The 61,852-nt window shown below is 33.8% G+C and overlaps 4 protein-coding genes across 4 annotated transcripts; 3 read left to right on the top strand and 1 right to left on the bottom strand.

Moving 5' to 3' along the window:
* Positions 1-28,204: 28,204 nt before the first annotated feature.
* Phum_PHUM581020 (disco-interacting protein, putative) lies at positions 28,205-38,600 on the top strand (the record flags this gene model as incomplete). Its single annotated transcript, XM_002432296.1, has 23 exons — positions 28,205-28,214; positions 28,470-28,598; positions 28,693-28,861; positions 30,401-30,525; positions 30,619-30,738; positions 31,554-31,759; positions 31,842-32,165; positions 32,252-32,479; positions 32,555-32,816; positions 32,901-33,275; positions 33,370-33,587; positions 33,665-33,877; positions 33,980-34,211; positions 34,557-34,669; positions 34,785-35,031; positions 35,119-35,386; positions 35,470-35,634; positions 35,711-35,826; positions 35,920-36,143; positions 36,224-36,418; positions 36,516-36,789; positions 37,679-37,802; positions 38,348-38,600. 23 exons carry the CDS (start codon positions 28,205-28,207, stop codon positions 38,598-38,600), a joined length of 4,590 nt encoding a protein of 1,529 aa, XP_002432341.1.
* A 3,723-nt stretch (positions 38,601-42,323) lies between these two features.
* Phum_PHUM581030 (peptidoglycan recognition protein, putative) lies at positions 42,324-44,183 on the top strand (the record flags this gene model as incomplete). The annotated part of the gene is made up of 4 exons (XM_002432297.1): positions 42,324-42,681; positions 42,752-42,922; positions 42,999-43,556; positions 43,630-44,183. 4 exons carry the CDS (start codon positions 42,324-42,326, stop codon positions 44,181-44,183), a joined length of 1,641 nt encoding a protein of 546 aa, XP_002432342.1.
* Positions 44,184-44,533: 350 nt separating this feature from the next.
* On the top strand, positions 44,534-46,640 carry Phum_PHUM581040 (uncharacterized protein; the record flags this gene model as incomplete). Its single annotated transcript, XM_002432298.1, has 7 exons — positions 44,534-44,577; positions 44,750-44,930; positions 45,110-45,266; positions 45,350-45,507; positions 45,586-45,734; positions 45,964-46,132; positions 46,242-46,640. 7 exons carry the CDS (start codon positions 44,534-44,536, stop codon positions 46,638-46,640), a joined length of 1,257 nt encoding a protein of 418 aa, XP_002432343.1.
* A 2,972-nt stretch (positions 46,641-49,612) lies between these two features.
* On the bottom strand, positions 49,613-56,855 carry Phum_PHUM581050 (Epidermal growth factor receptor precursor, putative; the record flags this gene model as incomplete). The annotated part of the gene is made up of 16 exons (XM_002432299.1): positions 49,613-49,701; positions 49,735-49,941; positions 50,061-50,219; positions 50,297-50,328; positions 50,461-50,600; positions 50,700-50,983; positions 51,068-51,584; positions 51,659-51,932; positions 52,004-52,143; positions 52,226-52,564; positions 52,665-52,941; positions 53,025-53,157; positions 53,419-53,651; positions 54,102-54,610; positions 54,698-55,023; positions 56,543-56,855. 16 exons carry the CDS (start codon positions 56,853-56,855, stop codon positions 49,613-49,615), a joined length of 3,972 nt encoding a protein of 1,323 aa, XP_002432344.1.
* Positions 56,856-61,852: the final 4,997 nt, after the last annotated feature.

The raw sequence follows: 61,852 nt of genomic DNA on the forward strand, positions 1-61,852 counted from the left end.
GATAATTAAATAATTTTTTCGTGGTGGCAGAAAAAAAGAAGAAAAAAATAATTAAATAAATAATAACAAATAGATAATTATAATAATAATAATAATAGTAAACAAATGAATTTGGATATATTCAAAATGGCGGAAAACGATGCGAGACAGCAAAGTCTCATAGATCTTGAAAATCTTTACGTTTGGCTCCAGCAATTCGAAGATCCGACGATTGGAAACGACGAGAGCAACGGTAAGAAAATGTAAAATAATACTAACACCCCCTCTTCCTGCTCCTCCTACTCTTCCTCCCACTTTCTCCTCCTCCTCCCCCTTCATGATAACACTTATCAATAGTTGCATTTTTTTAAGGGCCCCGTCTTTGTTTGGGTTAACGGCGAGAATTCGGGAAAAAAATTTTTCCTTCCGCTCCTCCTCCGCCCCCCTTTTTTTTTAAATTCTAGCGTTACGTAACGTCACAAAGTCTAAATACACGTCGTTGGAGATTTAAAAAAAAAAAAATTTTTTTTGGAGGATTAAATTTTTTTTTTTTTTTTTTTTTTTTTTGTTATTTGGACGTATAAGAAATAATAAATTAGACTCAATTACGTAAATGTGACCAAAAATGTGCGTGTGCGTGTGTGTGTGTGTGTGAGTGGGGGGCTTGTTTTGAGTGTCGAGGGACCCACAGGGCCATTTGTACAAACCTACGAGCGTTAAAAAGGGCAGAAAATTTCAAGGTCGACCGTTGTCACCCGACAACAGGAATTTCAATATTATTAACTTTTATATATTTTCTACTTTTTTTAAAAATTTATTTCCCACGTCAACATTTATTATTATTATCATCATCATTATTATTATTATTAATAAATTCCAAATTTTTCCAGATGGACGACGAAAAATGTTTCTCTCTCTCTCTCTCTTTCTCCTACGCGAACGGACGCGTCTCAAACGGGTCGAGTTTTTTTTTTTTTTTTTTTTTTTCATCTTCTCTGTCTATTTTTATTTATTTTACCATTTCATTTTGAAACGAAGGGGGGTGTGGGGGGTTCGGAGAGGAAAAGGAAGAGGGGAGGTAAGAGAACCGCCATTTTTGTCTTTGCTGGAAACTGGAATCGGTCGTTTTCGGATTGATTTCGATGAGACCGATCAACTCACTTTCGATATGTTTTTTTTTTTATCTTTCTTCCTCTCTCACTCTCTTCCCCCCATCCTCTCCACTCCCCTCGTGAATACATGCGTGAAATCTTTCTGGAAGGTTATTTGACCACCTTGAAGTTAAGTAAATATCTCTCTCTCTCTCTCTCTCTCTCGTTTAAATGAACTGGACGATGGAATCAAATGTGAGGCGTGGGAAAATGTAATTCGGGTAATGCGTGTCAGGTGTGTGAGTGCGGGTGCGTGTGTGTGTGTGTGTGTTAATGCTGAGGTTAAGAAGCTCAACATACCGTGAAATAATTTTGGTTGACCGAATCGCTCTCTCTCTCTCTCTTTGATAGTTGAGGTCAAATTTCATTGAGGAAATATTCTCTCCCTCTCTCTCTCTCTCTCTCTCTCTCTTTGCTCCTTTTTTTATCTCTCTCTCTCCGTTTGGAATTTGCAGGCTCTGCATCGTGCGTTTTTTTTTTTTTTTTTTTTTTCAATTTTTTCCTTCCGTATTCCCTTCACATATTTCGCGATCACAAATTTTTCTTATTACTTTTTTTTTAATAACCAAGATGGCGGCGGTGAATTTCCGGTTTGAAAAAAAAAAAACGGTTTTTTTATTTTCCTTCCCGTGATTATGTGAGAAGAGGAAAATTTCACAGGTCGAAAATTTCCAATTGATTGATTGATTGATTTGTATTCGATGCTTTGAATAAAAAGTTGATTTGAGGTCGAAGTGACGGGAATTTTGTCGTGGCATTAGAAAAATTTGTTTATTTTTTTTTTTGCGCGCGCGTTCGTGCGTTCGTGCGGGAAAATTTGTTAAATTTTTTTTTAAAATTCTTTTTTCACCTTCTCTTCGCTTCCTACTCCCGGTTCGTGGAATTAGAAAAAAACGAAAGTAATGGGAGGTGAAAATTTTTATTGCGATATCGATTGTTGATGATTTATTTTGTTTTCATTCCCCCCTCCCCCCACGAACGTTGTGTGGACTTACTCGGGGGCGACATTTTGAAAACGTTAAGAAAAATTATCGTGCGTATAAAGTATAAAATTACCATCGGCCGTCCGTTAATCATTCTCGTTGTTTGTTTGTTTGTTTGTTCTTCATCCGGTAAAAATTAAATTAGAAAGGGGTAATAAATAATAATAATAAAAATGTCGTGGAAGAAGTAAGGAACGGGTGGGTAATTAAGAGATGATGGATTTGATTGATCGATTGAAATTCGTTTTTTTTTAATTTTCAAAAAAAAAAATAAAAAAAAGGAATAACGGGAGACTCGTGGAAGTAGTAATTTGTCGTAAAATGGTGTGTGAAAAAAGTGGCACGAAGGATTTAAAAAAAAAAAAAAAAACGTGGCGGAAGAAAATAAAAAAAAAAAAAAAAACAAAAATTATTTCGTTGATTTTTCTTTTTTTTACTTTTCGCGTTCGTTTTTTTTTTGCTGAGTGATGATGATGATGATGATGGGGGGAGGCAACGAGAAAAAATCTAAAGGAAAGGGAAAGATGCTGCGAAGGATGAAAGAGGAAGAGGAGGAAAAGGAGGTGGAGGAGGGGAAAAAAATCTGGATTAAAATTTTTTAATTCTTTCAATTTGCAAATCTTGAGAATTTAAAACATTAATTGTATTTACTTTTTTTCCCTTCCTCTCTCTCTCTCTCCCTCTCTCCCACTCTCTTTCTTTACTCTCATCTTTTTTTTTCTCCTTCTCTTTTCTGCTACAGACCTTTTATTATCCTTTTTTTATCATTTCCTTTGATGCGAAAATGAGAGAGAGAAGAAGGGAGGGAAAAATAGAGAAAAAAAAAATCATCAAAGGAAATTTTATTATTATCATTATTATCATTATCATTATTATTATTATCGTTATTATTATCATTTAAATTATTTTCATAAGTGAATATTTTTCACGTTTAGCGGGAAAAAAAAATTGTTTTTTTTTTGTTTTGTTTTTAAAATTCTAATTCCACGATTATAATTTTTTTTTTTTTTTTTTTTTTAATTTTCCTTATTCGCGGTTTTATTAACGGTTGAATTTTTTCTTTTTTTTCCGTTTGTCGTTTGTTGGTTGTTTGTGAGTAACAAAAAAAAAAAAAATTTGTCTCGATGTGATTTTTAAATGTTTGTTTCGATACTCGTTGCCAATTCTCTTCTCTCTCTTTCTCTGTTTCGTTTTTAAAGAATTATTTATGATTATTAATTAAGTTGGGTTGGCAACCCTTGTTTTTTTTTTTTTTGTTGCTTAAGTCACGTCTTTGATTTTTTTTTTTTTTTTACTTTTTTACTTTGAGTTTAAAATCGGATTTTCAAATCTGCTTAGTCGAAAAGGATTATTAATTTTTGTGTCTTTCTCTCTCTCTCTCTTCCTCTGTTCCTCTTTTTCTCTCTCTTTTTCATTTTGATTTTTTCCGTAAATTTTAATACATTATTTTCTTTCTCGTTCTATCGTTTGCAATTATTGTTTTAGTTTTTTCTTTTTTCTCTCTCTCTCTCTCTCTCCTTTTCCCTTTTCTCTCTTTCTCTCTGTCTCTTTTTCCCTTTTCTTTCTCTCTCTTTCTCACTGACAAAGGAAAAAGTTTTAATTTGCGTCGGATTCGTAATTAAAAATAAAAATTATATTAAAACGAAATTAAAATGCATAAAATTGAGAGTCGATGTGTGTGTGTGCGTGCGTGCATGTGTAGTCTGAATCGGATGAGAGAGAGAGAGAGAGAGAGAGAGAGAGAAAGAAAGAGAGAAAGAGAGAAAAGGGAAAACCCAGAATGAAAATTCCAAAAATATAAAAATGCATCATTTTTCAATTTTTCATTTTTCATTATTTTTTTTGTCTTTTTTTCTTTTCTTCTCGTGAAAAAGAATAAGTTGAGTCATTTCAATTTACGTGAATTTATTGTTTCAAAAACGTGTCAGGAGCAGCAGCAGCAGCAACAGCAGGAAGAGGAGGAGGAAGAGCAAAAGCAGCATCCAGAATCGGATAGAGGATAAAAAAAAAAAAACAGGAGCAGATGATAAAAAAGGAATTTTTTTTTTTTTTTAATAATGTGAAACGATGTTCTATTTCGTTATTGTTATCGTTGTTGTTGTTGTTGTCGTTGTCGTTTTCGTCGTGACTATTATTAGGAGTCATAAATGTTAAAAAACAAACAAAAAAAATAGGAAAAAAAGGAAAAAGGTTGGAGAAGTTGTAGAAAAAAAAAAAAAAAAGAAAAACGAAAAAAAAAAATGTTTGTTTCCTGTTTGTTTTGCTGTTGTTGTTGTTGTTAAAAAAAAAAAATAATTGTAATGAAAAGTTTTCGTATTAATTAGATTTAAGAGAGAGAGAGAGAGGGGGGGAGGGAGGGAGGGAAAAAAGGGGGAAGAGAGGGGATTAAAAGTTAAAAATAAGCGAAACAATTATAATAATAATAATTTTTTCATTTCGTGTAGGAAAATATATATATAATGATGATAATAATTATTTTTTGAAGTGGAAGAAGACAACGGGGAAGGAATGGGGGAAAATTGATCATCACGACGATCGATAATTAATAATGATAATTAAAAATGATAATTAATAATCGATAATTAAAGGAATGATAATAATTTTATAAAATCGAAAATGGAAATTTTCCCGCCATTTTTTCTTTTCCAACCCTTCTCTTTTGTTCATCGAACGAACATTTACTTCCGGTTGTCGTTTTTTTTTTTTTTTTCGTCAGTTGGTACTGGTGGTTGTGGTTGTTTTCGCGCTTTTTTTTCTGGAATGATTGTATTGCCGATCGGAGACGAGAGTGAGTAGGAGAGGGAGAGGGGGGAGTGTAGGGGATGAAAAAAGGAAAAACGATCGAATTTTCCGAAACTGTTGATCGTCGTACCAATTGAACCATCATCATCATCATTATTATAGAGAAAGAAAAATCAACGAACGGATTAAGATGAAGGGGGTTTTACGTTCGGGGATTCGAAATATAATGAGCGGCTCTCCTCATCCCCCTTATCCCATTTTTTTTTGTTTTCATTTCCGCCATCTTTAATAAATGAATAAATAAATAAATGAAAATTATTTAAATGCGATCGGAGTTTTCCCAAAGGAAACAATGGATTTTTCTTTTCTTTTCTTTCTTTATTTCTTTCTCTCTCTCTCTCTCTCTTCGTCTTCTTCTTCTACTTTTTTTTTTTTTCGTTTGTTTGAATTTTTTATTGTCGGTTTTGATCTATATTGCGTTTGTTTACTTTATTTCCTTTCGTTAGTTTTATTATTATTATTATTACCAGTAGTTTTTGTAAAAATTTATCATCGTTGGATCATTTATGCAATTTTTTCTTATTTTTCTTCTTCCACGTTATGAATATTTAGAGATAACCGCGGCATCCGGGTGTATTATATATGCACGAGAATTTGTTCGTTTTGCCTTTTTTTTTCCTTCCCTCTCCTCTCTCCCTTCCCCCTAGTCCCTCATTTTTGTTTTTTTTGTTCGCGGAGGGAGGGGGAGGGAAGGGAAATAAAAGAAGTATGATGCAACGTTCGTACGGTTTTCTCGTTCGAACATTGAATAATTAACCGAACATGTCAAAGGAATGAAAAAACATTATTAATAAGAGAATGGTAAGAAGCATCCCGACGGATTATCGGGGTGATGAGGGGGTAAAAGAAGGGAGGAAAAGAGGGTGGGGGGAATGGAACATGAGAAAATGTTGGGAGGAAAATTAAATCAACTAAGGGATCCCGGTTTGCGAGGTTTTTCATTTTTTTTTTCTATCTTTCTTGTATTTGTTTTTTGTACATCATTTACCTCTTCTTCCCCCCTCTTCCTTCCCCCCATCACCCACACGGGAAACGTCTTCTGCTTTTTTTTTTTTTTTTATTGAAAAAATCAGTTTTTTAATCGATTCGAAACGTAATTCGACGCCACCAGGTTCCGATTTAACGGATAAAAAAAAATTAGTTTTGACGTCACATAATTATTTTTATTAAAAAATTATTTATTTGGGGGGGAAGGGGGTTGAATCTCGCGCACTCGTTATTTTCGTGTAAATTAATCGATGGAATTAACGGAAACGTTTTAAACTTTTCTTTTGCCACGACGTTTAGTTTTTTTTTTTTTTGCTTGAATTTTATTTTATTTTTTCGTTTCTTTTTTTTTTTTTTTTTTTTTTTTTTTTTTTTTAAAACGAAAAAAAATTGAAATTCTGAAAAGGAATTCCAAAGGAAATTTTTCAAACGTCTAAAAAACAGGAAAAACCGAGGAAAATTTCGTAAAAAAAAAAACTACTAGGTTTTCCGTTTTTTTTTCCTTTTTTTCCATTTTTTTTATGAAATTTTCCTAAGAGCTTTTTTAGTTCAAACGTCAAATAAAAATTATTATTATCATTATCATTATTATAAAAAATTAATAATTAACTTTTTCCTTCCATTTTTTATTTTATTTTTTCAAAAAAAAAAAAAAAATTTCCTTTGGAGAAAAGAAAAAAAAGGAAAAAGGAAAAAAGGAAAGAAAATGAAAGAAAAAAATTTTTTTTTTTTATTTAATTTAATTTAATAATTTTTCGGTTTGTTTATTTTTTTTTTTTTTTTGTTCTCTAACGATAAATAAATAAATAAATACATAAATATTAATTTGATTTGTAATGATTCCTCCTCCTCCTCTCCCTCCCTCTTCACTCCCCATTCCCGCCCACCACTATACTCCGCCCTTTTTTCATCCCCTCCCATTTTTTTCGTACTTCCCCTCACTTGATTCAACCCACGATTAGTTTTTTAAAAAATTTTCCCTTCCCATACTATTTTCAAAAATTCTCTTCCGGGAAATCCCTCCTTCTCCCACTTGTTTGTTTTCCCCTCCCTCTCCTTCCCTTTCCCTCGCTTTTATTTTTCTCTTTCTCTCTCTCTCTCTCTCTTCGCCGAGCGGAGGAGGTTCAAAGGCGTGTTACCCCTTCTTTCTTTTTTGTTTTTTTTTTTTTGTTTGTTTTGTTTGCGATTCCCGTTTTTTTCCTTCCTCTTCCCCTCTACCCCTCTCTTGTTTAGCGTTTAGTAAAAACAAAATGGAGGCAAATAAAAAAAAATAAAAGTAAATTAATTAATTAATTAAAAAAAAAAAAGAAAAAAAAAAGCATAGGAGAAAAAACAAAAAAGTTTTTTTTTCGAAATGCATTTATTATTATTATTATTATTATTATTATTATTATTATTATTATTATTATTATTAATATATTTCATCTCGCTCGTTCGTTTTGGAATATTTATTATTATCATTATTATTATTATAGCAAATGAAGAAAAGTGTATTTTCTTTGTTTATTTCTTTTTTTTCTTGTTTTTTTCTTGTTTTTCCTCTTATTTATTTATTTATTTATGTATTTTTTTCTTCGCTCTTAAAGCGCGCGATTTCAGGCACGGAATAAGGATTGTGGTGTGGTGAAATGGGTAAAACGAGGGGAGGGGGTAAAAAAAACATTTTTCAATACAATTTTCTTTACAAAATGTTATGCGGGAAGGAGGAAAAAGGGAAAACGGATCGGGAAAACTAGAAAAAAATGCATTATTATTGTTGTTGTTACTATTATTATTATTATCATCATCATTTATTTAATATACCTTTTAATAAAAAAAAGGCGAAAAAATCAACAAAAAAGTGAGAAAGAGATTAAATTGAATGATTGAATTCAAAAATCAAAAATTCCCGAAAAGAAAAAAAAAGGAGGAGGAGGAGGAGAGAGAGGGAGCGTGAAATGTTTTCAATAATATTGTTTGCTTTTTTATAAATCCTAAAGAGAAAGAGAGAGAGAAGGGAAAAGAAAGGGAAAACGGTAACGAGAAAAAATGGAAAATGGTTTTGAATAAAGTTAAAAGAAAATGGAAAAATGTGACTTTTACAAAAAACGCGCGGGGGGAGGGGAGAGTGGGAAAAGAGAAAGAGAGAAAATGAGAAAAATGAATAATAATAATAATAATCGAAAAAATACAATTTTACTGTTATTATTATTATTATTATTATTATTATTTCTTATATATGTATATGTGTGTGTGTGTGTGTGTGATTGTCGCCATTTTTAAATTTTCACAAAAGTTTTCGTTTTCTATTCGAAATTGAAGGATTTGTGGGTCGGGAAACGAAGGTTACGAAGGAAAAGAAGGAGGAGGTGGTGGTGGTAGTGGCGGTGGCGAAAAGTAGAAGAAGGCGGTGAAAAAGGACAAAAAAAAAAAAAAAAGGAAAAGTCGTTGTCGTAGATTTTCATCTACGTGGTTGATCGTTTTTTTTCTTATTGTTATTCTTATTCTTTTCTCTCTTTCTCTTTCTCTCTCTCTCTCTCTCTCTCTCTCTCTCTCTCTCTCTCCTTATCTCTCTCTCTGTCTTTCTCAATTTTTTTTTTTTCATTGTGTTCTTTTTTTCGAAAAGAAAAAATAAAATAAATGGAAAACAACTCGGGAAAAAAAAAAGAAAAAAAAAAACATTTTATTTTTTTTCGGTTGAAAGGGAATCGTTTCAATTTTCTATTGACACGTTGATTGTGAGTCGCGATAAAAAAAATAAAATAAAGTGGGGAGGTAGGGAAATGAAATGGGGAGTCGAATCTCCATCGTGTAGTTTTTTTTTTTTTTTTTTTTTGTGGATTCACCGACGTCAAACGTCAAAAAAATTTAATCGCGCGCGAAATTTTCTTTTCTTTTGTTTTTTTTTTTTTTTGGGGCGAACGAAAACAAATTTTTTGAAAATTCGAACGCGCGGGAAATCGACACATTCGAAATTGTTTTTAAATTTTTAATAATAAAAAAATGGCGACGTTGTCGACGGATTCGACACATATTATGAATTTTTTAACGTTTTCCGCTGTTGTTGTTGTTTTTTTTTCCTCTCCTCGCATGTCGAAAACTGTCAAAAAAAATAAAATAAACGTGGAAATAGAATATACGTCGGATACTTTCGAAATGTTTCGTTTTTGAAAAAATGATAAAATTGAATTTTTTTTTTTATCGTGTAAGTAGAATGAATATTTTCGAGATCATTCCCGTTGAGATTTTTTAAAATGTTTTTTCTTCTCACCTTCGTAACCGTCAGTCAAACATTTTTTTTTTCCTCTTTTCTTTTTTTTTTGTTTCCGTTTTTACCGGAAATTGTTATCCGTATCGATTTGAATTCCTTCTCCTTCCCCTTCCCCTCTCCTTTCGGGGGAAAAAAAAACTTTTTATTTTTTATCATTTTGAATAATTATTTTAGCCGTATAAAATTTGCGACAAAACGGCAAACGATTATTTTTTTTTTTTTTGGTGTTGCTCTTTTATCTAAAACCACGTTACTTTCTTCTCTCTCACTGTTCTTCCTCTCTCTCTCTTTTTCTCATTCGCTCTTATCCTTCGGTTTTGGTACAATACTACGTAATTTTTTTGTTTTGTTTTACCCGGGCAGATGCTTTTGATTAAATCCAGATTTTTCGTACGAACAAGTAAAAAAAAAAGAGAGAGAGAGAGAGTGTGTGTGAGTGAGAGAGAGAGAGAAGGGAATAGGGAGAGAAAGAGAGAGAAAGAGTGAAAAAAAAAAGCAAAAGTGAAATTTATATCGTATCTAATTTCTGTAGGCAGATGTATCATTATAAACAAAAACAGATGCGGAATCAGGATTTAGTTTTTTTTTTTTTGTTGTCGTTTGTTTTCGTTTGTTGTTGTTGTTGTTGATAAATTCAAAGCAGACGACGACGTACGCGGACATACGATAAAATCATCAGGATTTCGTAACGTTTTTTTCTTTTTTTTTTTTTTTTTTTTTTTAGTCTTTGTTTTGTTTAAAAAATTCCAAACTTGTTACTATTCGACTACGCCATATTCGCGATACGACGACGACGGACGCCATTTTGTTTTTCGTTTGGGTAAAAAAAAAAAAAAAAAAAATTTCGAAAAAGTTTCACCGCCATATTTCGTGGAATTAACAACAACAAAAAACAATAATTCAAGTTTTTTCCTCGTCGAAAAACTTTTGTATCGACGAAGGGAAAATTTGTCGTTGTCGCAACTTTTCTTTTTTTTCAAATCGTTAATAATGAGATTTTGAAAAAAGGCGCGCACACGCCACACCAATGGAACGATGACGCCATCGTTTCATTTATACAAAACAGAATAAAACAAAAAGAAAAAAGTTTGAAATTAACGAGAACAAACAAGAACAAACAACAACAACAACAATAACAACAACATGAGCAAACTACAAACTCCATTGAACATGTCACTTTTTTTTTTTGTTATTTTGTCCGCCATATTGATTAGTAGTCGAATTGAGTTTGTTACTTTTTTTCTTTCTTATCGTTTGGGTTTTTAAATGGTCCGACCGACCGAAAAAATTAATTCTATGAATGATTGACTGACTGAATGAATGAATGAATGAATGAATGATGGATGGATGGATTCGATGGAGAAAAAAAAAAAAAAACTAATTTGGTCAAATGGAAAATGGAAAATTTTTTTTTTTTTTTTGGAGAGAGAGAAAATGAATGAATCGACCGACTGACTGGATTTATTTATTTATTTATTCCAAAAACGGCTTAAGGAATGATAATAATAATAATAATAATAATAATAATAATATTTTGGAGAGGAAAATCTTCCATCTCTCTCTCTCTCTTCCTCTCTCGTTCTCTCTCTTATTAAATTTTTCCTCTCGTTTCGGAAACGGAAATGAATTCAAAAAAAAAAAAAAAGAAACAATCCAGACGATTTCGTTCGATTCCAGTGGGGGGGAAAAATAAAAATAAAAAAATTTTCCAGATATTATTAATGATAATAATAATAATGATAAATATTTTGTGTATGTGTGTGTTAAATAATTTACATTCTTTCGTTTTGTCTGGAAAAATCAACCCGAATTAATCGATTTGTTTTACTGGAGAATTAAAAAAAAAAAAAAAAAAAAAAAAGGACGACAGCAGGAAAAACAACAACAAAATTAAAAATTTTCCAAAACTGACCGAAAATTTATTATGGAGTCCTCTTTCTCCCCCTCCCTCCCCCTGTCTTTCCTCTCTCTTTCTCTCTTCTGTCTCTTTCTCTTTAGGTTTTTGTCCTCTTTTCTCTCTCGTTCGGTTTTTATCCTCCTCTCTTTCTTTTTGTTTTTTTTTTTATTACTGGAAAATCTGGAGAAAAATTAATAATAATAATAATAGTGATTTTCCAATATGGATGAATAATCGATCGAAGGGTAGGAAAAGGAAATAATGGTGACGTATAAGCGAAGCGTTTTGGATCCTTCTGGAGAATTCTATCAGTAACAACAATCGGTCGTCGGTAATAAATAAATAATAATAATAATGATGATGACGAAATTTTCCGGGAGGAAGGGGAGGGGAGGGGAACACTCATTGCCTGACCCCCAAACATTCGTTTCGGACGATGAGAGCGAGAAAGGAAAGAAATTCGGGGGAAAAAAATTTTTTTTTTGTTCGAATGACGTCACAGTCGACACACGCGCGTATCCGTACCTGAAATTTAATTTTCCGATTCTTTTTTTATTTTTTAATTAAATGTTTGAGAAATTTTTAATAGGTTTTCTTTTTTTTAACTGGAATTTATGGGAAGTTTATGAGGTTTTGAAAATGTCGCACGTTTTGTCGTTTATTCGTTGAAAAAATAATGAGAAACCGCTTTAAAGTCCTCTCACTCTCTCTCTCTCTTTCTCTCTCTCACTTCTCGGTTTTCCGAAACGTTTTTATTTCATTTTATTTATCGCAAACACACGCACGCACGCATTTCTCTCTCTCTTCCCTCTGTCTATCTTTCTCTCCCTTTTTCCTTAATAAAAATCCTGTTTCGACGATAATTTTCAACGCGAGCGAAGTTTTCCTCTTTCCTCCACTCCCCACTCCTCAATCCCCTCCCCTTTTTTCCCGATGAGAAAAACTTGTCGTCGCCATCATTGTCATCATCATCATTATTATTATTTTATTATTGTTATTAATAATAAAAAAAAAGAGAGAGAGAGAGGGAGAAAGAAAATGAAACGAATAAAAAAAAAAAAAAAAAATCTCGGAAATGGTTTGTGTTAATTAAAAGTGGCAGCAGGTGATTTTTTTTTCTTTTTTTTTTTTTTTTTTTATTATTTGTGCTAATTGAATTGACTTTTTAAACGTCGACAAAAAAAGGTGGGGGAAAGAGAGAGGAGGAGGAAAAATGAGGGAGGGAGGGAAATGAGTTTTAACGGTGACTGCCAATCAAAAAAAAAAAAAAAAAATTCGAGAGGAAAAACAAAATATACGGAAAAATCTAAAACCACGTTTTTCTTTTTGTCTCTCTCTCTCTCTCTCTCTCTTCATCGAAAAAAAAACGAAATTTTTTTTTTAATCGTGTAACTAGACGGAGGGGGGAAAACAAACGAACAAACAAACAAAACTAATTTTAATCTTAGTTTTATTATTATTAATATTATTTTTTTCTTATTTATTTTTCCTAATAATTTTTTTGCTTAGCTCTCTCTCTCTCTCCCTCTCCGTCTCTTTCTCTCTCTTTCTCTCCCTCTCCGTTTCTTTCTCTCTCTCTCTCTCCCTCTCCGTCTCTTTCTCTCTCTCTCTCTTTTCATTTTTTATTATTTCTCGTGCAATAAAAAAAAAAAAAGAAAAGAAAAAATACTTTAAAGTTGTAAAGTAAAATATTTCAAGTCAAGTCAAGAAAAAACGGGTAACGGATTATTACAATTACGAGGGAAAATCGTTTTAAAAAAAAAAAAAGGAAGAAAAATTTTAATGGCTCCTTTTCTTCTGCCCCCCACTTCCACTCCCACCTTCTACTTTTCTCCCCTTCCCTCCTCTACCACCCCCTTCTCACAACCGGAAACTTACGCGAATTTCCCTACTTTTGTGTTCAATTTAAATTTTTTTTTTTCTTCCTCTTTTTTCGTTCTCTCTCTCTCTCTCGCAGCGGTTTTCAAGTATTTTCCAGATGATGATGATGATGATGATGATGAAACTGACGTCATATTTCCGTTAAAAACTTGTTGTAGCTGTTGTTGTTTGTTGTTGTTGTTGAGTATCGTAAAAAAAAAAAAAAATTTTAATTTTCTTGCGAGACGTCAATCAAACAACCCAACGTTCGGAAGAGAGTGAGAGTGAGATAGAGAGAGGGCGAGAGAGAGAGAGAGAGAGGGGAAGAAGAGGAAGATAAAGTTTGTAGAGTTTTTCGAAGTGGAAGCAGAACGCGATGGTTTTTTCTCCTCCTCATCCCGAATGGTCGCGGAAACGAACCTCCTGTCTCAAAAAGAAAATGGTTGAAATGCGTGCGGATGTGCGCGTGTCGAGAGGGCGTCGGCGCAAAAAATCGACCTAATAAAATATCAGATAATAAGAGTAAAAAATATTAATGAAAACAAGTTGACCTCATGGATCATAACCTGATGATGACGACATTTTAGAACAAACGTAAAGAAGAAGAAGAAGAAGAAGAAAAGATTTGACCACCACGGAGGAGGAAGAGGAGGAGGGATGGATGAACGTGGCAGAAGTAGTACGAGAGAGTTTACGACGATTACGCACGAGGGCAAAATCCTTTTTACAAGTCAAAATAATTTTTTTAATGAGACGAAATTCTCCTGCCACGTTTTTTTTTTTTTTAGTACGAACCAACGTAATACCGTAATTAATGAATGACAATCGAAAGAGGAGGCGTGATGTAAGAGGGGGAAAAAAACGCAGGAAAACAAGAAGAAAAAGGAGAAGAATGGAGAAAAATTATTTCTTAATTTATATATTAAAAAAAAAATTTTTTTATAGGTCAAAGGTCAATAAATAAAATTTTAATTAAAAAAAAAGGAATTGATGAAAGGCCTAAATGTTCTAGAATTTTTTCAATTGGATTGTGCTCTCTCTCTCTCTCTCAATTTGAATTTGATTTTTTTAATTAATGAAACAGAATCGAAAAAAACAAGAACTTCCGCCATTTTGAATTTTTTTTTTAAACTTTGAACGATTCTTTCAATAATTTTTTTCTTTTTTTTTTGGCGGGATTTCTTACGTCATTTTTAATATTGATAATAATAATAATAATTTTTGTTTTGGATTATTGTCGTGTGTCGAATCGTTGATAAATGTTGAGTGAGTGTACGCAGTGTCTCCTTCCACGATCAAATGAAATTTTCTTATGCGAATATTATTTAATTAATTAATTAACGAATTTTTTTACATTTTTTTCCCTTCCTTCCTTCCTCCCCGTCTCTCTCACTCTCTCTCTCAAAAAAAAAAAAAAAAAACTGGAAAATGAATTTTTTCGTTCGTTTGTTTGTTTGTTTGTTCGGTTGTTCGTTTGTTTGTTGGGTTCATTTTCTTGATGGAAACCTTAATAAAAATTTAAAAAAAAAAGAAAAAAAATGTCTTTTAAGAAATTTAAAAAGAAGAAGAAAAAGAAAAGGAAAAATGAAAATTAACGATGCGAATTTTTTTTTTTTTTTTTTTTTTTTTTTTTTTTTAAAAAATTCTAAAGCCCTAATGGTTTTTCAAATTGATATAAAAAGAAATGAGGGAGGGGAGGGGGTGGAAAGGTGGTGGGCGAGGTGGGGGTAAAAGGAAATGAAAGAAAAGTTAATTTAAATATAGAAATTAAAAATAAAAAAAAATGGAGGGAAAAAAAAAATTTTTTCATAATTTTCGCTGGAAAATTTTGAATTATTATTATTATTATTATTATTATTATTATTATTATTATTATTATTATTATTACTATTATTATTATTATTATTATTATCATTATTGATTTTTTTTGTCTCTTTACTTAATTTCCAGTTTTCCTCATATTTTTCCCATCGATTTCGAAAATCGATGAAAATTCGATCGAAAGATTTTTTAAAATTTTAAATTGAAAAAAACTGACATCTGTCGGCCGTTTAAAAAATATGGGATAGAGGAAGGGAGGGGAAAAAGGCGGGAAATTTAAAAGTATTTATCGAACGATATATCGAATGAAAAAAAAATTTATTTGATTGTTTTTCTTTGTTTTGTTGCAGGTGACATCACGCAAAAGGGTTATGAGAAGAAAAGAACGAAATTGCTTGCTCCGTATGTTCCGAAACAAACACAAGGTAAGAAAAAGCAGAAGACGTAAATTTATTTATTTATTTTTTTTTTTCATTTTCTTCCTTATATCGGTTTCGTTTGTTTGTTTGTTCGTACGTTTGTTTGTTACGGAAAATATATTAGGAAAATGAAGGATTAATCGGGTTTTATATTCGGGTTTCTTATTATTATTATTCGTTTATTTTTTATTACTTTTCTTTTTTTTGTTTCTGTTATTATTATTATTATTATTATTTCGGTTTTCCTTTTTTTTGTTTCGTTTCGTTCCCTTCCCTCCATCCTCGACTACCTTTCCTTTTGCAAACCGTCGACAATTTTCTCTTTCGAATTTTGGAAATTTTTTCTTCAATTTTTGTTGGGTTTTTTTTTTTTTTTTTTGTTCGCATTCGGTGTCTTCTTCTTCAGCTTTTCATTTGATTCTTTTTGTTTGTTTTCTTTTTTCCATTAATTTGAATTTTTTTGTTTTTGGCGCCTTTTTTTTTTTTTTTACGTGTCGACGAAAGTTTTTTCGAGGTTTCGACAAAAGTCGCGTTTGTCGCGCACCCGCGTGATGTATAAAAATGTTTAAAATTATTTCGCCGTGAAATTTTCATTAAAAAAATTAATTTCAGGTACGGCAGCCATTTTTTTTTTTTTTTTTTTTAAACAAATTACGGTTGCCTCCGAGCGGTCGTAATAATGATAATAATAATAATAATAATAATATTTACAGGAAAAAATTTAATTTCGGAAAGTGTGAAATGAAAAATTTCCAAAAAAAAAATTTTCTCCTTAATATTTCTTAAAAAAAAAAAAAAAAGATTTATCAAATTCAATAATAATAATAATAATAATAATAGTGGTAGTAGTAGTAGTAGCAGTCCATGATGATGATGATAATAATAATAACGCTTTTCATCTGAGGGGGAGGGGCGGGATTCGCCAAGAGTGAAAGTCAATTAGAAAGTTTTTTTTTCGAAAATGAGTTTTGAAAAGAAAAATGGCGATTTATCGTCTGTCTACGATCCTGTTAAAAAATTTGATTAGATGAGGTATTTAAAAAAAAAGTCCTGTCTGAAAAAGGGGATAAAGTGCTACTACCAACTCGGAAAACGACTCGGTTTCCGGTTTTTTTCCCTCCCCTCCCCAATTTTCTCCTTCTCACTCAACCTCACACTCCTCATTTTTTTTTTTTTTTTTTTTTTGTTGTTTTTCCTGCGGTTTGTTAATTTTTCATTTTTGTTCATTTTCCATCCAGGAAAAAGTGTGCGTGTGAGAGGGAGAGAGAGAGGGGGAAGGGGGAAGAGAAGCAGGGGGATGGGAAAGCGTCGGAGAGGAGAAGTATTAAAAATTAAAAAAAAAACAACAAAAGTTAATAAATGAATTTTATATCCGACGTGGAAAAAAAAAAAAAAAAAGAAAAAAGAGTGATGTGAAAATGGCGAGAGGGGGAAAACAGGGAGAAAAGGGGAAAAGGGAAGAGATGGAGGGGGAGGCGAGAGAGAGGAGAGAGGAGGAAAATAAATAATGTGCGTTAAAAATTATAATTTTTCTAAAAATAATTTTTTTTTTATTTTTTTGTTTAAAAAAAAAAAAAGAAAAGAAAAGAAATGAGCTCCCCGGTTTAATATGTATAACGAGAGTTTTGTAATTTGTGTGTGTGCGTGTGAGAGAGAGAGAGAGAGAGAGAGGAGGGGGGAAGAGGGAAAAATATGCCCGGCGGTGGACGGGAGAGAGAGAAAGAGAGAGAGAAAAATGAGGTCGGTACAGATTTTTATATTTTCGCGAAATTATTTTACTCCATTTCGATTATTTTTTTATTTTCATATTATTAATTCACTTTCCCGGAAGTCATAAAATTCGTGACACGTTTAAATTAAAAAAAAAAAAGGCGCGAAATTTCACTAACGAAAAAAATTTAAAAACTGTCGACGATTTTCCCTCGTTTTCGATAATAAAAAAAAAAAAAAAAAAAAAAATTATTTATTTCATCGAACGTACGTCACTCTTTTTTTTTTTTTTTTTTTTATTTCTTCTGCTGGTTTGGAGTGGGGGGTGAGGGGTATGTGTGACGAAAAAAATAAGGGGATGAGTTTTTTTTGTTTTATTTAATTATCGTGCGAATAAAAGTGAAATAATAATAATAATAATGATGATGATGATGATAATTCGTCGAATTGATCCTCGTTATACCGAGTCACGGGATTTAATTAATCGATGAGTGAATGAATGAATGAATGGATGGATGAAATCCTCAGGACCGTATCTAGGATTAAATACATATATATATATATATATATATATATATATATATATATATATACATATTAATTAATAAGGATTGTTTTCGTCGGAAAATTATTATTATTATTATTATTATTATTAATGATGTTTATTATAACTAAGCTTTTGATATGATTTTTTTTTTTTACTACGCCTCGAATTTAATTGTAAAAAAAAAAAAATAAATAATTAAATGTGTGTGATATTGATTGAAACCAGACGTGGCATTAGAAAAGAAAATAAGATGAAAAAAAACCTGTTTGTTTCCGTTTCCGTTTCGTTTGATTTTTTATTTATTTATTTTAATATTTAAAATAAGTTTGTTTTTCCATGGGTAAAATTAAAATAATTTAAAAAAAAAAAAAGGAAAAAAAAATGGAGGGAAAAAAACGCAACGTAAATTTATATAATTTTTTTTTGTCGTAATTTTAGAAAAAAAAAAGTCGTGTCACCGTTTAATATTTTCTTTTTTTTGCACTCCCCAAAAAATAAAAAATCGCAAATTTTATTTTACTTTATTTCTCTCTCTCTCTCTCTCTCTCTCTCTCTCTCTCTCTCTCTCTCTCTCTCTCACTCTCTCTCTTTTTTCGGTTATGGTAAGAAGGGTAGAATCGTGGAAATAGGGTAATTGGATAATAAATCATTGAAAAATATACATATTTCCCCGACGAAAAAAAAAAAAAAAAAAACGAAAACGAAAAACTCCATTATTACTTTGCTGACTTTTTCTTTTTTTCTTTTTTTTCTTTTTTTTTCTTTACTTTTTTTTTTTGAATGAAATATTTGAATTTGCCAAAGAAAAAAAAAAAAAAAAAAGGAAAGGGAAAAAGGAAAAAAGGAAAGAAAAAAAAGGAAAAAATAAAATAAAAAATAAAAATAAAAAAAATTTACCCTTTTGCCCCCCCCCCCGAGATCAGTTAAATCTTTTTTTTTTTTTGCGCGCTTTGCCCTGCCCCCTCTCTTTCTCTTTCTCTCTTTCGCGTTCAGTTTTTCCTCCCCTTCTCCCCTCCATATTACTCCCTTCTTTTCTTCGAACGCTTGGAAAACGGAATTTTTACCATTTATTATTATTATTATTATTATTATTATTATTACCATTAAATAATTTTCAAAGGAAAAAAAAAAAAAAAAATGATTTCGATGTGGGAAAAAAATAACTTCACCCTCTCTCTCTCTCTCTTTAAAGTTTTTACGAAAAATTAACCATTGAAAGGTTCATTGAAAAAAGGAAAAAAAAAGGAAAAGAAAAAAAGGAAAAACATTTTTTATTTTCCTTTGTTTGTTCTTATCGTTCATTTCTTTTTTTTTTTTTTTTAAATCGTTAACGGTTACCCTACGGGCAAGTTTGTCGTCGTCGTCGTCGTCGTGACGTGTCAGCAGCCAGCCGACGTGTTTTGATTGTTTTTCGGTCAGTCATCGTTCTAATATATGTATTGTTTGATTGGATTCGAATCGGAATATCACGTGACTAAGCGCGCTAAATTTTCAAGAACTTGTCTCATCACCCCCGCCATTTTTCTTTTTCCTTTTCCTTTTCCTTTTTGTTTCGTCTTTCATTTTTGTAAATTCTTTTTGTTGCTGTTGTCGTTGTTGTTGTTATTGTTGTTGTTTTTAAACGTTTATAAACGTATATATATATATACTTAAATGATTTTTTCTTACATGCTTACACATGCTAGCACCGACTCAGAGTCGACAGCAACCCCGAGCTAGAAGGACTCAACGACGGCTCACACATAATGAAAAAAGATATCATTCAGGTACAATACAACAACATTCACGTTCGTGCATTTCGTGCGTGTGTGTGTGTGCGTTTTTTTGTTACGTCACTCGAGCACGTTCAGTAATTTCGATTCGATTGTTTTGTCACACGCACTCACGCACACGAACACTCCCCCTTCCATTTACACCCCTTTTTGAAAAGTTGAAAAATTTTTTTATTTTTTTTTTTTCTTAGAAGCATGACGTAGAGTATATTTAGTGCACGTTGTGTCGTCATCATTTTAGTTAGCTTTTGTTTTTGTTTTGTTTTATGTCGTTTTGTGATCTCTCTTGGTATTCGTTAGTAAAAATCAGTGACGTCATTAGTGGCATCATCATCAACGGAAATTAACCGACTCGAATCGAACGTTTTTAAATATTTCGAACGCGTGTAACGGTTTTTTTTTTTTTTTTTGTTTTAATTTCTCCTCGTTTGTTCGTGTTAATATATAAATAAATTATTATTATTATTATTATTAATATCGTAGCGAATGTTTACCTTATATATATATACGCGGAAAACGATTCGAATTCCGTAAAAGGAAGAATTGCAAGAAATTACAATGAGAAAATATTTTTTTTAATGGATAATAACCGTGTCGGGAAGGAAGGTGTTGATTTATTTGTTTTGTGTTAACAAAAAGGTGTTTGCGTTTAGGGGAAAAGGTGTAAAGAAGGTGTGCGTGTGTGTGTGTGTGTATGTTTGCTTTTCCCCGTCTCTCTCTCTCTCTCTCTCTCTTTCCCTACTAGAACGGAGGAAGGGAAAGACAATAATAATAAGGATCGGAGTTGTTGTAAATACCGAAATGAGTTTTATTATTATTATTATTATTGTTACTATCACGATGAATGAATGAATGAATGAATGAATGGAAACGAAACGTTACGTTTAATCCGATTCGACATTCGTAAGAGTAAAAAAAAAAAAAAAAAAAAAAAAAGAATTCGTCATGTCTGTCATAATTTGTCATTATTTTTTTGTTTCTTTTTTTAACGTCTTTATTCGCGGCGGCGGCGGCGGATCGTGGAACTAGAAATTTGTCGGCATCGTCATCAACTTCCGTTCGATGATTTCGAGGGGAGGAGGAAGGAGGAGAAAAATCGATAATTATCCGAACGGATCCATTCGATCGATTTTTTTTGTTTTTTTTTTTTTTTTTGTTTTTCTTCCCTTTTTTACGTTAATCGAACTTAAATGGCGAATCGATTGATCGATCAATCGATAAATCGAAAAACAAAAACAAAAAAAGAGAGAGAAAAAGATTTTCAATCAAATTAATTACTCGAGAATGCAAAACAAAGAAGGGGAAGAAAAAAAAAAGCAATTTTTTTTTCTTTCCCCCCCCCCTCATTGGAAATTTTATTTTGTTTCACTTTTTTTCTTTCTCTCTCTCACTCTTTCTTTTCATCATCATCATCATCTTCTCCTCCTCCTCCTCCTTCTCTCCACGGTAAATTAATTTATTGCGTTTTTTCGTTTTAGAGATGAGAGGGAGGGGGGTGGAACGCAAAAGCCATTTACGCAAAGTTTTTTTTTTTCTTTTTTCTTTTCTGAATAAAAAATTAATTTGTAATTTGCAATTTTGATTCAATAAAAAAAAAAAAAAAAAAAAAAAAATCTTCTATAAATTATATAAGTGAAATAAAAAAAAAAAAAAAAAAAAAAAAAGAAAATGGAAGAAAAGTTTAAATTTTCTTTGTTTTTTATAGTATTTCTATCTCTTTCTTTCTTTAAAAATTTTTCTGTCTTTTTTTTTTCTTTTCACAAAGCTTGAAAAGTTAAGCTTGTTTTAAAAATTTTTTTCCCGAAAGTTTTCTTTTTTTTTTTTCCTTTTTATTTTTATTAATTAATTTTATTTAAAAGATAAAATGGACAAGAAAATGAAAAATAAAATAAAATCAAACGCGAGTGTGTGTAAAAAATTATGGTGAGAAGAGGGGGTGGGAGGGAGGAGGAAAAGAGGGGTGGGAAAATGATGATGAAAATTTATTCGTTTCGGTTATTTTCTTTGTTTTTCCCTCCCTCTATAAGAAAACTAAAAAATGAAAGCATTTGATTGGTCGACGTCGTTGATGACGTTTTCCCTGCCGGAAAAATTTCCCTGTTTATTATTTTTGTTGTTTTTCCCTCCCTCTCTAAGAAAACTAAAAAATGGAAGCGTTTGATTGGTCGACGTTGTTGATGACGTTTTCCCTGCGGGAAAAATTTCCCTGATTATTATTTTAGTTGTTTTTCCCTCCCTCTCCAAGAAAACTAAAAAATGGAGGCATTTGATTGGTCGACGTCGTTGATGACGTTTTCCCTGCCGGCAAAAATTTCCCTGCTTATTATTTTTGTCGTTTACTTAAATTGTTGTCGTCGTACTCGCTCGTGAAAACGGATTTCGAATGATTCGCACGCGTTTTTCAAAAAAAAAAAAAAAAAAAAATTTACGCGGGATTGAATTCGTTTTTCATTTGATTTGAATTTTTTTTTTTTTTTGTTTTTGAAATGTGGCATTTCTGAGTGTGAATGGGAGGAGAAAAAATTAAAATGGAAAGAATATTATTATTGTTTAAAAACGATTTGAATTTCCACAATTGGAGTTTTAAAAAATGGCGTCAAAAAAAAAATTTAAATTTAAAAAAAAAATGTATTTGAGAATGAAAGAAAATTTTTTTTTTTTTCCTATTCATTTGAAATCGAAAATTTCTAGAATTTTCTTATCGCGTTTCGGTTAGTTTAAATAAAAAATGGCGATCGTCGTTTTCACGTAACGTTTAAAAAGAAAAAAAAAAATAAATAAATAAATAAAAAACCAAATAAAAATGTTGTTATTATGATACGTTTAAATAGAAACCGATAAATTGTTATGTCGGGGGCCGTAAATTTTTTTTTTTTTTTTTTTTTTTTTTTTTTTTGACGTCGTGGAATTAGATAGAAAATAAAAATAAAAAATTAACTCGAGTTTTACAACAACAACAACAACACAAAAAAAAACGAACGAACGAACGACGACGAAGGAGAACGACAAAAAAAAGCCAACAAGTTATCGCAACATCACAAAAAAAAAAAAAATTTTTTTTTTTGTATTCTTGAAATAAATCAGACTCCAAAAAAAAAATACAAAAAAACAAAACATGGAGGAACCGAAACGAAAGGAGGGAGGGAGAAGAGGGGAGGGAGGGGGGGCACGTGTGTGTGTTCAGCGGAGTCGTTCCAAACGACCTTCGAATTTCAGGTTCATTGAATCGAAATAAACGGGGGAAAAAAATCGATTTTTTTTTTTTTTTTTTTTTTTTGAAATTGGCTGCATTGCTTAAGCATCAATATTATTTTAATTTTTTTTTGTTTATTAACGCGCGATGAGGAAAAATTTGAATTTCGCGCCAAAAAAATTTGAATTTCGCCAACGTTTCCGCACCGCGAAATCGTTTCCTTCGTTCGTTTGTTCGTTCGATTTCATTTGCACACCTGATTTTTCCCCGTTTGTACCCCCCCTTTTCTCTCTCTCTCTTTCTATCCATTCATCTATCTATCTATCTCTTTCTGTCTAATAATTTTAAATCTCCCGTCCGAGTTAGTGAAATCCGACATATTATGAATGAATGAAACCTGAAAGATTCGGATTCGGCTTTTTGGATTTATAATCATCATCATCATCATTATTATTATTATTATTATTATTATCGTACGATCGTTTACTATTATTATTATTATTATTATTAAGTTAGTTAAGTGATGTACATTAGTTGTATTGTATTGTTTTTTTTTTTTTGCATGGGAATGTTGTATATTTATTTTCGCAGCTGCACGCACATTCACACCATACCTTCCGCCACCGGCACCCAACAGTCCTGGAACGAGGGCGAGGCATCGGGGAAACAGGAGACTCACAAGAAACGAAAGTCGATATCATTCTGGTAAGTTATCGAATAAAATATAAATCGTTTAACCGGATATGATGGTGATAGAGAGGGAGCGAGCGAGCGAGTGTCGCCGCACTAAAGGTTTTTTTTTTGAAATTTTGTGTCTTTCGTTGCGTTTGTCGTTTGTTGCGTTTGTTTTTTTTCCTTCTCCTGTCGGTTGTGGTTGTTTTACCAAAAGGTTTGTTTGTTTATCCTTTTTTTTTCGGCTTACGGTGTTTGGGTATATACATAATTGTCACGGTCCTGCTTTTTTTTGTAATTAACAAAAAATCTATCTATCTAATCTTTGTAAATTTTTTGTTTGTATTAAAAAAGAAATCCAATATGGCGTCTTATTTCCGGCGGAAATCGGGAAAACGTTTTTTTAAAAAAATAAAACGGAAGTCAATCAGTTTTGTTTGTTTCTTATTTTTTTCCAGGGAAATTTTAGTGAGGTGGGGGAAAGGGATGGTGATGATTTGGAGGACTGGGGGGAGAGGGGGTAGGTTTAAACAATACGTCATCGCGGCACTTGTTAAAGGCGTCAATTAATTATTTGTACAAATAATAATGATAATAATGATAATGATAATTCGATCGCTTTTTTCTTTTTTTTGCGAGTAGAATTAAATTTTTTTTTTTTCATTTTAATAAATCAAAGAGGCAGCTAAAAAAAAAAAAAAAAAAAAAAAACGAAAAGATGGCAATTGAAGAAAGAGAGAGAGAGAGAGAGACGTAGGGAAAAAGAAAAAGAGAGAGAGAGAGAGAGAGAGAAGAAAAAATTAAATTAGTTTTTTATTCATTCATGACAAGTTAATTTTAAAAGATGGCGATTTGAAAATAAAAAAAAGAAGAAAAAAGTTCGAATCCTTTTTTCTTTTTCTTTTTTTTCCGTTAGTGATATTAAATTAAGTAAATGTTATTCGTTCGTGCCCCTCCCCCTTTCCACCTTCTCACCCCACCCCACCCCTCGCTTCGCCATCACCTTTTCTGTTTTTCTTCTTGTTCCACTTTTTTTTTATTTTTATTTTTGCTTCTTCTTTTTCTCTTTCTTTGTATCATTTCATTCTTATCTCTCTCTCTCTCTCTCTCTCTCTCTCTCTCTCTCTCTCTCTCTCATTTTTTTCCCGTAGAAATTTTTTTTTAAAAAGAAGGAAAAATTTGAATGAACGTCCGTCGACGTGGAATAAGAAAATATTTGCGACGTGATGACGACGAATACCGAACGGAACCCGTTCGAAATGACAAAAAAAAAATTTTTTAATATTTCCTTTTTTTTCGCTTTCGCGCCGCGGAAATTTATTTATTTTTTTCCTAACTTCCGGTTAGGACGAATAAATCACGTCGTTTTACATCATTATGATTTTTTTTCCTCTCTCTCTCTCTCTCTCTCTCTCTCTCACTCATCTCTCTCTCTTTCTCTTTCACTCGGCGGAAGTACGTCATGCAAAAAAAAAAAAAAAAAGTAAAATTCAAATTTCGAATTCAAACGGTTAATAAATTAATATCGTCGTCGTCGTCGTCGTCGTAGTCGAGTGCCACGAAATAATGATAATAACAATAGCAATAGTGATTTTGTATCGAGTTCGTTGACCTTTAATAATGACTATCGTGATTATTATTATTATTATTATTATTATTACCATCATCATCATCGTCGTCGTGACGATGAAAAAAAAAAAATTTTTTTCGCTTTCGTTTCCGTTCGCGTAACGGTATCTTAGAATCACAATAATAATAATAATAATAATAATACTGACAGGTTGCGAGTTTTTTTTTTTTTATTACGCGTGTGTCATGTCATCGCGTGGTTATTAACAAATGACCAACCATTTTCGACGTCGTGGTTTTAGATGAAGTTAATAACGATGATGATGATGATGATGATGTTGAGTATTGAATAAAACCGAGAGACCGAAATTGTCGTTATGTGGAAAAATTAATATATCGTTGGTTGTTTGTTTGTTTGTTTTGTCCGCCCCCGCCTCATCCCCCCCTCTCGCTTGCGGTTTGTTTGTTTGTTTGTTTGTTTGCTTGTTTTTTAATTCGTAAATTTTAACAATAGGTGAAACTTTTTTAAAAAATAAAAATAAACAAATGATAATGATAATAAAGTGAACCGGTTCGTTGATTTTTTTTATTATTATTTTTTTTTTGTCGTTCCGTCGCGCAATTTGAACACGTTTACCGAAGAGGGGGGAGGAGGAGGAGGAGGAGGTGGAGGATGAAGGGAAAAATGTCGCAAATATTAAAAAAAAAAAAAAAAAAAATTTTATCGATCTCGAACATTATTCAAATTAATTTTTTTTTTTTTTTTTTTTAATGGGAAATCCGATCCTCGAAAAGTTTTCTTATTTCCCTCCCTTTCTCTCTCTCCCTCTCCCTCCGCTTTTTTTATATTTCTTTCTCTTTCTCCTCCCCCCACTCACTCTCTCTCTCTTTCCGTATTGTGTTTTTTTTTTTTTTTTTTTTATTTGTCTTTTACTTCCCATTTATTTAATTTTCTCGCTTTTCCTTTCAAATTCAATTTATCGGAAATATCAATTAAATTTTTTCCTTATTTTTTTTTTTTATTTCCTTTTTCTTTCTTTCTCTTCCTCCCCTCTTTCCTCTCCCCCCCTCTCTCTCTCTCTTTCTGTCTTTTTCTCTTTTATTATTATTATTATTATTTTAAATGAGGTAAATAATTGTCATCGTCATTTTTACCCGAATCGAAATCATTTTTTCCCAGATTTTTTTAAATTAAATTTTTATTTGTCGTTTTTCTTCGTCTTTTATCATTATTATTATTATTATTATTAATATCGAACGCGTGATACCGGAAAGGGGGGGGGGGGGTAGAAAAAAAAGAAAATTTGTAATAATTCGACAGTTAGTTAGTTATTAAGTATTTGCACGTAAATTCGATTAAAATGACACGGGAAAAAAAAAATGAAAGGGATTTTTCATTCTCGAATTTAACGAGAAAAAAAAATAAAATCTCGTTCGAAAAAAAAAAAAAAAAAAAAAAACTACAAAACGAAATTGAAATAATAAAACACCCGAGTGAGAGAGAGAAAGAGAAAGAGTCGGAGGGGAGGGAAAGGGGGGGGGCAAACGTGGCGTTAAACGACATTTTGTCGTGTCAGTTATTAATTTACCACATTCACGTTTTTTTTTTTTTTTTTTACGTGTGACGTAAACAAATTTTTTCTTTCGTTTCACATTTGACCCCCGTGAATTTTTCGTTATTTTTTTCTTCGTTCTCTCTCTCTACCTCTTCGTCTTTCTCCCTCTCTCTTTTTCTCTCTTTTGTTCTTTTTTCCGTGAGAAGAAAAAACGCAAAAAAAAAAAAAAAAAGAAAAATGTCAACGAGTTTTTCACGGTGTACGATTTACTTTAACAAAAAAAATAATTTTTTTTTTTTTTGTAATTTTTTTTTCCCGCCTTTTTTTTTCTTTTTTAAACAATTCAACAAAAGACAATGAGCAACGGAAAAGCGAGAGAGAGAGAGAGAGAGAGAGAGAAAGAGAGAAACAAAGGTAAAAAGCGGAAGCGGCAGACAGACAGACCGAGAGAAAGAGAAAAAGAGAGAAAACTTTTCGAATGTTCATTAATTAATTTTCAACGGAAAATCAAAGAGAGTTTCCTTTTTTTTTTTTTTTTCCTTTTTAAAATTTATTTTTAAATCTTTTCTTTCTCCTTCCACGTCGGAGGTTTCATTTCATAACGAAAAATTAAGGGTAATCGTTAATTAAATAAACGAATCAAAAGCGGGGAATTTTTTTCTTTTTCTCTCTCTCTTTCCCTCTTCCTCCCTCCCTTTCGGTTTATTTTTTTCTACTTCCACGTTTTTTTTCTCTCTCTCTTTCTCTCTCTCTCTCTCTCGTTTTATTCGTAGGTCAAAGTTTTTTTTCCCTCCGAAATTACGATCATGGGTCAGCGAGAAGGAACTCCGTAACGTATAACAAACGTTTGTTTGTTTTTCGTTTAATTATTATTATTATTATTTTAAGAGAAAAACGCGCGATCGAACCCATCGGGGGGGGGGGAAGACACCCTCCTCTTCCCCTAAAATAATTTTTTTTTTTACGAAAGCTAAACGTTAAATAATAAAAAGATTAAATATTTTAAAGGATTCGATAATGTTTGAGTAGATGGAATGATAGGTTAAGGTTGAAAATTCCTCCGGTGCTCCTGCCCTTGCTCCTCCTCCTCCTCCTTCTCCTTTTCCTCCTGCTTTTCCGACGGAGGGAAAAAACAAGAAACAGCACTTAAGACTTATTATTAACCGACAGGAAAATTAAATTGACTTTTCTCTTAGGCTAGGAAAATCTCCGATGGGAAAAAGAAATGCGAACCGTCATCAGAGTGAGAGAGAGAGAGAGAGAAATTTTTTTTTTTTTTTTTTTATTCGAAAGAATTTCAATTTAATTTGACCCAGTGAAGCCGATCCGTTTTCCAAAAAGGAATCGAGTTTCCATCTCGTCACTCTTGAAATTCGAAAAAAAAAAAAAAGGTAAAGAGAGAGAGAGAGAGAGAAATGGAAGAAGGAGAAAAGAATTTCGCATTTTCATCATATCAACGATGACGCAACGCTGCCCTCACGTGGCAATAAATGGCAAACGCGAAAACAATTTCGAGATAAAGTAACGTGTCCTACCTGAGAAACCTTCTGGAACATTCTTCTGTATCCTTTTCATCCCGTTTCCTGTTTATATGCTTTTCCATTTCGGCGACGCCAAGAGGGAGTCATCATTCCACAAATCGATCGAATACCTGGTGGATGATACGATTATTATTATTATTATTATTATTATTATTATTATTATTATTATCATTATTAACATTACTATTATTATTATTATTATTGTTATTATTATTATTCGACGCGAACCTATTTTTTTTTAAACGGAAACCGGTTGTTACTTTGTCGAACTCGATCGTTCGTTCGTTTGTAATCACAACGAAAATAAAGGAAAATCAAATTTGCTGTTTGTTGTTTGTTTGTTTGTACGTTTGTTGAACTGTATTAAAACAATAATAAATTTCGAATCGGAGTGTAACGTTTCGCGGTCATCGCGTTTTTTCTTTTTCGTTGATTTTGTGTAAGAAACGATAAAGGGAGAAAAAAAAAAAGAAAATGAATGAAAACGGGAGATAAATGGTGGGGGGTTTAAGGTAGGGGGAAGGGAGAGAAAAGAACGAGGAGATGCGGGGGGAAAGGAGCGTGGGAAGAGAAGAAAAGTTGGGGGAAAAATTTTTTTTTTTTTTTTTGGATTTTTTTGCTTTAATACGTTTCGGCCTGAAAATTTGTTTTTTTCTTTTATTATTCGTTTGCTTGACGTTTGTCGTTTTTTGTTTGTTTGTTTGTTTATTGTTTCGTTTATAAAGTTTTCTAATTGCTATGAAAATTTAAAATATTACAGAAGTCAGGCAGGAAGCCGTACAGCAAGCTCTTGCAGCCATGCAAAACAGACCTAAACCATCGCTGCCTATGCCATCGAAAAGGACGTCGGTCATGGCGAAAAGTCCCGATAGAGAGCGACACGATTCAGGTAATTTTTTCCCCCTGTCTCGACACCCTCCCCCCGTACCTCGATGAAAATGAACGAAAAAGAAAATAACCTTTTTTTTGTACAAAACGCACAGATTCGAGTTCGGGAGATTATAGCGGCGGTGAAAACGTCGAAGATGTTCAAAGCACGCCGGAAAGAGAAAGAGCGAGAACGACGCAATTACTACCCCAATCAGACACAAGCAGCACAGGATCCGCAAGGGAAACTCCGCCGCAACAAAGGCAATCGCATAGAAGTACCAGGTACGAAACATACCCCCCGAGAAACGCGTTCAGAAAAAAAAAGGATGAGGATGGGGAGAGAGAAAGAGAGAGAGAGAGATACTATTTGACATTCCTCCTTTCTCGAACGTATCGATACGAAACTTTTCCCCCACCCTTTTCACCCCCCCCCTCTCCCCTCCGTTTGAAAAAAATAATTTATATCAAAGGTAGTAAAAATATACTCGAGGCCATTTGTATAAAATAAATTATCATTTGCCAAGGACTGCGTGGTAGTAGTACTACTTCTACCACTACTACCTGACTACCGACATTATTCTTACGTAAGAACAACATGTGGCACGACACGAACACGCACGCACACACGCACTCACTCACGCAAGCACGCACGCACGCACGCACAAACAACGAATGTATCGAAAATTGTATTGTAACAAGTTAACGTGTAATAGGAATGATTAATGAGAAAAAGAAAAAAAAAACCACGACGTCGTGGCAGGAAGCGAAAAAACCAAAGGAGTATGTATGGTAACTCATTAACATACACGACAACAGTTTCTTTTTTTTATGTAATTAAAATACTCGTAAATATAAATAATGAGACATAAACACACGCCTTCTGATTTATTCATATCAGAAGACAGACGCCATTTTTAAAATTAAGACGACGACGGTGGGGGTGGTGGTGGTGGTGGTGCGGGTAAGGACGGCCCACGCTTTATTATGTGACCGATGATGGTAGAAATGTGTCGTTCGTTTGTTCGTTTTTTTTTTTTTTTTTTTTTTTGATAAATTCGAGGTTTCGAGGTCGCTTACGATTTTATCGATAATTAATCGATGACCGATTCATCTTCCTCTCTCTCTCTCTCTCTCTCCCTTCTCTCTCTTTTTCTCTCGCCATATTGGACAAATCGATTTTCGATTGATTTCCTTTCGGTTGGATTTTTAAAAAGAATTTTTGCAACACGTTTTTTCTTTTTCCTTCCTTTTTCCTCCCGCCTCCTGCCCCCCTGTCCCTGATCGGCCTCGACGATATGAAATTCTCATTTTGTTATCATTATCATCATTATTATTATTTTCATTTTCATCTTGTGGTTCGAAGGGGGGGGGGAGCAGAAGAAAACGTTCAAGTGCATATCGTTTGAAATATGGGTAATTTAATTAATTATTCTCACCGACCGCTTACGCGACCTCCTTCCCCCTCCCCCCACCGTTCAAGAGCGGTCCATTTAATTTTTTTCCAATATGGCGACCGTAAATTAATAATGATGATGATGATAATGACGATGTGAAGTTATGTAAGAATTTATTCTCTCCCCTTCTCTCTCTCTCTCTCCTCTCCTCGCAATATTCCAAAAGGGGTTTTTTGTTTTTTTTATATCCAGCTGTTAATTATTGGCGGCATGTGGTGGGTGGCTAATCTCATGCTCGATTTAATATCCTCGTTCTTATTCTTCTTCCTCCACGTTTTTTTTTTTTTTTTACACAAGTCCAAACGCCGATGATCGGTTTTCGTTTATTTATTATCATTATTATTATTATTATTATTATTGTTATTAGGATAACAAACGGTCCGAATCATACGGTTTGGGAGGAACCCATAACGCGAGATGAAAGGAAAAGAAGTAAACCGCCGCCTTTGGAAATGACGGATTTGTCGAATGTTATGCACAATTTGAGATCATGTGAGTGACTTTTTCTTCTTCTTCTTATTCTTTTAAATTAATAATAATAATAATAATAATAATAACGGAGCGAACGTGATTTTTTTTTTGCAGATTCTCAACCACCTGACGTCACGCACAACACGGCACAACAATCTAGAAGGTTGACAGCTGCCGACAGGGTGAACAGGTACAATCAATCGAGGCAATCTTCGGCATCAGACGAAAGCATGGGTGAGTATCATCGTGATCGCGTAAATTTTTCTTCCTCTTCTTCTTCTGCCACGTTATTCGAGAAGGGGGGGGGGTAAAAATTTCGAATATTATTTTATCTTTCGAGTTTTAAGTTTTTTTTTTTTTTTTGTTTCTAAAGGAAAAATAAAAGGAAAAAAAAAAAAAGTTTTCTTTTCTTTTCTTTTTGTGCCGCGCCACGTTGCAACCGAAGGAAATTAAATTTTCGTGAGATGGGGGGATGGGGGATGGGGAGTGGGAGGTGGAAATGGGAAAGTTGTCCGATCCGGTTTCGGGTAAAAAGAAAAAGAGGAAGAGGAAAAGGAAAAAAAGGGATGCCAACTTTTTGCTTTTACCAACTTTAAAGTTTTTCCTTTTTCTTTTTTTTTTTATGTATAAATTCAAAACGTTTCCTTTTCGTATTCGTCACAATTGCCGCCATTGACGACGGTTTCCGCCATTTTCTTTTTTCCAAAGTTTCCAAAGTTTTTTTTTTTCTTTCAATTATTACAATTTGAATTTTTTTTTTTTTCCTTCGAGTGTGTCACATCAAATTTAAATTTTTTTTTTTTTCCTCCAGTTTTCCTGACGTTTAATTTTTTTAAAAGCAAGTACGGTTTAAAAAAAAAAAAAAAAAAAAAAAATGATTTCGTGTAAAAAGATAAATTGTTTTCAAGAACCCCGACCGTTTTGAATTTTTTTTAAACACCTGTGCAAAAAAATAATAATAATGAAAATAATAAAACCGGAAACGGAAACGAAAACGAAAAATTAAAAATTTATCGATTAATTTTTTTTTTTTTTTTTTTTACGAACAGGTACTCTAACGGGTACGGGTAGGTGGAAAGTATCGGCGAAAATACAACAGTTACTCAATACGTTGAAAAGACCCAAAAGGCGACCGTTACCGGAATTTTACGAAGATGACGACATAGAATTAGAAATAGCCGCAAATCCGAAAGATCCGAACGCTCCAAAGCCCGAAGGAAGCACCATGACTCCGGCATTGGGCGAACAACTTGTTGTAAGTCCTCAGTTTACGTGTACCCATTTCTCCGATTGGGTAATGTTGTTGACACTGTTTTATTTGTTGCGTTTCGTTTCAGGTGCCATCAGGGTTACCACGTAATTTAGAAGCTGCCATTCAAAGGTACGGGTCGGCATCGTTTAAAGCTCCCGTCGCAACGGTTTTAGATCCGAACGGAAAACTAATAACTTCATTAAGTTACGGAAAATTGCTCAGTAGATCTCAAAAAATAGCTTACACTTTACTAAACAGATCGTTTAGCAAGGAAACAACGCTCAAATCTGGTGATAGAATAGCTCTCGTTTATCCGAATAACGATCCAATTAATTTTCTATGTGCTTTCTATGGGTGTCTTCAAGCCGGAATCGTTCCCGTTCCCATCGAAGTACCCTTGACGAGAAGGGTGAGTTGTTGGTGATTTCGATATATCACTTTTCGATATATCGCTTTTCGATTTTGTATGTAATCGTATGTGTATATATATTTCAGGATGCGGGTTCCCAACAAATCGGATTCCTTTTGGGAAGCTGCGGTATTTCCGTCGCACTCACCTCCGAGGCTTGTTTGAAAGGATTGCCGAAAGTCACGACGGGAGAAGTGGTCGCTTTTAAAGGTTGGCCCAAATTACAATGGTTCGTCACCGAGCATTTGGCAAAAACTCCCAAAGACTGGTTACCGCCTCCTAAATTAACCGACGACACTCCTGCCTACATAGAAGTAAATTTCGATTTTAGTCGCAGAAAGTTTTTCGTCGTCGTCGTCACGATTAATGTTTTGTTGTTTGTGTTACAGTACACGACGGATAAAGATGGTTCTGTTATGGGTGTGACCGTCACGAGAGTGGCCATGTTATCCCACTGCAGAACTTTAACAATGGCGTGCAATTATACGGAAGGAGAGAACATGGTCTGCGTATTAGATTTTAAAAGAGAAGTAGGTCTTTGGCATAGCGTTTTAACGAGCGTTTTAAACGGGATGCACGTTATATTCATACCCTACGCTTTAATGAAAGTCAACCCGGCTTCTTGGATGCAAATGATAACAAAATACAGAGGTGCGTATATCCGTTTCCGTTTTCTTCCTTCCCTCCTCACCACCACCACCCGGTTACGTTACAACGTTTTCATGTCGTTTCCAGCGAGCATAGCCGTCGTCAAATCGAGGGATTTGCATTGGGGCCTTCTAGCAACAAAAGATCACAAAGACATTAGCCTGTCGTCGTTAAGACTTCTTCTCGTTGCCGACGGAGCTAATCCGTGGTCGCTTTCGTCTTGCGATCAGTTCCTATCTGTGTTCCAATCGAAGGGTCTTCGTTCCGATGCCATATGTCCGTGCGCGTCATCGAGCGAAGCACTCACCGTGTCGATCAGAAGACCCGGTCGTGCCGGAGTCAACGCGACGGGAAGAGGAGTTTTATCCATGTCGGGATTAAGTTTCGGCGTGGTACGAGTCGATCAGGAAAATTCTTTGACTTCTTTAACGCTTCAAGACTGCGGTCAAGTCATGCCTGGTTGTGAGTTAAACATTTTCAGCGATTTCGTTCGATTCGTCGTTTGGGTTTTCCATCCGTTCATCATTCCTTTTTTTGGTTTTTTTTTTTTTTCCAGGTGTGATTGTGGTTGTGAAAATCGAAGGAACATCATATTTATGCAAGACTGACGAAGTAGGTGAAATCTGTGTTAATTCGGGAGCAACGGCGAGTCAATATTGGGGTTTGCAAGGGTTGACGAATAGCACGTTCAAAGTTCAGCCATTGCAAGCCGACGGTAGTCTTTTGGGCGATGCTGAATACACAAGAAGTGGACTTTTAGGATTTTTAGGACCCGTACGATAATATCCTTTCGTTACGTCGTGAATGTTTTTTTTTCACGAAAAAATTAATTTTTTTTTTTTTTCTTAAAGGGAGGTTTGGTGTTCGTATGCGGATCACGTGATGGTTTAATGACCGTCACGGGTAGAAAACATAACGCGGACGATATAATAGCAACTGTTTTGGCTGTGGAACCCATGAGATTCATTTACAGAGGTCGAATCGCCGTTTTCAGCATAAGAGTATTAAGAGACGAAAGGATTTGCGTCATTGCGGAACAGAGGCCCGAATGCAGCGAAGAAGAGGTTATTTATCAATTCGAGTTTGTCGACGAACAAACAAACAAACAAACGAACGAACGAACAAACGGTTTTATAAAAACGTTAAAAATTTTTTTTTGTTTTTAGAGTTTTCAATGGATGTCGAGAGTTTTGCAAGCCGTCGATTCCATCCATCAAGTCGGTATTTACTGCCTGGCATTGGTGCCGCCCAATTATTTGCCAAAAACCCCGTTGGGAGGAATTCATTTGTCGGAAACGAAAAGAAGATATTTAGAAGGGACTTTACATCCTGCTAATGTTCTTTTGTGCCCTCACACCTGTGTTACCAATTTGCCCAAACCACGTGAAGTTCATCCAGGTAGGTTATGCTTGCTTCCTCTTTCTCTATTTCTCTCTCTCTCTCTCTCTATCTCGCTCTCTCTCACTCGTTCGGCTTTTTTTTTCTTTTTTTGAATCGGAACAAACATTTTAATGCAAATTTAGAAAATTATTCTTCGTCTTCTTTTTTTTTTCCGTTTCCGTTTTCTTTCTCTATGTTTCTTATAAATAAATTTTCCGCACAAAACTGACCGAATAATATCGATAATAATAATAATAATAATAATAAAACTCTATACATACTAAAATCTTACATCTTTCTATTGTTTTTCTATAATTTCGAATTTTTTATGATGTGGCTTTCCAGCTGCGAACTTTGTTACAGACATCGGTCCGGCATCCGTCATCGTTGGAAATTTAGTCCAGGGAAATCGATTGGCTTCGGCTCAGGGAAGAGACATGGGAATGATAGATGAAGAATCCGATTCTGCAAGAAAGGTAAAATTATGATGGATTAATTTGCGAGAAACGATAAACGACAACGCTCCCTCCCTCCCTCCCTCCATCATCATCATCATTATTATTATTATTATTATAAATATTATCTTTCCAGTATCAATTCATTTCGGAAACCCTACGGTGGAGAGCTGCGAGCACGGCGGATCACGTTATATTTAGCTTGTTGAACGCGAAAGGAACGGCCACGACGCTTTTGACGTGTTCGCAACTACACAAGAGAGCGGAAAGAGTTGGGAATTTATTATTAGAAAAAGGGAAAATCAACACGGGTGATCACGTTGCCTTGATATTCCCGCCAGGAATTGATCTCATATGCGCCTTTTACGGTTGTTTATACGTCGGTGAGTGAAATTTTCCACGCGTGCCCACCACCACACGTGGCCTTGCACGCGTAAAATTAATTTTTGTTTTTTCTCCCACGAAAACAGGTGCCGTACCCGTGACGATAAGGCCTCCGCATCCGCAAAATTTACAAACGACACTTCCCACCGTTCGAATGATCGTTGACGTTAGCAAATCCGTATTAGTCCTATCGAATGCGAACGTAATAAAACTCCTTAGGTCGAAAGAAGCGAGCAACGTTGTCGATATAAAATCGTGGCCGATAACGTTGGACACGGATGACATGCCTAAAAAGAAATTGCCCATGTTGTACAGAGCTCCCACGGCGGAAATGTTGGCTTATCTCGATTTCAGGTACGTGTGGTTCATGCGTTTATCGCTTGACGCATCCGGACGAACGGGTTTCAATTGTATTTCAATGATTTCTCTTTTTCCAGCGTGTCGACGACGGGAATGTTGGCCGGTATAAAAATGTCTCACGCTGCGGTTACCTCATTGTGCAAGTCAATGAAATTGGCTTGCGAACTGTATCCGTCTAGACACATCGCACTCTGTTTGGATCCTTATTGCGGTTTAGGTTTTGCATTGTGGTGCCTGAGCAGGTGAGTTTGAACGTTCCTTAAAATTTTTTTTTTTTTTGTTTTCTTCACGTTTAGTGTCCAATTTTTTTTCTTCCAGCATATACTCTGGTCATCATTCGATTCTTATTCCTCCGTCTGAAGTCGAAGTTAATCCGGCGTTGTGGTTAACGGCTGTTAGTAATTATCGAGTTAGAGACACGTTTTGTTCGTATGGTAAGCAGTACGAAGTCCGTTTTATTTTATTTTCGAATGACGTCATTTTCGAGAATGATTTTTAATTTTTTTTTCCTTTTTCTATGTTTCAAGGCGTCATGGAATTATGTACAAAGGGCTTGGGCTCATCCGTAAATCTTCTCAAACAGAGAAACGTTAATTTAAGCTGCGTTAGAACGTGCGTCGTCGTGGCAGAAGAAAGACCGAGAATAAGTCTGACAAGTTCTTTTTCAAAATTGTTTTCTGCTCTCGGTTTGAGTCCCAGAGCCGTCTCAACGAGTTTCGGATGTCGAGTCAACGTGGCCATTTGTCTACAGGTTTACGAACGGAAATGATTTTCCTTCTCTCCATCTGTCTCTCTCTGTTTCCTCGCATTTCTAATTTGAATTTCTTTTAGGGAGCTTCCAGTCCGGAACCATCGACCGTTTACGTGGATTTAAGAGCTCTTCGTAACGACAGAGTTTCTCTCGTTGAACGAGGTAGTCCGCATTCTCTATGCGTCATGGAATCTGGTAAACTTTTACCCGGAGTCAAAGTCATAATAGCCAATCCGGAAACCAAAGGCCAATGTGGTGATTCGCATTTAGGAGAAGTGAGCGTTCATATTGAATTAATTTACATTGTTTCTTTTTTCCGGTTTTGAAAATTTTCTAAAGCGTCGTAATTCGTATTGTTTGTTTGCAATTCAGATTTGGGTTCAGTCACCTCACAACGCGAGCGGATATTTCACGATATACGGCGACGACAGCGACTACGGAGATCATTTCAATGCCAAACTCGTGACCGGTTCGAACAGCGAAGTGTACGCGAGAACCGGATATTTGGGTTTCCTTCGACGCACCGAAGGAACACAACAGGACGGAAACGATGTTTCAGGTTCAGGTGGAGGTGAGGAGAACAATAGTTCCCTGCCCCCTGGCTCAGATCTAGGCTTAGGCCCTGCTCCATCCCCGGTTACCTCAGGTGCACATTCATTAACATTACTAAGCTTGGTGTGAAATTCTATTTTTTTTTTTTTTTTTTTTTTTTTTTTGTGTTTGCATGCCGCTCCCTCTTCGACGTAATCATCTCGCTTTGCTCATCACCGACACCGGATAACAACAAAATCAAAATCAAACTAAAAAAAAAAAAAAAAAAAAACCAAAAAAAAAATTAAAGGTTTGTTTTCATTAAGTAGTATCATTTCCATTTGCGCTGGAGGATGAAAATCATATAAAAATGGAACTTTCTTCGCGCTGGTGGATTATAATTAATTATCGTAACAACAATAATAATAATAATAATAATAATAATAATAATAATAATTTCATTCACACAATCACTCACTCACTCGCACACACACACACACACACACAATCATCTTTAACACGATAATTCGAGGTATGTATTTTGGGATGTTGGATTTTCATTCGACAATTTCTTACAACGGCGCCATTTTGTTTTTTTTTTTCCTCTGTTGGTTCGAAAAAATCGGTGCATTGAAAAAATGCAAGGGACTAACGTGCTTTTTACCTTTCCCGCTCACTCGCTCGCGACGTCGTTTTTTTTTTTTTTTTTTTTACATACGAAATTTCCTTTTCCTTTTTGATTGATCCCGAAAAGAAAAATTAAAATGGCCGAAGGGAAATTCATTTCACATTTAATATTCATCAAATTGTTATCACCGACTTCGTTATCATCATCACGACGATGACCGGCCGATCAATGTAACGCATCATTTTCATAATTCACCGTCGTCTTTCTTTTTATCATTTATTTAATTGTAGAAAATTGATAATTTTTTTTTTTTTGTTCAAAGTCGTTCGTTTATATAATAATTAATTATTAATTTTTTATTAATGATAAATTTTAGAATTACACGATGCCGTTTTTGTCGTCGGGGCCTTGGATGAAACTGTGATGCTGCGGGGAATGAGATATCATCCGATTGATATTGAAAATAGCGTTATGAGATGTCATAAGAAAATTGCCGAATGGTGAGAAAACGATTTTCTTATTAATATTAATCTCTCTCTCTCTCTCTCTCTATCTACCTATCCATCTATCTATCTATCCATTTATCTATCTATTTATCTATATCTATCCATCTATCTATCTATCGATTTATCTATCTATTTATCTATATCTATTTATCTATCTATTTATCTATATCTATTTATCTATCTATTTATCTATCTATCTATCTATCTATCTATCTATCTATCTATCTTATCTATCTCTATCTATCCATTTATCTAACTATTTATCTATATCTATCTATCTATTTATCTATCTCTATCTATCCATTTATCTAACTATTTATCTATATCTATCTATCTATTTATCTATCTCTATCTATCCATTTATCTAAATATTTATCTATATCTATTTACCTATATCTATCTATCTACTTATCTATCTCCATCTATCCATTTATCTATCTATCTTTATCTACCTATCAATCTATCCATCTATCTCTCTCTCTCTCACTCTCTCTTGATGATCGGATTTTTGACTTACTTTTGTTTTTGTGTTACCGCAGCGCCGTATTCACGTGGACCAATCTTCTCGTGGTGGTCGTCGAATTAGACGGTAACGAAAACGAAGCTTTGGATTTGGTTCCGCTCGTGACGAACACCGTTTTAGAAGAACATCATTTAATCGTGGGAGTCGTCGTGGTCGTAGATCCCGGAGTCGTGCCAATCAATTCAAGAGGAGAAAAACAAAGAATGCATTTACGTGATGGTTTTCTCGCCGATCAACTCGATCCGATTTACGTAGCCTACAACATGTAAAAAAAATAAATAAATAATATAAAAAACAAAAACAATGAAAAACACAAACGCGGAAAATTAAATTTAAAAAAAAAAAAATTTTTTTTTTTTTTTTTATTATTATAATATTTATTTTTTAAATTAAATTAATTATCCAACTTATTGTTATTAATGATGATGATGATAATAATAATAATAATAAAAGCAAGAAAAAAAAATTTTTTTTTTTAAATTTTAACGTTTTTTTTTTTTTTTTTTTTTTTTTTAAATATATATTTGTAGAAAGATATGACAATTTCCAGCGTGTGGAAAACTAGATTTTTATTATTATTATTATCATTATCATTATTATTTTATTTCTGTCGCGTACGATTAACAAACGGGCAAAACGCGAAATGCCGAATTTTTTTTATTACGTCATCAAAAGTTTTTTTTTTATTTTTTTAATAAAAATAAATAATTTTTTTTTTTTAAGTAAAACCCGTTGACTCGTATTGAGACTATAGTACGGAGTATTCAATTTATTTTATATTCGTTAGTCTTCTAATTATTTTAATGTAGGGAAGAAGGGGTGATGAAAATAATGAGTGAAGGGGGGGGGTAAAGGAAATGACGTAGTATAACGGTTTTTTTTTGGAAATTTTTTTTTTATAAAAATGGCGTCTCGTACGTGTATTCGGCAAAAATTTTAAATATTATGTATTAAAAATTATTATTATTATTATTATTAATTTTATCATTATTATTATTATTATTATTTTATTTTTTTTTATAAATATATATATATATATATTATTTGTTTGTTTGTTTAAGTCATTGTTTGTTTGTAGATAATTATTATATTTCTTGTATTATTGAAAAACGTCGTCGTCGTCGTCGTCGACGCGATCGAATAAAAAAAATAAAAATAAAAATAAAAATAAAATAAATTTTCATGTAAGTTTTTAGAATTTTAGTTAATTTTAAATATTAATAATAATAATAATAATTAAGTAAATAAATTGTAAACGATACACACACAAACACACACGCATACAAACACACACACAGACACACACGTGTATGTACGCTAAAAAAAAAAAATAAACATAAATAGTATGTAAAGAGAGTGAGTGAAAAAAAAATAAAATAAAATTTTTAAATTTAAGTCTTGATGTACATAAATAAATAAATAAATAAAATTATTTAAAAAAAAAAATTATTTTTTTATTCGCATAATTGTTGTTAACCAATTATTGTGTTTGTCGCATAAAATTATTATTATTATCATTATTTTTTTTTTTTGCAGTTCTTCCCCTCAAAGTTGCCAACCTCACGAACACGAAAAAAAAAAAAAATTATTTTTTACGTTTTCATTTGCATTTTATGTTTTTTTTTTTTTCGTTTTTTTTTCTCCTTGTTCGTTTTCGTTTTAGGTCACTGAATCGGAAAATTTTTGAACTTTTCGTTTTTTAAAATTATCATTATTATTATTATTATTAATTTGCAAATAGTCGGGGAGAAAAAAAACGCGCAATTTTTTCAAAAAAACAAAAAAATGTCGTTTAAAATAATGAATTTTTCATAAAAGACTTAATTAATTATTAATTAAGTATCAAAAAGTTCAATAATTAATTATTCAAAAAAATAAATATTTATTATTATTATTATTATTATTAGTGAAATTTGTTCGTCGTTAATTAATTAAAAATCATTTTTTAACGGTTTTCCCCTTGCCCCGCCCCCAAGACCCATCATGACCCGTTCTTTAACGTTTTCCACCCTATATAAAATTTTATTTGCATTTTCTTTATTATTCGAATCGACAAACGTTTAATACTATTTTTTTGCGTCGTTTGTTTGTTTGTTTGTTTGTTTGTCTCACTTCGTTAAAATTAAAAAATAAAAAAAATAAAAAATTTCCGCCCCCCCTTCTCCGCCCATCCAATCAATAATCGTTTTTTGTTTACTTTTAAATTTGGCGGGGAAATTTTATTTCGATCGAAGACAAAAATTAAGTTGGCACCGCCGTTTACAAAAATTTCAAATTTTGAAAAGATTCGAACGAATTCTAACGTCGAACACTTTGCACAGTGGCGTTTTTTTTTTTTTGTTATATTCGTTAACGTTTTTTTTTTTTTTCTTTTTGAAATTTGCGCGTTTTTTATAATTTTAATTTCGAATTAATTTAATAATTTATTAAATAAATAATAATTTTATGCGATTCTTTCGTTATTTATTGCAAATTAATTACGATATTAAAAAAAAAAAATTTTTTATAACAGAATTTTAACCGTTACGAAACATTTGACGAATAAGTAAAATAGAATTATTTTCTAATTGAAATTCCGTTTAATTATAATTATTAATTAAATTAAATAATTAAAACCGCTGAATCGTTATTTGTAATGAAAATGACAGTTACAAATGTAACGAACATACAAAAAATTAGAAAAATAATTTCACATCATCATGTATATGCATATATATATATATATATGTAAAAGGTAAACGATTTTATTCTTTTATCGTACATAAATTATTATAATAAAAGTTTAATTAATTCAAAAAAAATTTCATTTCGAAAATGACGGTTACAAAAAACCTAATATTATACTCTTTTGTTTTTTTTTTAAACTAAAAGATAAAACCGAAAAAAAAAATAAAAACTTTATCATATTTCTTAGAATTTTCGTTTATATTTTTAATGCTGATTTAGTAAAAAAACAGGTAAATGAAAAAAAAGAAGAAGAAGCTTTTTAACGTCTTTTTTCCTTAACAACGGTTCAACGGTTTTTTATATCGAATCGAACGTTTTGAAATATTGGGAAAACCCTAATTAAATATTTTTTTAAAAAAATTAATTATAATTACCCATTCAATGTGATAATTTAATCACTCCTCAGGGTGTTCCCCTCAGTAAAATAAAAATAAAACACCGAATTATGCGTGAAATGTTAAATTATTAAAAATGACCTTTACTCACATTTTAAAATTATTAATAATAAATAAAACGCACAAGTTCCAATCCAGACACTGAATGACGTCAAAATTATGTTCAACTTTTTTTTTTTTTTTTAGGAAAAATCAATCGAGTGTAAGAAGACTGTTGTTTTCAATTGAAATCATATGACGGAAACGGTCTTTCGCTTTCAAATACATTGTTGAGAGATAAAAAAAAAATTAAAAAGTTGTTCTTACTGGTTGCTCGTCGTTAGTTACGTTGCGAATTTTATAACTCTCCTCTCATTATGTATTTTTGACACAAAGAAAAAAGACAAACGTAGTGTAGACATGAATTTTTACTCGTAAGTTAAACATTGAATTTTTTTTTCTATCTCTTTCTATCTCTCATCCCCCTTCTCTCACTAGCGCCATCACTCGCGTCAGGTATTTAAGTGAAATTATTGTGTCAATATAAACGATCAAACGTACGAACGATCGGTTTTTAACGGAAAAAATTTGAATTTGAATAAAAAAGAACGCGAAGAACGTGCGGGTTGAGTTAGTGAATTTCAAACGGTTTAAGTGTTTTAATAATATTTTTAACGATTGAAAAAAAAGAAAATAATTTTTTTATTGTCAAATCACGATTAATAATAATGACAATAATGGTGTAAAAGTACGTAAATAATTAAAATATAATTTATTCAAATATAAGGAATTGTGACGTAATTTTCAAGGACTCGACAACATCCATCCATCTTGTTTTTATTTATTTATTTATATATTTTTTTTTCGTTTTTAGTTTTCGTGATTAATAAAATGGATTTGAAAGACGTGGAAAATCCAAATACCTGGAAAGGTATTATACCTAATTTTAATGTGTCACCATTGGAAGATGTCGAATCTGATGTTGTTAGTGTTAAATGTATAAATTCATCCGAATTCGTAGTCGGTAGACAGACGAATTTCAACGGTCCTGTGACCATAATTAATTACGAACACGCGACTCCATCGAATTCTTCAATAACGATAAATAATAGTAATGATGATGGTGATGGTGACAATGTCGGTAAGAATAATAAAGAAGGTGAAAAAATTATTATTAGAGATAAAGTTTTATCAGAATCTGCGGCGAAAAAAATGAAGGAAATGGCTTTTGAAAATTCATTGAAAAATTGTAAGTACCCCATTCTGTTTTTTTAATTAGTAGAGATTTTATTTATTTATTGTTATTTGTTGTATTTCAGGTTCGGCAAGGTTTGGAGTCGATGCACAGAATGAAAAAAATCCACACGATATTAAAAATTATTTAAAAAAATGTATTAATTTATCAAATGGGATTTACATAAGTTTAGCATTGCTTTTAATCGGAGCCGCCATTACTCTTATTTTAATTTATGTCAAACCTTTCGTCGAAGGTTGTTGTTTTTATACATTTTTGTATATTTAAAAGTCGTATTTTTTTTATTTTTTAAAAAAAAATTTATTTCGTAGAGAAACAAGTGACGAAATGTTATCCATCGTCGAAATCGACGACCGATATTTGCATTTACGACAAATACGAGTGGGGCGGAAGGAAAAATTACTCGGCGAAAAATAACGTGACGAAACTTCCGGTTTCTTACGTCGTCGTATCGCAAACAAATGGAGATTCTTGTTTCGATTATGATTTTTGCATGAGAACGATTAAAGGAATTCAAACGAATTCGACGGGTATCCTTGATGATTTTATCACGTGTAATTTTTTCATCGGGGGAGACGGAAACGTTTACGAAGATAGTGGATGGAACATGACGAATTCTCTTCCGTTTCCGGCCAACGAGAAAAGTTTATATTTGTGCCTTTTGGGTAATCCCCAACATTATCCTACGTATCCTCAAATTGAAGGAACTAAACATTTTATCAAATACGGTTTAGATAATAATTATCTGTCGAATAATTACGTCGTGACGACGGCTAACGCCACGTCTTCCGACACAAAAGTATCACCGGAAATATATAACATTGTTAAAAAATGGCCGAAATTTAAAATAAATCCGTTTGCGACGGAGGGTGAGTTCGGTTTTCTTAATGTTTTATTCTCTTTTTTTCTGTTTTTTAATTGAGAAAATTTTTTAATTTTTAGGGGATGAAGTACACGAAGAAGATCACGTCATGTACACAAAAGAAGATTGGGGTGGTAAACCGCCGACTTCCGTCATCGAAATGAAAATACCGATACCGTATGTCGTCATTTCCCATTCGGTAACCGTTCAATGCTACGATTTCAAACCTTGTTCGATCCTGATAAAACAAATGCAGGATTATCATCAATCTCTCAATTTTGCCGACATTGCGTATAATTTTCTAATTGATTCAAGCGGAAACATTTACGAAGGAAGAGGATGGACGAGACGAAACGTAGCCGGAGGGTTCATCAACGGACGAAACATCGATATTAATTTAATAGGTGATTTTTCGAAAACATCGACGCCCACGACGATGCAAACGAACGGAATTAAATATTTAATACGATACGGATTGGAAAATGGTATTATATCAAAATCGTATTCTTTACTCGCTGCCAATTCAACTTTCGATACTTTGAGCCCGGGTAAAAATGCATACGAAATAATATCAAAATGGCCTCATTTCGATCCGGAACCACAGAATCACGTTAAAGAATATGACGAATCTTGATTGATTTATTTATTTATTGTTTTTTGTTGATGTTGTTTTATTAATAATAAAATTGTTTTTATTTTTTATTTTTTTTTGTTTTATAATTTTTCCATTCGTAATTTTCAAATTTAAATATGATTTGCAATAATGAATAAATGTGTGTACTCTCGAACACTAAAGTCATAGAAGGCTGTGAATTTTCAAAAGTTGGCAACGATGATGATTACCGCTAGGTGGTGTCGGTGTCGGATTTGTCACCCACGGGCGTTCCTCGTCGTATTTTTTTAATTTCTATGTATTAATTTTTTTTTTTATTTAAGTTTTTAAATATTATCCATTATTATTGGTTTAAAGTAATTTATTTTAAAATGGAACGAGGATTACCGGCATGCGTCATTGATGTCGGCACAGGGTATGTTTTTTTTTTTTACAAATTATCTCAAAAACAAAAAAATTACAACCGATGAAGTAAGGTTACCCGTGTATTAAATAAAAATATCATTCTCGTTATTATTCATTTTAACTTTCTTCATTTTATTTATTCATTTTCTTTCGTTCATTAAAAAAGAATTTTATGGTTTCAGGTACACCAAACTTGGTTTTGCATCAAACAAAGAACCCCAATTTATCATTCCTTCAGCAATTGCAATTAAGGAAAGTGCTAAAATTGGAGATCAAGCCATAAGAAGATTAACAAAAGGAGTCGAAGATTTAGATTTTTTCATAGGAGATGAAGCATTCGATGCAACTGGCTATGCTGTGAAGGTTGTTATAAAAAAGAATATGTGTTTAAAATTTTTGGATACATGAGTATGCATGAAATTTATTATATATATTATTGTTACAACAAAACGAAAACATTTAAAAAAAAAAAAAAAAAATTTTAAATATCGAATATTCAAAAATTAATTAATTTTTTTTTTTTTATTCGTTTCTTTTTTCAGTATCCTGTTAGACATGGATTGGTAGAAGATTGGGATTTGATGGAAAGATTTTTAGAACAATGTATATTTAAATATTTGAGAGCCGAACCTGAAGATCATTTCTTTTTGTTGACCGAACCACCTCTCAACACGCCTGAAAATCGAGAATATATAGCCGGTAAGAATTTTCATTTTGATTGATTTACCTTCGATATATAAAAAAACATGCTTTATCATCATTATTATCATTATTATTTTTAGAAATAATGTTTGAATCATTTAATGTACCCGGATTGTACATTGCTGTTCAAGCAGTTTTAGCATTGGCTGCTTCTTGGGCAACTCGTCCAGTCGAAGAGAGAACACTTACGGGGATTGTTGTCGATAGTGGTGATGGTGTTACCCATGTCATTCCAGTGGTTTGTATATACACTCCTTATGCTTTTTTGTTTGACTGGAGTAATCATTGATTGATTGTTTTTTTGTTTTTGTTACAGGCTGAAGGCTATGTTATTGGTAGTTGTATCAAACACATTCCGATCGCCGGTAGAAACATAACATATTTTATACAATCTCTTTTGAGAGAAAGAGAAGTCGGTATTCCTCCAGAACAATCTTTGGAAACAGCAAAAGCAATTAAAGAAAGGTGAGAGAGAGAGAGAAGGGAACAGAGAGAGAGAGGAAGAAAGAAGGGAACAGAGAGAAAGAGAAGGGAAGAGAGAGATAGAGAGAAGGGAACAGAGAGAGAAAGAGAAGGGAACAGAGAGAGAGAGAGAGAAGGGAACAGAGAGAGAGAGAGAAGGGAACAGAGAGAGAGAGAGAGAGAAAAGATGGTGGGAAATTGGTTTTTTTTAATATTTTGATTTTTGTTAAAGGTATTGCTACATTTGTCCAGACATTGCCAAAGAATTTGCCAAATACGACACGGATTCGGGTAAATGGATGAAAAAATACGAGGGTATAAATTCTGTGACGAAAAATCCATTTAATGTCGACGTAGGATACGAAAGGTTTTTAGGACCTGAAATTTTCTTTCATCCCGAGGTAGGAGAAAATCAAAAGGACGGGGGGGAGGAGGAGGAGGAGGAGGAGGATAATTAAAATAATACATTGTCGTCATGTTTGAAATTTTATTTATTTTTTTAATTTCCAGTTTTCCAATCCGGATTTTACGACGCCGCTGTCGGAAATTGTCGACACGGTAATACAAAATTGTCCGATTGACGTGAGAAGACCTTTGTATCGTAACATCGTTCTCTCCGGAGGATCGACCATGTTTCGCGATTTCGGTAGGAGATTACAGAGAGACATAAGAAGAGTCGTGGATAGTAGGTTAAGCGTTAGCGAAATGCTCAGCGGTGGAAGAATCAAACCTAAACCCGTCGAAGTTCAAGTTGTTTCTCATCATATGCAAAGATACGCTGTCTGGTTCGGAGGAAGCATGCTCGCTTCGACACCGGAATTCTATCAAGTTTGTCACACGAAAAGCGCTTACGAAGAATACGGTCCGAGCATTTGCAGGCACAACCCGGTTTTCGGTACCATGAATTAATAATAATTATCGGGATAATGAGAAAGAGAGAGAGAGGGAGAGTGAGAGGGAAAGAAAAAGGCACAAAGCGAAAAAGGAAAACATTTTATCCTCTTTCGTTTTGTGACTCTTTCTCTCCCTCCCTCCCCCCCCTCTCTCTCTCTCTTTCTCTCTCAAGAGACTTTTATGAACTTGTTAAATTTACAAAAAATTTAAGAAATTTTTCTTTCTTTTTTTTTCTTTTTTTTCCTTTTTAAAAATTTTATTTTTTATTAATATTATAATTATTATTATTATTGTTTTTTTTTTTTGTCGCTTTAAATTTAATATTTATTGGCTTAAAAAATTTTAAGAGAAAAAAAAATTAAGAAATAAAAATTGTAAAAAAAAAAGTTTAAAGAAGTTTAAGTTTTTAATATTTTTTTTATTCCCCTCATTTCCCCTTAAATTTTCCTCATTTTTCTCTTTTTCCACGAACGTCCCCTTAGATTTCTCTCGATTTGCCCTCATTTTCTCTTTTTCCACGAACGTCCCCTTAGATTTTTCTCGATTTGCCCTCATTTTCTCTTTTTCCACGAACGTCCCCTTAGATTTCTTTCGATTTCTCCTCATTTTCTCTTTTTCCACGAACGTCCCCTTAGATTTTTCTCGATTTCCCCTCATTTTTTCTTTTTTTCTCTTTATATTCCCCTCATTTTTATTTGTCCTCTCAATTTTCCCTCATTTTCTTTGTTTTTTTCCTCATTTTTTCTTCTCTCCCCTCCTTTCTCCTTTTTTTCCCCTTCTTTCTCCTTTTCTCCCCTTCTTTCTCCTTTTTTCCCTCATTGCTCCTTTTCTTCCCTTCTTTCTCCTTTTCTTCCCCCCTTTCTCCTTTTCTTCCCTCCTTTCTCCTTTTCTCCCCTCCTTTCTCCTTTTTCCCCCTCATTGCTCCTTTTCTTCCCTCCTTTCTCCTTTTCTCCCCTCCTTTCTCCTTTTTTCCCCTCATTGCTCCTTTTCTCCCCTTCTTTCTCCTTTTCTCCCCCCCTTTCTCCTTTTTCCCCCTCATTGCTCCTTTTCTCCCCTCCTTTCTCCTTTTTTCCCCTCATTTCTCCTTTTCTCCCCTCCTTTCTCCTTTTCTCCCCTCCTTTCTCCTTTTTTCCCTTCATTCTCCTTTTCTCCCCCCCTTTCTCCTTTTCCCCCCTCATTGCTCCTTTTCTTCCCTCCTTTCTCCTTTTCCCCCCTCATTGCTCCTTTTCTTCCCTTCTTTCTTCTTTTCTCCCCTCCTTTCTCCTTTTTTCCCCTCATTTCTCCTTTTTTTTTATATTTGTAGGATTGGTAAAAATAAATAAAATATATCAACGTTTTTTTTTTTTTATATTAAAATTTATTCTTTTTTCGTCATTTTTTTTTTTTTTTCATTCTTTTTTTCTTCTTAATTAAAATTTGTACAAAAAAAAAAAATTATATTTTAATATATATATATATATGTACAAATATACAATTATTATTCGCATTCGTTATAACGTTTTTCACTTAGGGATTCCCATCACTATTATCATTATCATTGTCTATACGATTAACGATAACAATAATAATAATAATTGACGATAACAATGATGGTGAAACCCGAAATGAAAACAAAACGAATTACATACAAGCAAATTTTACACATTTTTATAACTTATTATTATTATTATTATTATCATTATTATTATTATTAAAATAACTTTACACGAATTTGTACATTTAAAAACTTTTTTCTTTTTTTTTCTTTTCTAAAATTTTAAAATGTCATCCGTTAAAAAACAAAAATGGCGGCGGGTACGATGACGACGACGACAAAAACACGATTACAGCGCACCAACCGACACTTTTTAAAAGCAACAAAAGGCAAATTAATTATTATTATTATTATTATTATTATTATTATTATTATATTTATCACAGGATTCGTTTAATTTAAGTTTTTTTTTCACTTCAAGTCTTTCGCGTTCGTTGAAATTTAAAAAAAAAAAAAAAAAAAACCGTTAAACGTTCGTTCACGTAAAATGTACGAACGGAAATAATAATTAAAAAGTATTATTATTATTATTATTAGGAACTGTTAATTATTATCATTAATATTATTATTATTAGTGACGTCATCGTCGCGACGTAAAAAAAAAAATCGACGACCTACGCAAAATCTTGTAAATAATAAGGCACGGAAATTTCTTTTTTTTTTTTTTGTACGTTTTTTTCGCGCGTTTTTTCGTTTTACTACTGGTGACCGGATTAAAAATAACGATAATGATAATAATATGAGGGATCAATCAGTCAGTCAATCAATCAATCAATCAATCCCCAAACTTGATATCGAAGCGACGCGCGCGTTTTCTGTCAAATCTTGATTCTCGAATTAGGACGACGTGAAGGCACAAATGGCGCGAAAATCGCGTTAATCGGAAACGATCGGGCGTTTCCGGAAGTGATTCCGTCGCGCACCGGAAACCGTGTCGCGATGATGATAACACTAGAAATCGGCGAAACGATACCTTCGAACCGGGACGGAAATCATATTCGTGTACATCACCTCATATGAACAATGTACGAAAGTCCCAAATTCCCGAATTCCCGTCAAACAGTAAAAAATTATTAATAATAATAATAATAACAGTAATAATAACAACAACAACAATAATAATAATTTATAAATTTACGCAAAGGAGATCAAAATATTTCTAACAAATAAATTATTTATATAAAAAAAAAAAAAACAATAAATAATGAATTTGGGAGTGCGGGGGGGGGGACAAGAGAGAAAACGGAAGTTAAGGATGGAAGAAAAAAGGGAAGAGGGAAAAAAGTGGGAAAGGGGAAGAGGGGGAACGCCGCGAAAACCTTTTTTTTTTTAAATTTAACCTAACTAAGTTTAAAAAACCCTTTTGGTGGTAACCGTAAAGATGGAAGACGGATTTTCGTTTCGTTTGTTCCGTTTGTTTGTTTGTACATTTCCTAGTCCTCGACCTTGTATATCAAACGGTTGTTTCGTTTCCCCTGAGCGGCTGCAATTCCCTTTGAAACCTATCAATGTCGTTGTAATATTCGTGATCGGATTCTTCCTCTGACGATTTTTGAGCACAAAAAGGTCTTTGACCGTTGTTTCCGGTCGTCGTCGGATTCGTCGGAACGTTCATGGGAACTCCGACTAAGTTTCCGGGACTCGGAGGCACGACGACGGGTATCCCTAAATCACCCTCCACCATTTGATCGCTGTTCATTATGTATTCCGGATTGTCTATGCATGTGTTACCCTTGACGACGGTCACGGGCGGATGAGAGTGCGGGTGAGCATGATGATGACCTCGTGAAAATCCACCGTTTCGATAGTCAGTCTCGTCTGGACACAAACAAGTATGATATAACGATGAGAAAGAGTCCGAAAGAGTCGCTGATACGAAATCATTTTTTTTTTGTACTCACCCGTTGATTTATCTCCTATTATGTCCATGTACGTCGTCGTGGATTCCGTTTGTTGCGGAGATGGCATCAAATAATCATCTTCGTCTAACGGAAGGTTCAATTTCAAATCGCCCACGGTTGCGGGTTTTGCGTCGAAACATTCGTCACCGACATCGACATCTGAAAGGAAGGACAATAACGTCACTCTCGTCATGACGAAAGGGATGAAAAGAAGAAAACTCTTCGTCGTGACTCACCTTTGCCGATTCTTATGGGATCGCTGCAGTACCTCGAAAGGACGGCATTGTTTTGTCCGTTGTGACTATGAGCGTATCGCAATAATTCTCTTCCCCAATTGTTTTGATTTTGTGGAATCGGAGATTCCGCCGATTGTTTCAAAGTCGGCGTCACCGGAGGAGACGATGAAGTGCTCGAAGATTGATGACCTCTGAGTATGGCCGCGGACGGCCTTTGAAATTGAGGTTGAAGGTATTCGTCCGCTTCGACGACCGTTTCGGGACCGTCCGCCGCAGATAAATTCCTTATCAAGTCTTTTTCCTGCTGCTGTCAAACGTCGAGAATTTTTTTTTTAGTTTGATAAAAGGGGGGGGGGGGAAAAAGAAAGAAAAAAATTCCCTTTCCGTCGAGTTTAAAACTCACTTGAATTGTATACGTGGGCAGTCTTAATAATTTGTCTCCTGGAATGACTAAATACCGCCCTGGATCTCTCGCCATTTTGGCAAAATCGTCGGCTAATTCTTTAAAAGACGGACGAGTGTCCGCGTCAAGCATCCAACATTTAACCATGACCATGTACACTTCTATCGTGCATATTTGAGGCTGAGGCAAACGCTCGCCTTTTTCTAACAATTCAGGTACATCTCGAGCCGGTACGTTTTCGTACGGACGACCACCGTAGGTAAGCAATTCCCAAACGGTAACGCCTGTAAATAAAGAACGAAATTTTTTAAAGATGAAACAAAACCACAAATGATAATAATTCCTCGTCACACACGTGACACACTCACCGAACGCCCAAACGTCACTTTTATGAGTGAAAATTCTATGTTGGATGCATTCAAGAGCGAGCCACTTGATGGGCATTTTACCACCTCCGGCTTTGTACACTTCTTCGTTGATGTCGAGTAATTTTGCCAAACCGAAATCCGTTATTTTAACGCAGCTCGGAGTTTGTACGAGCACGTTTCTCGCGGCTAAATCCCTATGAACCAATCTTTTCTCTTCGAGATACGCCATTCCTCTCGCTATTTGAGTGCACCAATTCAAAAGTGGTTTCGAACCGATTCTGTCCCGATTGTTTCTCACGTAGTCCAACAAGCATCCCAAAGGCATGAGTTGAGTCACTAGCATCATTTGTGACGTCATGCAAACGGCCAACAATTGCAAAAGGTTCGGATGTTCGACGCTTGCCATTATGTAAGCCTCTTCTAAAAATTCTTTGCTCGTGTTTGCACTTGTTCCCTCTCTCAAAACTTTTATCGCCACTGGAATTTTGACGTTTTCTCCTTCCGGTACCCAAACGCCCTACATAACCAAAAAATTCATTATCATCACTGTCGTCACGATGCGGAGTGTTTGTGTCGTGTGCGATCCCTTACCTTGTACACGGTTCCGAAAGCTCCGTAACCCAAAATCCCTCCCCGTCTCATTTCCGCTTCTTTGACAATGCGAAGTTTGGCCAAATTCGGTTTGACGTTCGAAGGTCTCAGAGGTTCGCTATCTTCCATACCGGTTAAAACTCTCGTCATTTTAACTTCTTCTTCTTTCGCTTTGACCTTTCTGCGCCATTGATAAAACAAAGGACAAAAGACTAGCATGACGACCAAGAAAATGATTATGACCGTTATGACGGGCCACTGAGCACTTTCGACGCTGGACAAAAGAAAATAAAAAAATTAACAAACGATTACGATTCAACTCCAGGGAAAACTTTTTGTACTTACAATTTCGATATGGCACCAATCGTATGAGACGAACAGTAGGGTTCGTGATTGTCTTCCGGATATATTTTATACGGAGCCTCCGGCGGGCAAACTTCGGTGCAATTAAATGCCGTGTCGTTGTCCCTCGGTCCATTTTCATCCTGAAAACATTTTTCCCCGTTTTAACGATGGATTCGAATCGCGGATTGTTGCCGTCATTTCGATCATTCATTTTTTACTCACAAGATAAATTCTAAAGTTTCTGCATTTGAAACAGTGGGTGGATTTGGGGCCGTAACAATCCCTGCATTCCGGACTGCACGGCGAACATTCTTGAGTCGTTTCGTTCACGTAGTGATCCTGAGGACACTCGTCTTCGCAATGTTGACCCCTTTTGTAATTCGTGCACTCTTGGCAAACTTGTTCGTGTATTCCGTAGCCCGTGCATTTTTTACACGTCGGATGACATTTTCTGCATATTCCCTTACCCGCGAGCTCTTTGAACGGTCCTTGAAACTGAGGTCCGACCCATTCGTAATAATACCCGATGGGACAAGGTTCGTCTTTCGGCAAACAGCTTTCCTGCGAGCGAGAGAGAGAGAAAGAGAGATAGAAAAACGATTATTTTTTTAGAATGCCGAAGAATCGGAAGAATGGATATTTTCTGGAATGGAAAACTCACGACTGTCAAATCGGCGTTTATTATGGCTTTCTCGCATGATGCACAACCGTTGGGACCGATCGTGTTCTCCGGACCCGTGCATCCATTCACGCAATTCGGATGACAGGATTTACATTCTCCGTTATCGTTGTATTTCGTTTCCGGACAAGACGAATAACAAAACGGTCCGTCTCGTACGTGTTTGCATTTCGTACAGTTTCCGTTTCCGGGTCCGAAGCAAGTTGATGCACATTCTTCGTGACACGGTTTGCATAAATTAGGTCCAGCCGTGTACATTCTGAAAGGAAAAAAAAATTTAAAGGATATCGAATAAGCGAGGAAGAAAGAGAGAGAGAGAGAGAAAATCATCGTTTCCTTTACCCTTTGATTGAGTTACAATCTTGCACGCATTCGTTTCCGTTTTTGAAATTAATACAAGAAATGCATTGTTTTGGACCGGGACCCCAACAACCTTCCGATGAACATTGAGGATCGCAAACCAAACCTTTTTTCACTGTAACAATAAAAAAAGATTTTTTTTTTTTTTTTTTTATTCATTAATTCGAAGCAGAAGAAAACAAAAAAAAACAAAATCGTCATTGTTTCATTTTTAGAAAACAACAGAAAATTTTTCCATTGTTTATGTTTTTTTTTTTTTTTTGTTTTTTTTTTTCGAATCTTAAATTGCACAAGAAATTTTCATCAGCAAAAAAAAATCATTCCACCATTTTGTTTTTTTTTTTGGTGTTTGTTTGTTTGTTTTTTTTTTACTCACCACAATCGGATTCGTTTCTGTTTTGTAAAATGAGGACTTTATGACCGATTGATTTTTTTATGTTCGTCCAATTGACGCCATCAGCAAAACACAATTCTTTATTCTCCAATATTCCAATGCTTCCAGATGATATTTTCTTCAAGGACTGGAGTCCGAGTGACGTCAGAGATGTTTTAACTATGTACAATGCGAAATATTCCGTCAAGGTACGACCGCCGATTATTTCCAGGTTTCTTAAAAAACAAAAAAAATTCAATACTCATCATTCAAGGTCGCTAATAAAAAAAAAAAAAAAATACATTTTAAAAGTAATTAATAATAATAATGATGATGATGATGATGATGATGATGTTGGTAACAATTCCAGAAATTTCCAAGAGAAAGATTTTCCAAGAAAAAAATTTTTATTTTTTATTTTTTATTAAATAAATAATTAATCAGAAAATTAAAATTAAAAATGATCGAAATTATGGGAGGAGAAAACGAGCCGAAGACGGGAGAGGAAGGGAGGGGAGGGGGAGAAAAAGAAGGAAAAAAAACATTTTCGTATCTGACAACGTCGATTCGGAAAATGAGTCAGGAGGATAATTAAAAATTTTGTAAAATGGCGTCCGTGCGTAGGCGCGCAAAAACGCACGCACGCACCCACTCACTCACGCAGCAATAAGGTTCATTCCACTCACCGGAAGTAGGAAAGATTCCTGAAATCCTCGTGCGATCCCTGTATGTTGATGAATCCCGTGACTTCTTTAAGAGTGCTGAAAACTTCGAGTCGGTCGGGATGCATTTCCGGGTACCTAGGTCCGAACGAGTAATTCGTGTATATCTGTTGGAAACCTTTGAAACTGTGATCCAGTATCGATATCGAACCGTCGATTATCGTGCATCCCTTGAAATTATCTATGTTTCCGGCGTGCACGCTCCCATCGGATTCGACTCCTTTACACGTTTTCGGACACGCTCCCTCGCAATTGACGCATTCTCCGTTGTAGGGAGTCTTGTTCGGGGGACAACTCCTCACGCAAGCACCGTTATCTTTGAGCAAGTGTTCCGGACAGTTTTTCACGCACGTCGCACCGTACGCGTATTTACCTCTCGGATTGTTTTCCCAAGAATACGTCGACGGATTATACGTTTGCATCGAGGGACACTCTTGCGTGCATTCACCGTCGTCGTAAAAATTTCTGCAAGCCTGCAAGGAAAAAAATCGAGTTGAGACAGAGTTTACTTTCCAGGAGAGTTTCATCATCATCAACATATTCGATGAGGGGGGACTTACGAGACAATCAGTTTGTTTCGGACCCGTGCAACCTCCGGCGCAAAACAAATGACAACACTCTCTCGGATTGGGTCCGAAACACCTTCCCTCCGAACACTGCGGACTGCAATTGAGCTTTGAAAATTTTTGACAATTTTCCGGTCCTTCTCCCCAGCATCCTTTCGGACAACTCGGATCGCAAGATTTGCACTTTCTCTCCGGCGACGTGAAATTATATACGAATACGTCGTGATATCCGGGTCCGGTGATTATTTCCTTCCAATTAATGGTTCGTATGTGACAAAGATTGTAGTTATTGAAAAGACCCACTCCTCCCGCCAAAATATCTAATTAAACAAACAATAATCATTATTATTATTATTATTAAAAAAAAAACAACAACAATAATAATAATAATAATAATAATAATAAAAGTAAAAACATTATTCCAGAATGTTCGTACGACAATTATCTAATCTCTTTTATTATAATAAAAAACAAAAACAAAACGACTTAACCACGACGACATGTTTCTTCGATATATCGAACGAGTTTTTTTAACTTTTTTATTCGATTCCGGTTATTATCATATCATTGATCCAAAAAAAAAAAAAATTTTTTTTATTTCGTTTCATCATCGCAATCAGGAAGAACACGTTCGCCATTTTGTGTCAATTTTTTTTTTTTTTTTTTTTAATGAATCGAACGATTTTAAAATTTTTTTATTTATTTTTTACGAACGACAACAACAACAACAACAACAACAACAAAAACAACTTTATTAACAATAACAAAACGATTATCTATTTAAAAGCCTAGCGAAACGAATCCTAAATAAATCAATTTCGACATCAATGTTGTTTGCTTGCTTGCTTGCTCGCTTGTTTGTTTGTTTGTTTGTTACTATTTTTTTTTTTTTTTTTAATTTTATTTACATTGTAAATAATAATTTTTTTTTTTTTTGCTTAACGTTTCATTTAAAACAATGGTAAGCTCAAAAAAAAAAAAAAAAGAGCCTGAAATGATAATGATGATGATGATGACGACGATTTTTTTCTTTTACGTTAATGTTCATCACGTCAAGCCAATACGTTGTTGTTGTTGTTGTCGTTGTCGTTCCTGTCGTCGTTGTGTACCCCCTTACCCCTCCACTCAAATGATTTTTTTTTTTTTTAACAAGGTTGCCATTATGATAATGATGATAATGACGTGAGAGAGAAAATTCTGCGAAACGCGTAGATTTACTTCGAATCCATTAAACGACGAAGAATTTTTCAAAGAATTTTTCGCCCGAAATAAAAAAAAGTTGTTTTTGTCACCCATATTGAATATGATGTCGCACACACGTTTGCAAAACCTGAAATGGATTAATGGACTTCAGGGACAAGTTGGACGGGGGAAGGGGGGCGGAAGGAAGGAAGGAAGGTTGATGTCGTGGCATGCATTTACGGTGGTTTCGCGACGACTCCAGTGGCGGATTTTTCGCGGAATGAAGAAGAAACTTAAAATTACGATATAGTTTAAACAAAACTAACAGGATGTTTAATTATTATTATTATTATTATCATCATCGACTCCCACCGAATGAAGGTGAAGAAGAAAAAACAAAATGGAGTCCAAATTATTTATTATGATTTTTTTGCAAACAAACGTTTGTTGTTTTATCCCACGTAAATAATTTTTTTTCCTTTTCGTTTGCGTTTGCCATTCTCTCTCTCTCTCTCTCTCTCTCTCTCTCTCTCTCTCTCTCTCTCTCTCTCTTCCTAACGATTAACCACGTGATAATAAAACTAACTCGATCGTTTGTAATCGATAAGTCGATCGATCGATCGCTCGAGAGATAATTACGTAAAAAAAAAAACTTACCCCGCAAAGCCGGCATTTCGATCGTGTGCATTTTGCATAGTGAAATCATCAAAGCAAATTCCTGCTGGTGGATGCTGAGTTTGAAAAGTGTTCTCCCTCGTATTATCTGGAGTTTGGGGAGCACGACTCTTTTGACGTAGACGTGAGACACGAGAACGTATCCCGTGACTTCACGAATGTTTTGCAAAAAGCTCAAATCCAAATTTTCATCTTCGATCCACGTCAATTCGAGATTTCCGTCCACGTAACTGCAATTCGTGTACCTTTCCCGAAGGTTACGATAATGGTGTTCCCTGTTCGATGGCACCGACATACGACCATTCGTACCGATGCAAACTGCAACATGAACAAAAAAAAAAAAAATCGAATTAATTTAATAATAATAATAATAATAATAATAATAATAATAATTCCGTATGACACTTTTCACGAGATCCATCATCGTCGTCGTAAAAATTCATCCGTGTATACAAAACATAAGAAAACACCCGGAAACCGTACGTGTAACAAAGACGTTACGATTCATTTTAAAATTTCAATAATAGTAAAAAGAAAAATGAAACGCTCCAGATATACTACAACTCTACTACCTGGATCCCTGGAATAAATACCTCGCATAATTTTTTTTTTTTTCTTTCTTCTTCTGCTCTTTTTTTTTTCACTTCGGTCGTAAATCATAATAAAAATTCCACATCCACTTTTCTCTCTCTCTCTCTCTCTCACTCTTTCTATCTTTTATACTCGAATCATCCTTCTTCGACACACATTTAATAATTTGATTACATTTTTTTTTTTTTTTTCCCCCCAGATATATATTTTATCAAGATGAAACAAATTACAATTAAATTGATTCGTTTTGGAAAATCTTTTTCAACAACAACACCATCATCATCAACCTTTTTCTCACTCTTAAATCACGATCGTACCAATATTAAAAAAAAAAAAAAAATCCTCTCACGTATGTCAGTCAGTCATCATCACCATCACCACCACCACCGCGACCTCTGCCACGATCTTAATTCACAACCTTAATTCGATCGAATTCGATAAAAAATACTCCTCGTGGGTGTTGTTGATGATGATGATGATGATCAAATGAAGTACTCGTGAGAAAACCAGGGAGAAAAGGTTAACGTTGAAAAGACAGCAGCATCCCGACGACGACGACGATGATGACCTTCCATCGGCGACACCTGCCATCTATCTACTTTCCTCCAGGTTTCTTTTTTTTTTATTCGTCGTCAAGGCTTCCTCTACCTTTTTTTGTTTAACCTTCGACCGCCAACGTAAAAAAAAACTTTTTTCTTTTTCTCCAGGTACTTGTTGTCCAGGTGTGCGTGCGTGCCTGAATGATAACAAAGCGTTCATGAACGTCGCAGTCGATCTGTCGGTTTTCAAAGTAAAAATCACCTACTCGGTTGCGTAATATAGGAAAAAAAAATGATGATAATAATGATGATGATAAACTCTCGCACGTTTGGGAGTTAACATCTCGCAATTCCATGTTGGCCTTCCTCCTGCATTGTTTAACTAATAAGGAGTCGTGGAAGTAAATGATTGTTTCGATACACGCGGCGTGTGTGCGTTGGGTGTTAAGTAAATAATAATAATAATAATAATAATAATAAAAACAATAACGATTCACCCACGGCCGATTCCTCGCGTATCCGTATCAATACAATTAAATATATATATATATATGAAACCTGTCGAACAAGCTAACGGACATATAACAACCTGTCGGTGTTTCCTTTACGAAAAAATCATCCATCTCTCTCTCACTCTCTCTCGCTCTCTTTCTCTTTTTGGTCGAGAGGAAAAGGCTGGATGGATGGATGGTTGGTCCAATTAATGACGTCACAACGAGAAAAGTGATTAGTCGAGGGGATTTGACCCTTAAAATCTCCGCCTACGCCTCGGGGTTCATCCATTTTTTTTTCTTTTTCCTTTTAATTTCCAGAATCCCTTCAGGTGTTTTGCTACACCTTTTTTTCTCCCTCTCTCTTTTCTCCCGTTTTTTTTTTGTCCCTTCAAACGTTTTTTTTTTTTTTTCGTCTATAATTTTTTTAAACGTTATAGAACACGATATTATTTTTTAAGGAAAAAATGATTTCAAATTTTAAAATGCTCCGATTCGACGATTCTAAACATTTAACATTCGAGTTCATTTTAATTTACTAATACAAATCTGGATTAGGAGAAGAAAAGAGAGGAGTGGAGAGGAGAGGAGAGAGAGAGAGAGAGAAGTAGAAAAATCGTCCAACATTCAAATTATAATATTCAAAGCTAAGAAGTTTCTAGAAGAAAACGAACGAAGCACTCACACATATAATTTTTACCTTTTAGTGATGAGGATTAATACCTGATTATAATCGCCACTTTTCAAACCGTGGAGTTTTTATCTCTCTTTCTCTCTCTCTCTCTCTTTTCCCATTTCAATTAACTTCTGCCTCTCTCTCTCTCTCTCTCTCTCTCTCTTCCTAATAATAACGCGAGACTCGATTAGAATGCTAGAGAGAGACCAGTTTTTTTTTTTTTTCTCTCGAATTCCAACGAAAAAAAATTTTTTTTCTTTTTTTTTTTTCGTTTCTGTGTAAATTTTCCCTTACAAATCGTTTTTATCTCTTTTAATATTTAAAGGTGTAAATTTCACGATTTCGACACAGGTAAAAGACTGAGAGAGAGACAAAGAGAGAGAAAAGAGAGGGAGGTATTTAAACAACAAAGTTCGTTTTAGTACCTGTGACCTTACTCCTTCCCTTCCCCTTCCCTTCTCTTCCCTTTTTCGTTCCTCCCTTTTCTATTTATATTTTTGCAACTCACCATCGGCCATTTTATTACACGAAGGAAAAAGAAAAATCTTCGAACGGCAACAAAACAAAAAAATTTCCCTGCCTTCCCCAAAAAATAAAAAAAAATTCCCTGCTCTCTCCGAAAGAAAAAAAAAATTTCCCTGAAATGACTTTAAAAAAAGTAAAGAAGACGAGAGGGGAGAGGGGCGGCGGCGGCGGCGGCGGAAGTGAAAATTTACACGAAAATCGTTAAAATTAAAATCACACTTTCAAATTTAAAATAATAATAATAATAATGATGATAATAAAGGAACAGGATACGATTTACAATCGAGACGAACGAGGAGGAAGTGGCACTAGAAACACGATTCCACACATCTTCCGCCTACGCTCGCGCGCTTATGTTTTTTTCTTTTCCTTTTCCTTTTCTTTTTTTTTATCGTTTTTACATTTACAAGTTTGCAAATTATCATCGTCATTATTATTATTATCAATTAATTTTTTTTTTTTCTGCAAAGGTGTTCGATGATATCGTGATAACCTCTCGGGGGGAAAAAGTAATAATAATAAATGTCTTCTACAGAGACGACATGTTCGAAAACTTTTGCTACAACATTCGAATCCTTCTTTCCCGACAAACACACACACACATCACTATAAAAACAAAATGGCGTCTCGTAAAAGTTGCCTCAAACTAAAAAGAATTTTCAATTAGACGGATCATCATCATCATCATCATCATCACAGGTGCTCAAATTACATATCATCATCAGGTGAAAGCATGCACATCATCTCCTCATAATAATTTTTATCATTTTCTTTTTTTTTTTTTGTCTTCCATTTCAACTCCCATTAAAAAAAATTTTTTTTTTCTTTTTTTCAATATACGTTAAATAATAATAATAATAATGATAATAATAATAATGATAATTAATAATAATATAAAAGGCGTGCGTAATATGGCGGTTGAAACGATCGAACCTGTCAAAAAAAAAAAAAAAAAAACCGTGGGATTCAAGTACGTGGCAGATTTTTTTTTTTTTTTTAAACGAAAAAAATAAAACGTGTCTTTAGAAGAAGGGGGAGGGAGGATAAAAAAAGCGTCGTCTGCAGCTCTTGAAAAAAATTCTAATCAACTCCGATTTAAACGAAATAAAAAGTGTCAGAATATTTTTGTAGAACTTTTAGAGTCTCTATCGAAAAAGGTACGATTACATGATCATCACACTGTTAAATTCGATTGTCAAACGTGATCACACAATCGAATCGAACTCGAATTTCAAATCGATTCGCACCAGGAGTTTAATAATGTCTGAAACGTAACAACCAACTTCAACGGGAGAAACAACAACAAAAAAAAACATTAAACGTTTTTTTTTTTTTTTTAGAAGGATTCCGTTATCACGAATAACAACGACGATAATAACGATAAACGAGCAAAAGGGAGGGAAGGAGAGGGGCGAAAGGGGGGGGTAAACGAACGATTTTATGGAAGAAGAGGGGGAGGGGAAAAAAATAAAAAATGGCGAAATCATTTTTCATTCTCTCGTGTATGTATGTACGTATACGCTTCTCCTACCATCTACATATATGTACGTTTAATCGCAGCGAACGAAGATAATGATGATTCCCTTTGGAATTTCGAAAATTATTATTATTACCATCATTATTATTATTGTTACTCGACTAGATAATGACGTCAAATTAACCGTGGACCGTTCAGGTTGACGTTTAGATCTAAAAAAATTCTTCTAGTTACTTTCAAAAGTTGCAGACCGCGAAAGGTGTTTTCTCGACTCAAATCGTAGAAATAACGAATTCAAAGAGAGAAAGAGAGATAGAGATAGAGATTGAGTGAGAGAGTGAGAGAGAGAGAGAGAAACGAGATAAAGAGAGATGGAGAGAATCGCGCGAATAACATTTAGCTGAAGGGAAAATTTAAAAAAAAAAAATAAAAACACTAACAAAATCGTCGTGTAATTAGATACTTTTTAAAAAAAAAAAACACGATTTTTGTAACACGACCGCCATTTTGAAAACAACACATACACAAAAAAAATTATTTTTATTTTTTTATTAAATAATAAATTTCAAAACACGACTCTTATTATCATTATTATCATCTATTTCGTTAAAAGATTCGAGATAAACATTTTATATATATATATATAATCCCGTACTCAATATTCACATTTTCAACTTTTTATAAACAAAAGACTGGCGACGAACTCAAATTGTTCTTCTTTAGAAGCGAAGCTTCTAAAGACTCCTTCTTTTATTTTATTTGCAAGTGTTTGCTCGAACATTCGAAACAGTTGACTGACGAAAGACCAAAGTAATATAGGCAAGCTACACAGCTTGGCGTTGGTTCATTTGATTTTTAGTCTAGCTGTAATAAGTTCTTGTTTATTAATATTAGTTTTGTGATAGTTTTAAGTGCTTGTTCATTACTTACAAAAATAAAGAACGAACCGAATATAACATATTAAAAATTTTGGCGCAGTCGATGAAGGATCAT

Source organism: Pediculus humanus, genomic scaffold (assembly GCF_000006295.1).
Source record: "Pediculus humanus corporis 1103172108309 genomic scaffold, whole genome shotgun sequence".
Classification (NCBI taxonomy): domain Eukaryota; kingdom Metazoa; phylum Arthropoda; class Insecta; order Psocodea; family Pediculidae; genus Pediculus; species Pediculus humanus.